Source organism: Vombatus ursinus, unplaced genomic scaffold, assembly GCF_900497805.2.
Source record: "Vombatus ursinus unplaced genomic scaffold, bare-nosed wombat genome assembly UNPS02014258.1, whole genome shotgun sequence".
NCBI lineage: Eukaryota > Metazoa > Chordata > Mammalia > Diprotodontia > Vombatidae > Vombatus > Vombatus ursinus.
The window spans coordinates 69,142-141,230 of record NW_020954036.1 but is presented as its reverse complement, the minus strand read 5'-3'; the positions used below and the strand labels follow the sequence as shown (position 1 = coordinate 141,230).

At 35.6% G+C, this 72,089-nt stretch overlaps 1 protein-coding gene and 4 pseudogenes across 1 annotated transcript; 4 read left to right on the top strand and 1 right to left on the bottom strand.

The window, feature by feature from the left end:
• LOC114042101 overlaps positions 1 to 3,585 on the top strand; it is an 11,980-nt pseudogene extending 8,395 nt beyond the window's left edge.
• Positions 3,586 to 14,798: 11,213 nt separating this feature from the next.
• On the top strand, positions 14,799 to 17,695 carry LOC114042100. Its single transcript, XM_027860787.1, has 2 exons — positions 14,799 to 14,826; positions 16,743 to 17,695. The coding sequence occupies exons 1-2, from the start codon at positions 14,799 to 14,801 to the stop codon at positions 17,693 to 17,695; spliced, it is 981 nt and encodes a 326-aa protein (XP_027716588.1).
• A 16,440-nt stretch (positions 17,696 to 34,135) lies between these two features.
• LOC114042099 lies at positions 34,136 to 43,833 on the bottom strand (annotated as a pseudogene).
• Positions 43,834 to 43,923: 90 nt separating this feature from the next.
• Positions 43,924 to 44,883, top strand: LOC114042098 (annotated as a pseudogene).
• Positions 44,884 to 55,142: 10,259 nt separating this feature from the next.
• On the top strand, positions 55,143 to 57,878 carry LOC114042097 (annotated as a pseudogene).
• The last annotated feature ends 14,211 nt before the right edge of the window (positions 57,879 to 72,089 follow it).

Sequence of the window (72,089 nt, the reverse complement as noted above, 5' to 3'; positions counted from 1 at the left end):
TATCCTTCTTTTGTATTTGTTTTGAATTTTCTTTTGCAACATGACATTTAGACATTTTCATGTCTAACATGAAAATACTTTGTATGACTTTACATTTATATTTTATATCAAATTTCTTGCCTTGTCAAGAAGTGGGGTGTGAGGGAGGAAGAGAATAATGAACTCAAAATTTTTTTAAATACATGTCAAAAGTTTTTGTTTATAAGCAATTTAGAAAAATAAAAGAAAAAATTAAATGTAAAAAATAAAGGGAATGTTGTGAGTGTCTGCATTTAATAGATTTCCAAAGGGGGTTGATAGAGAACTGGAGTCATTTCACTGCCTTTACTCACAAGTTGAAAGGATGGAGGGGAAAGAAGTAGAAGACACTATGTTCTAAGTATATGTGATTTTCTAGTTTCTGAGTAAAGGTCAAAAAGATCATGGCAGGTGGTAGATTAAGAAGGTGAGGAGCCTTGGAATAAATGTTATGTTTTCTTTCTGACCCCCAAACTACTGCTTACTATAGTACCCAGAACCATTACCTTGGAGAATTCATTTTTTCCCTGCCTCTATGACTAAATAATTCATAATATTTACTACAGAAGAACAAAGGATTGGTTTCCCTCATAATAATCCAAATTTCCAAATGCAGAAGTCATAATCAAGGATATATTTGCATACTGTATAATTGACTTTTCTCCAGATAGTCCATACCTACATTTTGAAGAAGTTCTATGATATCTTCAGTCATCTCCTTAAAGCTTGAACACCTTCAAACAGCAAATAAAAACTAATCCCTCCTTTTTTAACCTGGTAAGCTCAGAATCAAGAAACATTTTCTTCTCTGATGTTTATTAGCAGAGTGTATTGCAGAGAGATCTGCACTAAGTTCTTCTCCAGATTGTGCCCATTTCTAGTAATATGACCTTGAAAGAGAAATATCATGTCCCCTGTCTTCAATGTTTTTTCAATGTAAAATGAGGATTAAAATCCCTGCCCTGCCAACTTCAGAGGGGATCAAATGACCTATGTGAAAACATTTTGCAAACTATGAAATATTACCCTAGGGGTGTGGAACCTGAGGCCCTCTAGGTCCTCATGTTTTGCCCTTTGACTTAATCCAAACTTCACAGAACAAATCTCCTTAATGAAAGGATTTGTTCTACAAATCTTAAACTCAGTTAAAAAGCTGCATCCAAGGACCTAGAAGGCCAAATGTGGCCTCAGAACCACAGGTTCCTCACTCCTATATTACACTAATATAATATGGCAATCTTTCAGCTTTAAGGGAACAACAAGATCCCTTCTTAAGTTTTTAATCTTCTCAAAATCTAATCAGACCAGAGACTTCTCTATTCTTCACACTACTCAGATAAGTAAAGAGATCCCACCAGCTTTTCAGCATACTGTAAATAAATTAAAATTCCCATATGAGAATAACAGATGAAAAAAAGTGAAAAATTGTATGCTTCTCTCTGCATTTAGACTCCATCAATTCTTTCTCTGGGTGAGGAGAACATTTTTCATTTTAAGTCATTTGAAATTGTCTTGGATGATTTTATTATTGAAAATAGCTAAGTTGTTCACAGTTGATCATCATACAATATTACAGTTACTGTGTACAATGTTGTCCTGGTTTTTCTCACTTCACTTTGTACCAGTTTGTAAGTCTTTCTAGGTTTTTCTGAGAGTATGCTGCTCATCATTTTTATAGCATAACAGTATTCCATCAAAATCATATACCACACCTTGTTCAGCCATTCCCCAATTTATTGACTTCCCTTCAATTTCTAATTATTTTCCACCACAAAGAGAGTTGCTGGAAATACTTTTTTCTAAAAATAGTTCCCTTTTTCCTTTTTTAAAATCTCTTTGGGACACAGACTTAGTAGTTGTATTGCTGAACAAAGAGTATTTATAATTTTATAGCCCTTGAACATAATTCCAAATTGCTCTCCAGAACGGTTGGGTCAGCTCACAACTCCAGCAATAGTGCATGCATCCTGATTTTCCCACATCCCTTCTAAGATTTATTTTTTTCTTTCATATTAGCCAATCTGATAGGTGTGAGGTGACACTTCAGGGTCATTTTAATACATAAATGTGACAGTAAAACTATTCCATGCTCTCCTAATTTGTTTGTGGTGTCACCCTTTATGTCTAAATTATGTACCCATTTTGACTTTCTATTGGTATATATTTTGTGATATTGTTCTGTATCTAGTTTCTATAAAAATATTTTCTAATTTGCTGAGCAGTTTTGGTCAAATAATAAGTTTATTCCACCACCTTGGCTCTGTCACCTACTATCATTTGTAATATGTTGATCTGGTGAGTCTTCTTATCAACTGAAAAACAAAATGTTGGTTCTTTTTAAACCCAGAAATTCACTCTGACTTTGTTCTAGAGTGTTTTTTTCCTTTTAAAAATTATAGTTGTTTCTTTGTTATTCTTTGCATTGGCCCTTAATCAAAACTTTTTCATTTTGATCCTTATCTTTAAAAAGATTCTAATTTAAAAGATGTCAAATGATCAATTTTCCCTACGTGTTCTTAAATTAATATACTTTCATGTAAAAATTCCCAAAGTGGAAAATGAGGAAGACAGAAAGAAAGAGACAGAGACAGAGACAGATACATAAAATGATATAGAGAATATAGAAATCAGTTTTGGTTATTATTTTGGTAATTAAGACTTTTCTATGGCATATCTGAATATTTCTTATCAAATTGTTGGAGGAGAAATGCAATGGGAAATAACATCAGTATGACAGGATTTATCTTCTTGGCCTCAACTAACCAAAAAGAGATCCAGATGTCACTTTTCTTTTTGCTCCTTGAAATCTACTTAGTCTCTATGGTAGGGAACATTGGCTTCATTTTATTAATCTGAGTCAGTTCCAGTTTTATACTACCATGGACTATGTCTTTTAGAGTGTCATTCCTACATCTTGCTAGTCTTCTGCCATTACACACAAATTTTGGAGAACTTTGTTTCTGAGAAAAAGAATATCCCCTATCCAGTTTTTTTTTCTTTCCCTTCTTGAGATTGCGGAATTCTATATGCATACAACTATGGCCTATGACCATTATGTTGCCATATGCAGACCCCTGCTCTATAATGTCAAGATGACACCATGGGTCTGCTCCCTGCTGGAGGCAGTCATGTACACAACATTCAAGGGCGCATTGTGGCCATTGGTCATACAACTTGTCTAGCCAAAGTGTCCTTTTGTGGGACAATACTATCCACCAGTACTTCTGTAATGCTCTCTCCCTTCTGAGGTTCTCCTGCTCCATCACTTAAATCAATGAACTTTTGGTCATGATTGCTGGTGGAATTTATTTGTTGGCTACAACTATGCCTATCGTAATCTTTTATCATTTCATTCTTCTGAGCATCTCTTTACATAATCTACTTGACTTACAAAGGGGTGTTATATATCTGTGGCTCCCATCTGGCTGCTGTTTCTGTTTTCTATGGTTCCATCACCATCGTATATTATGATACCAGATTCTGACAGTGCCTAAGAAGAAAGTAGGCTCAATGTTTTATATTCCAGTGATCCTCATTCTGAAAACCTTGACCTATAGCATGAGTTAAAAAGATGTGAAAGATGCACTAATGAATGTGATGAAGTAAGAATATTTCAAGGTCCACATTGGAAATAGCAAATCTAAAAATCAAAATACTATTGACTTTTCTTTCTATTTCATCCTACATGTTGGAGATTCCCCTCCACACTACCTCTCCCTGAGGGATGCAGGGCATATTCGGGGAAGGCTAGTACCTCTGGTGTGTTGGCTGCTGAGTCCTATTCAGGGCTGCTTTCTACCTTTCAAATCCACCTAATTCTCACCTGTAGCTATAAGACATTGAATCATGCACAGCAGCCACATCCAGGTAAACCATTTCCACAGATGGGCTAAACCAGGTTGAGGGTAATCAAGGGGTCTCCAAGCCATCAGTGAGTTAGGTCTACCCCAAACATGTGAAGACTTCCCGTGGTGCAATGGGTTAATGAGAACAATTTGTTCCAACAGCCACAAAGGCAGCTAAAGCAGGTGATGTGGAGTGCTTAGAGCTTGGTTAGACATCAAAGATTCCAAGGTCATCCACTGCATCTCAAACCATGACCAGTCATCTTGAATCTGTCCTGCCATTGAACTGTGATGACTCTGGAAAAGAGAGTGAGATTGACAACTTTGTGCAGCTCTACCTCACTTAAATCCAATTTATACATGAATCAAAAGACATCACCCTTGCCATTTTACCATTTTTACTTATCTCAACATCCTATGGTGACAGATAAATGATGAAGCAGCAGCTGCTGATACACTTGGAGCTGTAGTCACAACCATGTACACAAAGTGGTATAGTTCATAGGGTCATCCCACAGCAGTTGGATTCAGAAGTTCTCTGAGTGTCTGAATAGCCTTTTAAGTATTGTACTTCTCACCTCCTGGTGTGAGGAAGGGGCAAGAAAAGTACCCTAAAAAGTCTTTGCTTATCCAACCCTGGCCTGATTACTGCATCAGGCAGAGACCCCGCTCTTCAGTTGAAACACAAAAAAAGTGTACAAAAACTTCTGCAAAGACAATTTCATTCATTGGTACATGGAATGTGTGTACACTTGTAGACAACACAAAAGCCCATAGACCTGAAAGATGAAAAGCTCTTGTTATGTGAGAACTCAGCAGGTATCACATCCAAATAACAGCCCTGAGTGAAAGAAGGCTGGCAAACGAAAGCCAGTTTACTGAAGTTGGACCTGGATATACATTTTTTTGGAGTGGCTACAGTGAAAGAGAGTGCCATGAAGCTGGTGTAGGTGTCACAATCAAAACTAATGTAGTCAACAAGCCTATATGCCTACCAAAAGGACTGAATGACAGGCTAATGACAATGTGATTGCCACTTTCAGGAAAATCCAATGTCACCAGCATCAGTGCCTATGCTTCCCCCATGATGAACCCTGATGAGGTCAAAGAAAAAATTTTACAAAGACCTAGAGACCCTTACCATCAATATGCCAAAATAGGACAAGGTCATAATTCTGGGTGACTTTAATGCTAGAGTATGCTCAGACTACCAGGTATGGCAGTGAGTGTTTTGGAGGAATGGAGTTGGAAACAGTAACATCAATGGTTACTTGTGCATCTCATGTCCTTTGCAACACTAACACTGCCTTCCTTTTACCTAAAATCAATAAAACTTCATGAATGTTCCCTCACAGCAAACATTGGCATTTAATAGACTGTGTGATTGTAAGAAGAAGAGATAGACAGGACATGAGAGTGACAAAGGCAATGTGTGGTGCCGAGTGTTGGACTGATCACAGACTTATCCTCTCCAAGTTAAATGTCCCCATTCAACAAGAGCAGTGGCCCCAAAGGAAAATGATTACTAGAAGAATTAACTCAACAGAGTAGAGCTCTTCTCTCAGTGGGAACAGTTTATTGCTAACTTTGAGGGAAAGTTGAGTCACCCCCCAGCTGGCAACATTGGAGCAGAAAAGGATTGGGCAGCTTTCAAAGACTTGGTGTACAGCATTGCATTTGCTTGTCTAGGGTCAAAATACTCACAAATGTCAATACTGGTTTGACAATTGTGATGGGGAAATTCAGAAGCTACTAAGTGAAATATAAGAATTCTACAGAGTTTACCAGCAGGTTAGTACATCCATCTCTAAGAAGGGAGAATTTAATTTCATCAAAAGTAAAGAACAAGTGAAGGTTAGAAGATTCTTGGTTCAGTAAGAAGGAAGATGAAATTCAGTTTTATGCTGATCATAACAATCCAATATGACAACACATATAACAATCAAAAGTACTTTTCTCATGCTCTGAAGGCTTTTTATGGGCCAAAGACCTGTGGTGCACCTCAAGTACTCAGTGCTGATAGAGCCATGATTATTAGTGATAAGGACACCATCCTAGAAAAATGAGCTGAATACTTCCATAGTCACCTTAGCATATCATCATCAATCAATGCTGAAACCATTGCCCATTTACCTCCCTAGCTGAAGTTCCAACTGAAGAAGAGGTTTTGAATTCCATTAGGCTCCATTCATGTGGCAAACCACCTGATGCTGATTCTATTCCAGTTCAAATTTGCAAGGTGGGGGTGAAATTTCATTGTTTATACAAAAGTTGACTGAAATTTGCTGGGTTATATGGCAAGAGGAGGTTATCCCCTAGGAGTTCAAGGACACCTACATTGTCTATCTCTATAAAGGTAAAGGAAATAGATTGTCTTGTGACAATCACAGGGTGACAATCACTCTCTTAGTCATTGTTGGAAAGAATCTGGCCAGACTCCTCCTCAATAGGCTGATCTTTCATCTGGTCATCTACTGAGAGCCAGTGTGGCTTCAGAAAGGGCAAAGGAATGGTTGATATGGTGTTTGTTGCCAACAACTCCAGGAGAAATGCTAAGAGCAGAACAGAGGTCTGTTTACAGTGTTTGTAGATCTCACAAAGGCCTTTGATATAGTCAGTCATTAGTCATTCCAACCCAAATGTTCACATGGATTGTTTGTGCCAGACATATGGTAGAGTATTCTGAGTGCATATTATTCTGATCAGTCAGAGTATGAGTCATTGTAACTTGATTCTAACATAATGATGTCATTTTGGCCCTCTCTAAGAATGAAGGGCAACAACAAGGTCTCACCTTGAACCATATTTTAATTAAGGAAAATACTTTCCTTTGTTTTCTGTCACTGCTGATGTCAATGTCTGTCCTCCACAGGCTATCTCCAGGTGCATAGAGTCTCCCATTCCATACTTGTGTCCTCATCCTTCCTTATTCCCAGTTGAACTTGCATAACATACCTTAAATTATTTCAAGGCTTTGCTCTCACACAAGGGTTATGGTCACTGTGGTCATGAATTTGGAGAGTTAAACAAGGTCACTTTTATGAACCTTTACAGTTCTCTGATTGTCATGTAATGATTCTAAGTTATTTGACTTTGTTCAAAAAACCCTAAAGACTTCTTCAATGTTCTTCCCCTTTAACAAGAATCATTAGAATAAATCAATTTGAGCCAAAGAGGAATTTGATTAGTGCCTCTCATACGTAATACTGAACTTCATACCTATTAAGCCCTTAAGAAATGCTAGTTGAATTAAACTCAATTGAATGACACACAAAGACATGAAGTATTCTAAATCACTGTATTCTTCCCCTCCTCAGATTATTTTGTATTTACCTATGGCCATATACTTTTTCCTTAGTAGAAAGTAAACTCTTCAAGATGGTGGAGTAAGAAGTTAGTCACTCTCACTCTCTCTTATTGATGTCTAAAAGCCCAAAAAATATCCACCCAGGAAAAACCCTGAGCCAGCAAAAAGACAGGGCACAGCAGGCTTGTAGTACAGGAAGCTTGGGTGATTAATGGGAAAGGCCCTCTTGCTCTCAGGGATGGAGAACAATACAAGACTGGAGTTATCCCAGCAAACCAGTGGCAAGCCCCACCTCAGCAGACCAGAGGGACATTCTGAGACACAGGTTGATGGAGCAGGCAAGTGCCAAGAACAACCCCCCCCCCCCACCAAGGGCCTCAATAGAGGCAGTGGAACTGGTAGACACCAGCTTGGAAAACCACCACACATGACTGTGTTCTCCAGCAGCCAAATCACCCAGTGCCTAAGCACAACTCAGGGAAGCACAACTCCAGGAGGCAAAGCTCCAGGACAACAGACATCCACCAGCAGCAAAACATCCCTGTGCAAGCTCCAGGTAAGCAGGAGCAAACATTCAAGTATAAGGCCTGGGTGAGCAGGAAAAGAAGCTTGGTTAAGTGCCCCCTTCACTCCAGCAGGAGAGTTCAACATTTTTTTTAAGTTAGGAAACAGACAAACACTGTGAACAAAAAGCAGAAATGGGCAGTGACCAAAGATTCTTATTATGATGAAAGGGAAGATCAAAGCAAAAATTCAGAACAGGACAGTGATATCCATATACCCATATCTGAAACCTCAAAGGGGAATATGAACTGATCTCAAGCCCAAAAAACCTTCTTGGAACAGCTCAAGAAGGATTTTAAAAGTCAAATAAGAGAGGTAGAAGAAAAATTGGGAAAAGAAATGACAAGTATACAAGGGAGGGTCAATAACTTGGAAAAAGAAGGACAAAAATTAATTGTAGAAAATAAGTCCTTAAAAAGTACAAATGACCAAATGGAAAAAAAGAGGCACAAAAACATAATGAAGAGAAGAACTCTTTAAAAAGTAAAATGGGCTAAATGGAAAAGGAGGTACAAAATCTAAAAGAAGAAAACAACCCATTAAAAATTAGAATGGAGCAAGTGGGAGCTAATGACTATGAGATATCAAGAATCAGTCAAACAGAAACAAAAGAATGAAAAAATAGAAGAAAACACAAAATACCTCATTGGTAAAACAACTGACCTGGAAAATAGATCCAGGAGAGACAATTTAAAAAATATTGCTCTACCTGAAAACCATAATGAAAAAAAGAGCCTTGATTCCAATTTTCAGGAAATCATCAAAGAAAACTACCCTGAGGTCCTAGAACCAGAGGGTAAATTAGTCATCAAAAGAATCTACTGATTACTACTTGAAAGAGATCCCAAATTGAAAATGCCAAAGAATATTGTAGCCAAATTCCAAAATTACCAGATCAAAGAGAAAACACAAGCAGCTGGAAAAATTTAAATACCATGGAACCACAGTCAGCATTACACAGGACCTTGCAGCTTCTACATGAAAAGATTGGAGGGCTTGGAATATGACATTGTGTAAGGCAAAGGAGCTTGATTACAACCAAGGATCAAATACCCAGTGAAACTGAGCATAATCTTTCAGGGAAGGAGATTGACATTCAATGAAATAGGGGACTTCCAATCCTTCCTGATGAAAAGACCAGAGCTCAACAGAAAATCTGACCTTCAAATATAAGACTCAAGAGAGGCATAATAAGGTAAACAGGAAAGAAATAAAAACAATAAGGTTATCAATAAAGGCAGTGTTTACATCCCTACAAGGGAAGATGACACTTGTAACTCTTGATAACTGTAATGTTATTATGACATTTAAAAGAGGTATACTTAGACAGAGGGTATAGGTATAAGTTGACTTTGATGTGATGATAAAAAAATTTAATTAAGTGGTGAAAAGGGATTGTACTGGAAGAAGAGGAAAGGAAGAGACAGACAAGGGTAAATTACATCAAATGAAAAGGCATAAAAACCTAATACAGAAGAGGGAAAGAAGGGAGGGAGATGAGCATTTTTGAACCTTCCTCTCATCAAATTTGGTTCAAAGAGGGAATAACATAATCAGTTTGGTATAGAAATCTAACTTACCCTATAGGAAGTAGGAAGTGAAATGGAAAAGAAAAAGGAGCAGACCAATAGACGGGAGGTCAGACTGAGGAAGGTGGTGGTCAAAAGCAAAACTCTACTGAGGAGGGAAAGGAAGAAAGGAGAGAGAAAAGTATAAACAGGGCAGAGGAATAGGAAGGAGAGGAAGACACAGATATTAATCATAACTGTAAATGTGAATGGAATGAACTCCTTCATAAAAAGGAAACAGCAGAGTGAATTAAGAACCATAATCCTACAATATGTTGTTTACAAGAAATACATTTGAAGGAGAAGGATACACATAGGGTATAGGTAAAAGGCTGGAGCAGAATATGTTATTCTTCACTTGAAGTAAAAAAAGCAGGGGTAGCAATTCTGATCTCAGACAGAGAAAAAGCAAAAATAGATCTAATTAAAAGAGATAAGGAAGGAAACTACATCCTGCTAAAAGATACCATAGACAATGAAGTAATATCCCTACTACACATATATGCACCGAGTAGTAAAACATCTAAATTCTTAAAAGAGAAGTTTAGGGAGATATAGGAAGAAATAGACAGCAAAACTATACTAGTGGGGGACCTCAACTTCTCCCTCTCTGAACTAGATAGATCTAACCACAAAATAAACAAGAAACAAGTTAAGGAGATGAGTAGAATTTTAGAAAAGTTAAATATGGTTGACCTCTGGAGAAAACTGAATGGGGACAGAAAGGAACTTACTTTCTTCTTAGCAATACATGGGACTTACAAAGAAATTAATCATGTACTAGAGCATAAAAACCTCACAATCCAATGCAGAAAGGCAGAAATATTAAATGTATCATTTTCAGATCATGATGCAATAAAAATTACATGTAATAAAGGGCAATGAAAATATAGACTAAAAATTAATTGGAAACTAAAGAATCTAATCCTAAAGGACAAGTGGATCAAACAACAAATCATAGAAACAATCAATTACTTCATCCAAGACAATGACAATAATGGGACAACATACCAAAACTTATGAGATGTAGCAAAAGCAGTTCTTAGGGGAAGTTTTATAATTCTAAATGCTTACATGAATAAAATAGAAAAAGAAGAGATCAATGAATTGTGCATGCAACTAAAAAACCTAGAAAAAGAATAAATTGAAAATCCCCAATTAAATACCAAATTAGAAATTCTGAAAATCAAAAGAGAGATTAATAAAATTTAAATTAAGAAAATTATTGAACAAATAAATAAAACTCAAAATCTAATAGAAATGAATGTTGAAAATCAAAAATTAACTAGTTAATTATTTATTTTAAATCCAAAAGAAAAAATACAGTAAATTCCTTGAAGACAAAGTTTTTTTTTGTCTTTATGCAGTTGGTGGGGCAGTGGATAGAATGGTGGGTCAAAAACCAGAAAGACTTCACTTCAAATTTGGACTCAGACATTAAGCGTGTGACAAGGGACCTTAACCTTTAAACTTCTGCCCACTTCAGTTTCTTCACCTGTAAAATAGGAATAATGACAACACCTAACTCACAGGATTATTGTGAGGATTAGATAAGATAATATTTGTAAAATTGCATAGCATATTGTGAGGGACATAGTGAATGTTAGAAAATGTTTATTACCTCCTTCTTTATATCTCTATCATTTTCATACATGACTGATGCTTGATAAGTACTTGCTGAATTATATTGAATTGAACAAGTTTATCTAAAAAGAAATACTGGGCTTATTTGAAGACTTTTTATGATAGTAGTAGAAAAGACAGGAAAACCCAAACAGTTGAACTTAATTATGAAGCAAAGAGTAGGAGAGTGTTTAAAGAATAGGAAATATTATGCTCTGTAGGAAAACACTCTCAGTTCCAAAGGTAAAACACATCAGGAGAACTGTGAGCTGAGGGAACACCCCACAGAAATGTCTAGGGAGATTCCCTGGTTTTTTCCTTACTTCAGTACCTTCACCTCCACACTTAACCATGACTCCTGCTCACTCTACCAACAAAGGGGTTCAGTTCTTCTCAAGACACCAGAAATGCCAATGGGAATGCCATTAATCAGAGACAAACATACTCCATGCCATTGTCTCTTTCTCAAGGGAGAACAAGCTCTGAAGTGAAGAAAGACTGAAGGACCAGGTGTTCTCACTCATTTTCTTGGAGAAATTTTCCTTGAGATATTCATTGGACAAATAAAAATCCTTCTTCCCCTAGAACTAGGCAGCTCAAAGAAAAAGTGGTTGTTTCATATGCTTCTACCTGGTAGTTTATTGAAAAGATTATCTTTATTTTGTTTTATTTATTTTATCCTCTATTTTTTCAGAAACTTCCAACAATCCCACCCTTGAAGTATCATCATCACAATCCTGTCAGTTGACAATTGCTGTGTCAATAACATTTATGAATTATTCTCACATAACAAGAGATTGAGGAAAAGCATCATCAGTGCACTGACTCTTCTAATCCTGACAGGAATAAGGCAAGTAACCAAAATACATATGCTTGAACTAAAAAGCAGTTATGAACTGAAGAGTGTATAGGGATGCCTGAGACACACATTGATGATTTGTTTTAACTTAGTGAGATGAGACTAGAAGCAAACCCCTTTCTCTACCCTTCTCTGTACATGCTTAGATGATTGAGAGAAAGAGTGGTTCTACTTGCTTATTTCACCCACCCTCCTTTTTCCTCTGTGTCTGGAACCTAGTGAGAAATAAGCAGTTAGTATAATTAGGTCTATTTTATTTTGTTAGTTTCTATAAATGCCCGATTTTTAATGACAAAATTCCAGCTCTCCATGGCAAGTTGGTGTTTATTTTCTGATCATCAAGGCACGCCAATTACAGTGAAGCCTTAAAACCACTACAAGGCAGAAACAAAAATGGACACAATATTTACCCCTCGCAGAGAATTTCCATGCTTGCTTGTCCTTCCCTCAGGAGTAAGTGAGTCCCGCATGGCAGGATCACAGACAGATATACTTTGCTGTGTCCATCACTGCCTTGCTGCAGGCAAAAGATGAAATGAAAGAGAAAAAAAGACCCAAGTTTGCAAGCATATTGATTTATTCAGTAATACGTGTTAATTGCTCAATAAACTGGGATAAAGCCTCTTTAGCCTTTGCACTGGACCCAGAATACAGGGTGAGACCCATTTTTATGCATTAAAAATTTAATCAAATAGTACCAATTAATGAAAAGAGAACAATTAACCAGTATACACAATTTGATAATCATATTTCTAATTGGAGGAAAAATTAGGGACCTTCCAAATTGCAAGGGGGTGATTGAACAAGCACAATTCCTTGAAATCACAAAAAGAGGTGTCCTACTTTCCCCAAGCATCTGTAAACAATCAAAGCAACTTGGAAACAATAACTGATTAATCAGAATGGAGCCAACTTTTGGAAAAGACATTTGAGTTGCTTGAGATGTATAATTGTGAGAAAACTTCTTGCATCAATCCTTGGATCTGACCTGGTTCCTTCAAAACATTTATTTTTTTTGAAAAAAAAAACTGCTCTCTTAAGGGCACCACTATCTTTCTAGACATCCATGCTCACAACATAGATTTCATCCTTGACTCCTCACTCTTTCTTATTCCTATATCCATTATTTTGCCAATGCCTGTAAATTTTACTTTTGTAACTTCTAACACATATCCCCTCTTCTGTCTCTTTCACCACCTAGTGCAGGTCTTCATCATTTCACCCCCAAACTATTGCAATAGTCCATTAATTTCTCTTCTTGTCACAAGTATTTCCACTCCATTGCATCTACCACCCCATTGTCAAAGTGATCTTTTAAAACTGACTATATCACACCCCTACTCAATGAACTCAAAGTCTTTTATAACCTGCCCCAGCTCCAATATTCATATACTTATACTCTAACACATACTCTTTGATCCAGTGACAATGGCCTCTTTGACATTCCTTGAATGAGACATTTCATCTTCTCAATATACTCAAAAGAATAGATTTCCAAAAACTATCCAAAGACAATTACCCTGACAAGGGAAGAAATAGTAAATGAAATTAGGAAACAAAGAAAAAGAAAAATACTTTATTTAATAAAATGCAATATTAAATGATATTTTATTATGCTACCTGCATGTTTCACTTTATGATGTTGAATACCTTTCTGACCACAGGTCTCAGCTAAAAAGAGCCTGAATGACAATTAAAAAGTTCTGAGAGACACAGTTTCTGGGTTATTTAACAATTTTATTAATAAGGCCAGCATGCTTATTAATAAAAAGATGGTCATTTAGTCCTCTCTCTTAGACCAAAGACCCCTCATGTTGGTGGGGTTATATATGCTCTTCAAAAAGCATATGTTCTTGAGGGATACCAATCAACTCTGATTGGTTAACAGAACCAGAGGTGGGCTATATTAAAATGAGGGTCTTGGGGTATGTGATTGGGTCACCCAAATCTTGGTCAGAGAGATTTATCCATTTCCATATCTCCTGTCTGACAAAAGGGAGAATCAATATTGTCCCAGACCCGTCTGAGCAAATCCAATAAGTAGAAATAAACACATTAGTCCAAACTTGGAATTTCTTTTACTGTCTGACTAGATCTTGGTCTAGGTAAATCTTTAAGAGAGATTTCTCATGCTATTTGGTTTCTGGATGAGGAAGTAGAAAATAGTGAAAAAAAAACCTTAGTGCTGATTCAATAATTAGTTATTAAATTCAAGAGAAAAATATTCATTTTTCACATTATCTTAGTCACTGAAGGGGGTACCCAAAGTGATGGAATTACAGCTTTCTGAAGTACTGATGTACATGTTAACATGACAAAGGGGAGGGGTGGATTTGAGAAGTTCATTGATCTTAGATGTGTTTATGACTGTATTTATACATCATGATCAATTTAAGAGGAGATAACTGAAGACTGAGATATTCATGCTAATGTGTTAAAAGTCTTTGTTTATCAGAAGCTATCAGAGTTAAAGGATAATCTTAGAATCATCAGTTTTATATATTTTTTTATGTCATTAGGTTGCTTATGATAAATTTAGAGCTGGAAAGAAATTTGGAGCTCATCTTATCCAGCTCTGTCTTTTACAGATGAGGAAATTGAAGCTCTTAGAGGCTAATTAATTGTCTAATGTCACACAGGTAGTAAGTAGCAGGACTATGATTTGAATCCAGGTTATTCACCCAAGGTCTTTCTAAGACACTGGGTTTACTCAATGACTTTCACCCCTACTAGATTGGAATTGGTACAATACTGGCTCTTTTCAGGTAGGGATTGTTTCATTCTTTATCACTTATATCTCCATCTCCTAGCACACATACAGTGCCTGGCGCATAGTAGGTGCTTAATAAAAACTTGTTGATTGATTAAGATACTGTGTCTTTTATGAATTTCAATAATATCATCTGTGCTGTAAAAATACTAGCTACTGAACAATTTTTTGTCAAATGAAGGAGCAAAAGAATGAATGAATCTTAGAATACACAGCGAGGAATGAAATTAACTTGGAAAGATAAATGCTTCAAATTGTGGATGACATTGATTCACAGACAGTGGTATCTGAAATTTACCTAATGTACACTATAAAGTAACTAATGACATTTGAGAATAGTAACAACCTGAGCAGGTCTATACTTAGGAAGTTTATTCTGGATGTGATATGAAGGATGTGTTAGAGGGAAGAGGGAAATATGAGGAGGAAAAATCAGTAATAGGTTTTTGTAATAGTCAAGAAAAAGTGATCATTTCACCTTCAATTCTTTTTTTTGGAAGATTTATATTTTATTTTTTTGAGCTGAATTTTTTTTTGTTTTCAACATTTACTTTTATAAGATTTTGAGTTCCAATTTTTTTCTCCCTCTTTTACCCCACTCCCATGATGTCATGCAATCTGATATGATGATACATGTACAATCATTTTAAACTTATTTCCACATTAGTCATGTTGTGAAAGAAGAAGCAGAGAAAAAAGGAAAAACCATGAGAAAGAAAAAAAAAGAAAATAGTGTTTAGCTTTTATTCTTACAGGAGCAATGAGAATTTCAAAATGAGAGGCACAGTGTCATAGAGGACCAGTTTCAGAGTCATGAAAATCTAGCTTCAAACCCATTTGTGATACATACTAAAGCTGTGACTGAGGAGACGTTACCCAATTACATAGTCCCCCAGGAAATATTGTAAAAGTATTTAGAGATTAGTTACTTATTTGCTTTCTCCCTGGCAATCTTTCACAGCAATGACTTCACACTTCTGTACAGCTCTTAGAAGTGGTAGAATGGAAAATTCTAAAAGTATTTAATTTCCAGTTTTCTGTAATTTCACAATTTTCTGGTAAAATGTTGTAAAACGGAATTGTTTTTTAATATAATGCTTTTATTTTTATAATAAATTTTGTTGGTAATATTTTTATGTCATCAACAGTTTGCAAGATAACTCTTCCTCCTACCCCTTTGAAATAGCCATCATTTGTTGTAAAAATGAGAAAAACAAACTGAGGGAGAGCAAGTTCAATTAAACAGATGAAAACTTAAAAAAAAAAACCCAACCTGGTTCTGTAGCCATGGCTCCCACATATTCAAAGTAGAGGAGTAGTTACTTTCTCAGATTTCTTTGGGGAAAACTTGGTCTTTATAATGTCATATCATTCAATTTCAATTATTTTATCTTTGTTTTTCAAACATTGTTGTGATATTTATGTATATCGTTTTCCTGATTCTTCTTACTGAATATATTTTGTATAAATTTCTTTCTTCATATTGTTCACTATTCATCATATTCATAGTACCTTTGGTCTGAACTGCTATATTAGCATTTTCATGTTATTATGGAATTGAAGCTTGGTATTCTCATGTCTTGAAGAGTTGAATTTTGGATTATTCTACACTGAATATGATCAAACTATCACTTAGTTTATGTTTTTTGAAACATAGAAATTAAATTTTTTTCTTGCTCACAGTTTTTAGGAATTTCAACAATCATTAAATTTTCTCTCTTTGATTTCTCCTCTAGATCTGTCACAATTGTCATCATTGTTTCTAAATCTTTCCATTTAAGGAATTTTCAGGTTTTCTTTTTTTGCTTGTGATACTATTTGATTATTTCTGTCCTCCAGAAAAACTAAATTTGTTTTACAATATATCTATTGTTTTGTTCTATCTTCATCTTGTTTGAGATTTCTTAACTAGATGGAGTTCTTTATTTCATCAAACTTGTTTTTATTGTACAGAAAATTTATTGTATTGCTATCGATTTGATTATAGGATATTTAAATTGTTTTCAAATCTGAGATTTCAATGCTATGATCTAGGTTTATATTAATAGTTAATGAATACATGTGGGTATTTGTGTCTACTGCTGCTGTTGAGTTCAAGAAGAAATCATATCATTCATGAGATCTTAGGTCAGCAGACATTGGGAAATAGTCATCTCTCCCTAATAACACTATTTTTTCCCCATCTCCACAGATTCTCACTTCAAATTTCAAAGGACAACAGATACAGAGAATCATTCCATGGTGATAGACTTTATCTTTATGGGATTAACAGAACAGCCAGAACTCCAGCTCACCCTCCTCTTATTCTTCCTTCAAATATGCATTATCTCCATGATGGGGAATGTGGGCTTACTCCTACTTATCAGGACCAGTTCTCAGCTTCACACAGCCATGTACTATTTTCTCAGTAACTTGTCCTTTATTGATCTCTGCTTCTCCTCTGTCATTACCCCCAAAATGCTGGTGGGCTTTGAAGCAGAGAAGAACATAATTTGCTACTCAGGGTGCTTGACCCACTTCTTTTTCTTCTGTACTTTTGGGATTGCTGACTGCTTCATGCTGACAGCCATGGCCTATGATCCTTATGTTGCCATCTGTAGCTCCTTGACCTATAACAGTGCCATGTTCCAGAATATCTGCTTCCTGCTAGTGATAGGAGTGTATACTATGGGGGTCTTTGGAGCCATTACTCACATAACTGGTCTAGCCAGATTGTCCTTCTGTAGAAAGAATGTTATTAGTCATTATTTTTGTGACATTTCTCCCTTTTTGAAACTCTCCTGCTCTATCACCTACATCAATGAGCTTTTGGCGATTCTACAAGTTGTGATCACCTCATTGGTAATCACTCTACCTGTCTTGATCTCTTACACTTTCATCCTTTCCAGCATCCTCAGGATCCATTCTGCTAAGGGTAGGTCCAAAGCTTTCAGCACCTGTGGATCCCACCTGGCATCTGTGGCCATCCTGTATGGCTCCATCATTTTTATGTACTGTCAGCCTGCATCAAACAGCAACATCAATGAACAGAAAATGTCCTCAGTGATCTATACCACAGTTATCCCTATGCTAAACCCCTGGATCTATAGTCTGAGGAACAAGGATGTGAAGGATGCACTAAGGAAAACCAGGAAGGATTGAAGGATTGCCTGGTATAATTAGCAGCATCAAAAGTCACTGAGGTCTTAAATAAATTTTCTGCTTCTTCACACTAGTGATTTATTCCCTTTGATATACAACTCAGATGTGGACAACATTGCAATATTTTTCTTTGTCAATTTACTTGTCAATTTCCCTTCCTGACTTGCTTGACCCTCCTACCCAACTCTCAACAATTTATATCACCAGGGTTCTTCCCCATAAGAACATCCTAATGTAATGTATCACTCATTTCAGCCTTCCATTAATCATGTCTTCCCTCCAAAATTTATTTGTGCCACATCACATTGTGTAAGATTGTTGACAGTACTAGAAACAAGCTGACCAATTGCTCCTTGCTAAAATGAAGTACTGAGGATTGATTGAACTCTGAGGTTTAATGATAAATGAGTAGAGAATTATACCAACTCTAAAGGAGAAATGGCACCACAGGGATTAGTCTTCTTCCCACATTTAGATTAATGGGAATTAATTGTACTGTCACAAATACACATACCAATGGACATGCACTATGTAAGAAATAAAAGAGTTAAGTTTCCACATAAGTAGATAAGAAATCAGTACAGACAGGCTAACTTCTCTGTCCAGGAGGGGAGTGACAACACAATCCTAGCCACAAAAATGTATGTTAAGGGGTGGGATCGCATGTATGTAAAATATATGAACAAGGTGTATAAGGATGATTGTAACCCAGAAGGATTAGGGCCAATTCTGATCTAGAGGGGAGGAGTTAGGCAATTACTAACTATAAAGCTTGCTCTTGCTTCTGTACTAGACACACTCTCCCCTTCAAAGGAGGTGTGTCTGCTTCTCATGAGAATCAAAAGGACACACTTCAACCTCTTTAATAAAAAAGTCTTTAAGACACCAGTCTTTGGAACTGAGTCCGGGGTCTTCTTTATAACAACTACCAGTAGTCAAATTTCTCTTTTGGTAACTCAAACTTTTTTGGTGAAATTACTTAGGTGAAGACCCTTTTTGTCTTTAAAGACCAAGTGAAGTAATAAAAATTGAGAAAATCACACGTAGAGCAATGAAATCTGGACTGGATTCCTGTCTGCTTTTGTTTGTTCGCAAATGGTAACCAGGGGTAGGGCCAAGTAGTTTGACTGAGCCACTGAGTGAACTTACCAAGGGAAGAGGTATAGAAGCTTTGTTTGTTTGTTTGTTTTTGCATTTCATGAGGGTGCAAATGCCAAGACATATGAATAGCCATTGAACCAGCATATTCATTGAACCCACATATACCATAGGTATAATTAAGCCCCAGCCAGTCCTTGTGTTCTGGGAAAGAGGTAGGAAAACCACAAAGAGTGCTTAATAGTCCAGCAGCTAAAGTGGCTGAGTCTAGAGGGACTGAAAACAGAAAAGCTAGAAAGGCCACCACAGTAGAGGGGCACAATTGTTTAGAGAGTAAGAAAACCTTCATGAAATAATTTTAGTACACTTTCTATTTGAAACATTTCTCATGATATACTTCTGTGAAAAATCCATATCTCTACCCAAGCATCTAAATTGAAAAGAAAGACTAAAAGAGAGAAATAAAACTACCAGTGTTACCTCCATTAAGTAAACTCTCATTTTGGGTTTGAAGCAACTAAAGATTTGTTTGGTTCTCTGGGTTGGTGTAAATCAATGTCGACACTGGGAAAAAATGAAAATAAAGATAAGAAAAAGCAAGGATGCCCATTATCATCACTATTATTCAATATTGTACTAGAAATGATAGCAATAGCAGATTGTATGATGGAATTCTTGCAAAATCTTAGAGATTAAGCTAAAGATAGTTGAAATAAAATTAATAATTTTGGCAAAGTAGGAGGATGTAAAATAAGCCCACATAAATCATTAGCATTTCTATATATTTCCAACGAAGCCCTGAAAAAAGAGATAGCAAGAGATGTTTCACTTAAAATAGTCAGAGACAATTTAAAGTATGTTGGGATATACCTACCAAGAAAAACCCACAAACTACATTAACATAGTTATAAAACATATTATATTATTAATGCCAGATTTAAATAATTGGAGAAACATTGTTTATGGTTAGGCAGAGCCACTACACTAAAAACGACAATTCTACATAAATCAATCTATTTATTCAATGACATCTGAATAAAACTACTAAAAGTTTTATTGAGCTACAAAAAAAATAATAAAATTCATTTGGAAGAACAAAAATTAAATAATATCAAATGAATTAATGAAAAAATATAAAGGAAGGAGATGCAGCAGTATCAGATGTTAAACTGTAACATAAGGCAGTAATTTGCAATAACATCTGATACTAGCTTAAAATGAAATGGTGGATCAGTGGAATAGAGTATGTACATAATACACAGTTATAAAAGAATCTATTGACTTCCTATTTTATAAATGTAAAATTCTAAGCTTTTGAGAGAAGAATGCACTATTTGGTAAAAATTTATGGGTAAACCAGAACACAATCTGCAAAAAACTAGATCTAGATCAGTATCACAAACTGTTTACCAAGATAAGGTCAAAATAGATACATGGCCTAGACAAAAATGGAGAAATCATAAGTAAATAAGAGGAGTATGCAGCATATTACCAACCAAAATTATGAATAAGAGAAGAACTTATGAATAGACAAATGATAGAGAGCTTTGTGGAATATAAAATGAATAATTTTCATTACAACCAATTAGAAAGGTTTTATAAAAATAAATCCAATGTAGACAAGGTTACAAGCAAAGCAGACAATTGGGGAGATTTTGTAGTCAGTTTTTTTTGGATAAAGCCTTCAGAATTCAAATATATAGAAAACTGTGTCAAATGTATAAGAATATGAATCATTCTCCAATTGATGAATGGTCAAAAGATATGGTCAGGAAAGGATGATAAATGCTGAAAGGGATGTGGAAAATTGGAACACAAATATGCTGTTCATGAAATTGTGAACTGATCTTATCATTTTTGAGAGAAATTTGGAATTATAGCCAAAGAATTGTAAAATTGTGTATATCCTTTGACTCCCCAATAACACCATTAGGTACATTTCCCAAGATTTCAAAATATTTAGAGCATTTTTATTTTTGGTGGCAAAGAATTGGAAACTGAGGGAATGCCCATTAATTATGGAATGGCTGAAAAAGTTGTAACATATGATTGTGATGGAATATTACTATGCTGTAAGAAATGATGAGCTTTATGATTTTAGGAAAACATAAAAAGGTGAATGAAATAATAAAGAATGAAATGTATAAAAACAAGAGAATATTGTATACAGTAACAATAACCTTGTTTGAAAAGTAATTGTGAATGGCTAAGCTATTCTGAGTAATATGATCATTTATATCAATTGTGAAGGTTTTACAAATGGAAAATGCAATCTACCACCCCAGAAAGAACTGATGTATGAAAGTATGTATTTTATGGTTTTATACACAGAGACACACACACACACATACACACACATACATACACATACTATATATATAATCTCAAATGTTAGTCTTCCATTAAATGGGGTTGGGAGGGAGACAATTTAGAACTCAAAATGTAAAAATTAAGTAATTGATAGATGCATCAATCAATCAATCAATCAATTAATTATAACAGCATTGTCAAAAAAAGTGCAAAGATACTGAAGAAAATAATACCTTAAAAAACAATTTTGCCAAATGGCAAAGGAAGTACAAAACCTCACTGAAGAAAAGAATGCCTTGCCAAGCAGAAGTGACAAAATGGTAAAAAGAGGTTCAAATGTCACTGATGAAAATAACTCCTTAAACAGTAGAATGGCCCAAATGGAAAAAGAGAAAATCACTGAAGAAAAAAAGTCCTTAAAATTTAGAAATAGGCAGGTAGAACCTGATGCCATGATGAGACATGAAGAAATACTAAAGCAAAATCAAAAGAATGGAAAAATAGAAGAAAATTTGAAATAAGAAATTAGAAAAACAACTGACCTGGAAAATAGATGGCAGAGAGATCATTAAAAATCATTGGCTCACTGAAAGTTATAATAAAAAGAAAGTGCATAGACATTGAATTTCAAGAAACTATCAAGTGAAATTTCTTTTGTAGCATAGAACCAGAAGACAAAGTAAAAAGTGAAAGAATATGCTGATCACCTCTTGAAAGACATCCCAGAATTAAAACATCTTGGAATATTATAGCCAAATTCCAGAGCTCCCAGGTCAAGGAGAAAATACTACACACAGCCAGAAATAAATGTTCAAAAACCATGGAGCTGCAGACAGGATTCACACAAGATTTAGCAGCTACCACATTAAAGGAGTGTAGGGCTTGCAATATGACATCCCAGAAGGGAAAGGAGCTAGGATTCCAACGAAGAATAATCCTTCCAGCAAAATTGAATATAATTCTCAACGGAAAAAAAGGACATTTAAGGAAATAATAGTCTTTTAAACATTCCTGATAAAAAGACCACAGCTGAATATTAAATTTGACATTCAAAATCAAGATAAGGGTTAAAGAGAATGAATGAGTCACTTAATAAAAAGAGAGAAAGAGAGAGAAAGATAAACAAGGTAAATAGGATGGAAGAAATACAGTTAAAACTACAACTGTGAATATGAATGGAATGAACTCATCCATAAAAACAGAAGTATATAGGAGAATGGATTAAAAAACAGAATTCAACAATATATTGTCTATAAGAAACACAATTGAAAGAGAGAAATGTATTGAGAAAATAATAGAGGGCTGTAGCAGAATTAATTTTTTTTTCAAAATATTTTATTAATTTATTTTGAATGATCAACAATCACTTCCATAAGCTTTTGAGTTTTAAATTTTTCTCCCCCTCCCTCTGTACCTTCCTCCCCAAGATGGCATGCAATCTAATATAGGCTACTCATATATATTCCTATTAAACATATTTTCACATTAGTGATATTGTAAGTAATAATTAAAATAGGAGGAACCACCAGAAGGAGGAAACAAAACACAACAGAAGAAAAAAAATATCAAATAGTATGCTTCAATCTTCATTCAGACTTCATAGTTCTTTCTTTGGATGTGGATGGCATTTTCCATAATGAGGCTTTTGGAGATGTCTTAGATCCTTGTATTGCTGAGAGTGGTTAAGTCTATCAAAGTCAGTCATCACTCAATGTGGCTCTTACTGTGTACAACATTCTCCTGGTTCTGCTCAACTCACTCAGCAACAAACCATACAAGTCTTTCCAGGTTCATCTGAAGTCTGCCTGTTCATCATTTCTTGTAGCACAATAGTATTCTATTACATTCATATATCACATTCACAATTATCATTACTATCTGTGTCTTTCTCTCTATCCTTCCCCCACCCCATTTATGCTTTTCTTTTTCCTTTCTCCTTTTCCCTCCTCACTGTTTTGCTTTTGACCAACCACTTCCCTCAGCCTCACCTTCCTTCTATTAGCCCCCTCTCTTTTCTTTGCCCTTTTCCCTCCTACTGCCTATATGGCATGTTAGATTTCTATACCTAACTAATTATGTTATTCCCTTATTGAGCCAAATCTGATGAGAGTAAGGTTCCAACAATGCTCATCTCCCTCCCTTCTTTCCCTCTGCTGTAATAGGTTTTTCTGCCTTTTCCTGTGATGTAAGTTACCTTTTCTCTCAGTACATTTTCTTAGTTAGATCAGATTAATCCACTTACTTGGATCCATTTAACCCATTTGATTAGATTTTTTCATCAAAGTCAATTTATACCCACCCCCTTTATGTATAGCCCTTCAACATGGTGTAATAACAACACAGTTCTCAAGAGTTACAAGTGTCATCTTCCCTTGTAGGGATGTAAATAGTTTGCCTTTATTAATAACATGTTGTTTCTGTCTGTCCCATTTACCTTTTTAGTGTCTCTTGGGTCTTGTATTTGAAGATCAAATTTTCTGTTGAGTTCTGGTCTTTTTATCAGGAAGGTATGGAAGTCTCCCATGTAGCAGAATTTATTTTGTGCCAGAGGTAAAAACAAAAAAGTAGCATAACAAAAATGATCTCAGGCAAAGCAAAGGCAAAAACAGACCCAATTAAAGGAAATTAGCTGGAAAACTGCATTTTGAAAAAAAAAGTAGCATAGACAAGGAAGTAATAGCAATTCTAAAAATTAAAGCAAAAATGGAATAGTATTCAAATTCTTAAGGCAAAATTAATTGAGTTATTGGAGCAAATAACACAGTAAAGTTATACTATCAAGGGACAGCAAATTTTCCCTCAGAACTAGACAAATCTAATCATGAAATAAATAAGAAGGAAATTTAAAAGATAAAAAGAATTTTAGAAAATTTAGATATGATAGACATCTAGAGAAAATTAAATGGAAGTAGAAGGAAATATACCTTTTTTAAATGATAAGAGACACTTGAACAAAAATTGACAATATATTAGAACATAAAAACCTTAATACTCAGTGCAGAAGAGCAGACATATTACTGCAGCCTTTTCAGACCATGATGTAATAAAAATTATATTCAATATAGGGCCATGGAAACAGATTAAAATTAATTTGAAATGAAATAATCTAGTACTAAAGAATGATGGGGTGAAAGAACAAACATTAAATCGTAAATAATTTCATTAAAAAGAATGATAACATTGAGACAACATACCTAAATTTGGGATGCAGCTACAGCAGTATTTAGTGGAAAATTTATATCTCTAAACACATCAATCAAATAGAGAAAGAGTAGATCAATGGAGTTGGCATCTGGAAAAGGAAAAATTTTAAAAAAAAATCTCTTAAACAACAAATTAAAAGTCCTGAAAATCAAAAGAGAGATTAACAAAATTGAAGGAAGAAAATCATTGAACTAATAAATAAAAATAGGAAATGGTTTTATAAAAAAATTAAATAGATAAACCACTGGTTTACTTGAATTTTATAAAAGAAGTAAGAAATCAAAATCACCAAGATCAAAAATGAAAAATGTAAATTCACCAACAATGCAGATGAAATTAAAGCAATGATTAGGAGCTATTTTGCCCAATTAAAAGCCAATGAATCTGACAATACAGATGAAATGGGTGAATATTTACAAAAATAAAAATTCCCCTGATTAACAGAAGAGGATAAATAAAGTGGACAAAGAATCAATGAGATCCTTAAGAAAAATTCTGAGGACCAGTGAATTCTATCAAACATTTGAAGAATAATTAATTCCAATTCTACTATAAACTATTTTGAAAAACAAGAAAAGAAGGAGTCCTATCAAATTCCATTTATATCACAAATATGGTACTGATACCTAAACCAGGAAGAACAAAAACAGAACGAAAAATCTATACACCAGTTTCCCTATAGAAATAATGATGCAAGAAATTTATTTTATTATATTTTATTTTTTGGTGAGGCAATTGGGGTTGTACAAAAGTTTCAGGTGTCTGAGGTCAGATTTGAACTCAGGTACTCCTGAATTCAAGGCCAGAACTCTATCTAATGTGCCACCTAGCTGCCACTGATGTAAGAATTTTAAACTAAACACTAGCAAGGAGATTAAAGCAATATACCACAAAGATCATGCATTATAACCAGGTGGGAAATATAACAGGAATTCAGAGCTGATTTAACATTAGGAAGACTATCAACATTATTGATCATATCAACAGCATAACCAATAAAAATCATATGATTATTTCAATATATGCATTAGTAGCTTTTGATAAAACCAACTACTCATTCTTATTAAAAACCTAAGAAAATATGAGAATAAATGGAACTTTCCTTGAAATGATAAGTAGCCCCTCTCTAAAACCATCATCAAGGATTATTTGTAATGGACTTGAGCTAGAAGTTTTTCCAACATGATCAAGGGTGAAGCAAAGATGACAATTTTCACCCCTTTTATTCAGTATTGTTCTAGAAACTCTAGCTATAGCATTTAGAGAAGAAAAGGAAATTAAAGGAATTAGAATAGACAAGGAGAAAACAAAACTATTACTCTTTGCAGATGATATCATGGTATACTTAGAGAATCCTCGAGGTTCAACTAAAAATCTAGTTGAAATAACAACTTCAGCAATGTTATAGGATATAAAATAAACCCATATAAATCATCAGCATTTATATGTAATACCAGGAAAATCTAAAGGTAGGCATAGAAAGAGAAGTTACATTTAAAACAACTGCAGACAAATAAAATACTTGGGAGTCTACCTGCCAAGACAAACCCAGGAACTATTTGAACACAATTACAAAACTTCACAAAAAAATCAAATTTTAACTAGTGGAGAAATATTAATTGCTGAAGAATAGGTTAAACCAATATAAGACAAATGACAATTCTACCTAAATTATTTTACTTATTCTCTTTCATACCATTAAATCTACCAGAAAATTATTTTATAGATATAGGAAAAATCATAACATTCATTTGGAAAAACAAAGTCAAGAATATCAAAGGCATCAATATTTTAAAATGTGAAGGAAGGTGGCTAAGCAGTATTAGACCTCAAACTGTATTTCTAAATGGTAACCATTGAAATAATGTGGTATTGTCTATGAAATAAAGTAATGGATATGTGAAATAGAACAGATACACAGTATATAGTAGTAATGACAACACTTCTCTAGCATTTGACAAACCCCAAAAATTAGGATATTGGTATAATAAATCACTATTTGACAAAACTTTCTGGGAAAACTGGGTAACAGTTTAGCAGGACCAACATCTCAAATCATATACATTGGTATATTAGGTATTTTACCCAATATTGATGAGTTCAAAATAAGTACATTATTTAGACATAAAGGGTGATAATCATAAACAAATTAGGGAACGTGAAATATTTTACTTGTCAGATAAGGGAAATTTTTATGACAAAACAAGAAATAGAGAACATTACAGGATGTAAAATGGATAATTTTGATTACATTAATTTGAAATGTTTTTGCACGAACAAAACCAATGCAACCAAGATTTGAAGGAAAGCAGGAAACCGGAAAATAACTTTTACAGCAAGTTGAGCTATTAAAGGCCTCATTTACCACATATATAGAGAACTGGGTCAAATTTATAAACATGCAAGTAATTTTCCAATTGATAAATACTAAAAGAATATGAACAGGCAGTTTTCAAAAGAAGAAATCAGAGATATCTATAGTTATATAAAATGTTCTAAATTACTTGGTTAGAGTAATGCCAATTAAGGTAACTCTGAGGTACCATCTCACATCTATCAGATTGGTTCATATGACAGAGAAGAAAAATGACAAATGTTGGAGGTGATGTGAGAAAACTGAGACACTAACATACTGTTGAGGAGTTGTGAACTGATCTAATCATTCTGGAGAGCAATTTGGAACTATATCCAGAGTGCTATAAAACTGTGCCTACATACACTTTGAATCCAGCAAAACCACTACTAGGGCTGTATCCCAAAGAAATTTTTAAAAGGAAAGAAAGAATTTGTACAAAAATACTTATAACAGCTATTTTTGTGGAGACAAAAATGGGAAATTGAGGGTATGTCCATAAATTGAGGGATAGCTGAACAAGTTGTGGTGTTTATAGGATTGTAATGGAATATTATTGTGTTATAAGTAGTGATAAGCAGGATGATTTCTTAAAAACCTGGAAAGACTTATACACACTGCTGCAGAGTGAAGTGAACAGAACCAGGAGAACACTGTACACAGTAATAGCAATGTTGTATGTTGAACAACTGTGAATAGCATAGCTATTCTCAGCAATGTAATGATTGAAGACTATCCTAAAAGACTCATGATGAAAAAAGCTACCAACCTCCAGAGAGAGAACTAATGGCTTTAGAATACAGGCCAAAGCATATGATTTTCATTTCCTTCTTTCTTTCCTCCTTTATTTCTTTCTATCTTTCTTTCTTTCTTTTTTCTTTTTCTTTCTGTCTTTCTTTTCTTCTTTCTTTCCTTCTTTCATTTTTTCTGGTTTCAGTTTTCTTCCACAAAATGACTATCATGGAAATATGTTTTGCATTATTGCATATGTATAACTAATTGCTTACTGTGTCAGGGAGTCAGTACAGGAGCTAGGGAAGGATAGAATTTGAAACTCAAAGCATAAAAAAAACCCTGAATGTTAAAAATTGATTTTACACATAATTTGCTAAAATAAGATATTATATTTTAAAACAGCAATATTGAACAATGATCAACTGTAAATGACTTAGCTAGTCTCAGTAATACAATTTTCTAAGATAATTCACAAAAGATTTATGAAGAAAAATTCTATCTACCTCCAGAGAAAGAACTGAGGGAGTCTGAATGTAGATTGACATATACTTCTTTAAAACTTTTTTATTATTTTTTTTGTATTTGTTTTGAATTTTCTTTTGCAACATGGCTAACATTAAAATATTTTGTATGACTTTACATTTATATTTTATATCAAATTGCTTGCCTTGTCAATAAGTGGGGCTGTGAGGAAAGAAGAAAATAATGAACTCAAAAAGTTTTTAAATACATGTTAAAATTTTTTGTTTATATGTGATTTAGAAAAATAAAATTAAAATTAAATGTAAAAAAATAAAGGGAATGTTGTGAGAGTCTTCTTTTAATAGCTTTCCAAAGGGTGTTGATGGAGAAGTGGAGCAATTTCACTGCCTTTAATCACAAGTTGAAAGGATGGAGGGGAAAGAAGTAGAAGACACTATGTTCCAAGTGTTTGTGATTTTCTAGTTTCTGATTAAGGGTCAAAAAGACCATGATGGTAGATTAAGAAGGTGAGGAACCCTAGGATAAATGTGATGTTGTCATTTTGATCCCCAAACTACTGTTTACCATAGTAACCAGAACCATTACCTTGAAGAATTCATTTTTCCCTGCCTCTATGACTAAATAATTCATAATACTTACCACAGAGGAACAAAGAATTGACTCTCCTCATAATAATCCAAATTTCCAATTGGAGAAGTCATAATCAAGGGTATATATGCATACTGTATAATTGACTTTTCTCCCTAGAACCCATACCTACATTTTGAAGAAGTCTTATGATATCTTTAGTCATCTGGTTAAAGCCTGAACACCTTCAAACAGCAAATAAAAACTATTTTCTCCTGTTTTAAACCTGGCAATCTCAGAATCAGGAAACATTTTCTTCTCTGGCGTTTATTAGCAGAGTGTATTGCAGAGAGATCTGCACTAGGATCTTGTCCAGATTGTGCCACTTTTTAGTAATATGACCTTGAAAGAAAAATATCATGTCCCTTATCTTCAATGTTCTTAATGTAAAATGAGGATTAAAATCCCTGCCCTGCCAACTTCAGAGGGGATCAAATGAGCTACGTGAATATATTTTGTATACTGTAACATACTGCACCCCGGGTGGGGAACCTGTGGCCCTCTAGGTCCCCGTGTTCAGCTCTTTGACTGAATCCAAACTTCATGGAAAAAATCCCCTTAATGAAATGATTTCTTCTGCAGATCTTAGACTCAGTCAAAAAATTACATCCAAGGACCCAGATGGCCAAATGTGGCCTCAGGACCACAGGTTCCCCACCACTATATTACACATATAATACGGCAATCTTTTAGCTTTAAGAAGACAACAAGATCCTTTCCTAAGTTTTTAATCTTCTCAAAATCTAATCAGACCAGAGACTTCTCCAGTCTTCAAAGTATTCAGATAAGTAAAGAGATCCCATCAGTTTTTCAGCATATTGTAAATCAATTAAAATTCTCATACGGGAATGACAGATGAAAAAAAAGTGAAAAATAGTATGCTTCACTCTGCATTTAGATGCCAACAATTCTTTCTCTGGTGTGGAAAGTATTTTTCATTATAAGTAATTTGGAATTGTCTTGGATGATTGTATTACTGAAAATTGCTAAGTTGTTCACAGTTGATCATCGTACAGTATTGCTGTTACTGTGTACAATATTGTCCTGGTTTTGTTCATTTCACTTTGTATCAGTTCTTGTAAGTCTTTCTATGTTTTTCTGAGGGCATACTGTTCATCATTTATATATCATAATAGTATTCCATCACAATCATATACCACATCTTGTTTTGCCATTCCCCAATTGATGGACTTCCCCTCAATTTCTAATACTTTGCCACCACAAAAAAGAGTTGCTATAAATATTTTTCTATGAATAAATTCTTTTTTCCTTTTTAAAAATATCTTTGGATCACAGACTTAGTAGTAGTATTGATGAATCAAAGGGTATTCACAATTTGATAGCCCTTGAATATAATTCCAAATTTCTCTCCAGAATGGTTGGATCAGCTCACAATTTCTCCAACAGTGTATGCATCCCAATTTTCCCAAATCTCTTCTAACATTTATCATTTTTTCTTTCATATTAGCCAGTCTGATAGGTGTGAGGTGGCACTTCAGGGTCATTTTAATTTGCATTTCTCTAATGAATAGTGATTTGGAGCATTTTTTTTATAGGACTATAGGTAGTTTTAATTTTTCAATAACAGTTTGTCATCATCCTTTGACCACTTACCAATTGGGGAATGACTTGTATTCTTTTGTTTCAAGTTTCTAAGCACACTGATTTATTAAACAACACATGTTACTTGTATAACAAATTGGGACCAGGCCTTCTCACCTTGGCACTGGACCCCAAATACAGGGGGAGATAGATTTTTATGCATTAAAAGAAGACAACTAATAGGATGTAAACCAAAATAGAAGATTAAGAAATCTGATTTCTAATTGGAGAAATGATTAGGGGCTTTGTGAGTTGACAGGGGGATGAATGACTTTGGAGACTAGGGAGTGGGGAGAGGGAGCAGATGCAATTCCCTAAAATCAGGAAAAGATGTGTCACATTCCTCCTCCCAAATATCTGTATTTAATCAAAATAACATGGAAACAGTAACTGATTAATCGGTTTGGGGCCAGTTTTCAGGTAAGACATATAGATTGCTTGAGATATATAATTTTGAGAAAACTCCTTGCAACCATCTTCAGATCTGACTGAGTTTTTGTTCAATATAACTTAGGTCCTTGTTTAAGGGTTTCTAAACAACAAGTAGAAGTGGTCTATCTTTCTAGTTATGCAGGGTTAGGTTTAAACAATGCAATAAAGGTTTCTCGCAATTACCATAATTGAAAAAAGTTTTCTCATAAGACATTAGTTGGAACTAGAGTCAGTAGACCCATAACTGAATAGAAAGAAAACTGAGATAAATCCAGAATTGAGTCACAATCAGTTTGCAAATGTAATCACTATATGAACATGTGATTACATTTTAAACTTGAACACATCTTCTTGAACTGGAGATACCTATATCCTGGCATTCAACTTCTCTCAGTCTTTAATGTTACCATATCATGGATCTTAGAAATCCCACAACCAGCCACCATAAGGGCTGAGGTTCTGGCAGTAGCCTATGGAATATGGGAAGATACCTGACAATTTGTTTTTTAATTTTTAAATTAATTTATTTATTTTTAGTTTTCAACATTCACTTTCACAAGATTTTGAGTTCCAAATTTTCTCCCCATCTCTCCCCACCCTCCACAACAAGAGAGCATGAATTCTAAATACCCCTTCCCCCAATCTGCCCTCCCTTCTATCACCACTCTCTTTCTCTTAACCCCTCTTCTTCTATTTTCCTGTAGGGCAAAATAGATTTCCATACCCTTTTGCCTGCATATCTTAGTTCCCAGTTGCATGTAAAAACAATTTTTAACATTTGTTTTTAAAACTTTGAGTTCCAAATTATCCCCCTCCTTCCCTCCCAGATCACCGTCACTGAGAAGACAAGCAACTAGATACAGGTTATACATGTATAGTCATGCAAAACACTTCCATAGTAGCCACGTTGTGAAAAACTAACTATATTTCCCTCCATCCTATCCCTCCTCCCATTTATTCTATTCTCTCCTTTGACCCTGTCCCTCCTCAAAAGTGTTTGCTTCTGATTACCCCCTCCCCTAATCTGTCCTCTCTTTTATCATGGCCCCCTCTCTTATCCCCTTCTCCCCTATATTCCTGTACCTGTGAGACATATTTCCATACCTAAATTGAGTGTGTATGTTATTCCCTCCTTAAACAAAATATAATGAGAGTAAAATTCACTCATTTCCTCTCTCCTCCCCCCTCTTCAACTCCAGTGTAAAAACTTTTCTTGCCTCATTTATGAGATAATTTACCCCATTCTACCTCTCTCTTTCTCCTCTCACTACAATCCTATCTCACCTCTTAATTTTATTTTTTTAGATAGCATCCCTTCATATTCAACTCACCCTGTGCCTTCTGTCTACACACACATACACACACACACACACACACACACACACATATATACATATATATATATATATATATATATATATATATTTACCTCCATCTATCTTAGTACTGAGAAAGGTCTCATGAGTTACAAATATCATCTTTCCACTTAGGAATATAAACAGTTCAACTTTAATAAGTCCTTTATGATTTCTCTTTCTTGTTTACCTTTTCATGCTTCTCTTGAGTCTTGATCTGAAAATCAAAATTTCTATTCAGCTCTGGTCTTTTCATCAAGGAATGCTTGAAAGTCCTCAATTTCATTTAATTTCCATTCCCCCCCCCCCCCGAGCATTTTACTCAGTTTTGCTGGATAGGTGATTCTTGGTTTTAATCCTAGCTCTTTTGACCTCCAGAATATCATATTCCAAGCCCTGCGGTCCCTTAATGTAGAAGCTGCTAAATCCAGTGTTATCCTGATTGTGCTTCCACAATGCTTGAATTCATTTTTTCTGGCTGCTTGCAATATTTTCTCCTTAATCTGGGAACTCTGGAATTTACCTATAATATTCCTAGGAGTTTTCCTTTTGGGATCTCTTTCAGGAAATAGTAGGTGGATTCTTCCAATTTCTATTTTCCCATCTAGTTCTAGAATATCAGGGCAGTTTTCCTTCATAATTTCTTGAAAGATGATGTCTAGGCTCTTTTTTGATCATAGTTTTCAAGTAGTCCAATAATTTTTAAATTATCTCTCCTATTTTCCAGGTCAGTTGTTTTTCCAATGAGATATTTCACATTGTCTTATATTTTTTTATTATTTTGGTTTTGTTTTATAATTTCTTGATTTCTCATAGAGTCATTAGCTTCCATTTGCTCCATTCTAATTTTATGGTATTGTATTCTTCTGTGATCTTTTGGACCTCCTTCTCTATTTGACCAATTTTGATTTTTAAGACACTCTTGTCCTCATTGTCTTTTTGGACCTCTTCTGCCATTTAAGTTAGTCTATTTTTTAAGGTATTATTTTCTTCAGTATTTTTTGGGGTCTCCTTTAGCAAGTTGTTGACTTGCTTTTCATGATTTTCTTGCATCACTCTCATTTCTCTCCCAAATTTTTCCTCTACTTCTACTTGATTTTCAAAATCCTTTTTGACCTCTTCCATGACCTGAAACCAAATCATATTTTTCTAGGAAGGTTTGGATGTAGGAATTTTGGCTTTGTTGTCTGCTGATTGTAGATTTTGATCTTCTTTGTCACCAAAGTAAGATTCTATGGTTTGAGTTTTGGCCTCTGTTTTACCCATGTTCCCAGCCAATTACTTAACTCTTTAACTCTTGGTTAAGATAGGGCTCTGCTTCCAGTGTGGAGATTGTACTGTCCCAAGCTTCAGGGACTTTGTGCAACTGCTTTCAGAGATACTTCTAGGGACCAGTAAATTTTCAGTTCTTCCAAGGTGCTATGATCAAAGGCAAAGTGTCTACTCCTTTCCTGGCCTGTGCTCTGGTCTATTAGTGACCCCAAGCATTCTTTTCTGCCTTGGAACTGTGAGGAGGATTCCATCTCTACCACCACAGCTCCACCACACAAGCACTCCTCCTCGCCCCAGGATTTCCACCCAGGACTGTGACCCAAATCCAAGCACCAGCAAAGCAAGAGAATCCTACCTCAGTGGCAACAAAGAGATCCCTGCAATCCTTCTCTAATCAGCTGCTCAATCCCCCCAGAATCTGTGGGCCAAGAGCTCAGGAAGCAACTGCTGCCACTGTGACTGCCACCCTAGGGCTGCACTACAGCCAGGGGTGGACTGTATTCCTCTCTCATCCAGATCCTACAGACATTTCCCACTTACCTTCTATGTTGTCTTTGGCATTTGTCAGGAAACTGCCATGAAAAGGGCTCAGCAGCCCTTACACCAGAGGTACTAGTCTTCTCTGAACATGCACTACACCCCTCAGAGAGACTTTGTCTGGAGGGGAATTTCTAATATATAGGATGGGGGGAGGCAGCTAGGTGGTGCAGTGGATAGAGCACTGGGCCTGGAGTCAGGAGAACCTGAATTCAAATCTGGTCTCAGACCTGACACTTGACACTTACTAGCTGTGTGACCCTGGGCAAGTCACTTAACCCCAATTGCCTCACCAAAAAAAAAAAAGAATATCTAGGATGAAATAGAAAGAAGAGTCAATATTCTTTTGATGTTTAGATTTACTAGTTCCTATGTGGACCTTGAAAGCATTCTGTCCTTCATTACTTTCCTTAGTGCTTCTTTCACATCCTTTTAACTTATGCTACAGATCAAGGTTTTCAGAACAAGGATCACTGTGGTATAAAACACTGAGCTTACGTTCTTCTTAGCCATTGTCAGAAACTGATATATAATATACAATGGTGATGGAACCATAGAAAACAGAAACAGCTGCCAGATGGGAGCCACAGATGCTGAAGGCTTTATAACAGCCCTTTGTAGAAATGTGTAAAGAGATGCTCAGAAGAATGAAATGGTATAAGATTAAGATAGGCAGAGTTGTGGCCAACAAATTAATTCCATCAGCAATCATCACCAAAAATTCATTGATTTAGGTGATGGAGCAGGAGAGCCTCAGAAGGGGGAGAACATCACAGAAGTACTGATGGATAATTAAGTTGTATGAACAATGGCCACAATGCACCCCCACCCCATGTTGTGTACACACCTGCCTCCAGCAGGGAGCAGACCCATGACATCATGTTGACATTATAGGGCAGGGGTCTATAGATGGGAACATAATGGTCATAGGCCATAGATGTGTACAAGTAAAACTAAGCAATCTCAAGAAGAGAAAGAAAAAGAACTGGATAGGAGATAATATTATTTTCTGAAACAAAGTTCTCCAAAGTTTTGGGTGTAATGACAGAAGACTAGCAAGATGTAGGAATGGCACATTACTTATGGTAAATTCTTCAATTTGAAAAAGCTAAAAGCCAAGACCAAAATAGAGAGAGTTTTGGTGCATTTTTTTGTTTGCAGATGATTGTACACTCAATGCAGCCTCTGAAGCTGAGATGCAATAAAGTGTGGATTGATCCTCTGCTGCTTGTGCTAATTTTGGCCTAACAATTAATACTAAGAAAACACAGGTGCTCCATCAGCCAGAACTACACCATCCTTATATGGAACCATTACTTACAGGAAATGAGGAAGTTTTGAATGCTGTGGATAAGTTCACTTTAGCAATATATTTTCTAGGGATGCCCACATTGATAGAGGTTGATGCAAGCATTGCCAAAGCTAGCTCACTGTTTGGGTGGCTCCAAAGGAAAAGTGTGGGAGAGAAGAGGCATTAGACTGACCACCAAACTTAAGGTCAACAAAGCCTTGTGCTGACCTCATTGTTGTATGCCTGTGAAACCGGACCAATGTACCAATGCCATGCCAGAAAACTGAATCACTTCCATTTGAATTGTCTTAGAAAGATTTCAAAGATCACCTAGCAGGATAATATACCAGACACCGAGGCCTTTTCTCAAACTAAACTAGCAAGCTTTCAAACTCTACTACACAGAGCCCAACTATGATAGTCTGGCCACATTGTTCAAATGCCAAACATACACTTTCCAAAAGGTTATTTTGTGGAGAACTCACCCAGGGCAGTCACATGGTGGTCAGAAGAAGCAGTATAGGGACACTCTCAAGGTCTCTCTGAAGATCTTTGGAACTGATTGTGTGACATGGGAGACACTGGAACAAGACTGCCCAGGATGGTTGCAGTGATTGGAGAAGATACTGCAATCTCTGAGCAAAGCAGAATTGAAGTAGTTCAAAACAAATGCAAGATGTGCAAATTTAGAGAATCTAACCCAAATCTTCACAGGGACTATTTGTGTCAGATATATGGTAGAGCATTCTGAGCTCATATTGTTCTGATCAACCAGAGTCCAATGTACTGTAACTTGATACTAATAAAGTGATGTCATTTTTGACCCTCTTTCAGAACAAAGGACAACTACAAGGTTTTACCTTGGACTACATTGTGATAAAGGGAAATAGAAGCCTTTTGTTTTCTGTCACTACTGATGTCAGTGTCTATCTTCCACAGGCTGCCTCCAGGTGCATAAAATCACCCATTCCATACTTGTGCCCTCATCCTTCCTTATTCCCAGTTGAACTTGTGTATTATACTTTAAATTACTTCAAGGTTCTGTTCTCATATAAGGATTATGGTGACTGTAGTCATGACTTTGGAGGGTTGAACAAGATCACTTTTATGAACCTTTCCAGTTCTCTGATTTTATTGCAATAATTCTAAGTTATTTGACTTTGTTCAAAAAAACTCTAAAGACTTCTTCATTATTCTTCTCTTTTAACAAGAATCATTAAAATAAATCAATTGGAGCCAAAGAGTAATTTGATTAGCTCCCCTAGTGCATAATACTGAACACTACACATATTAAGCCCTTAAGAAATGCTTGTTGAATTAAGCTCAATTGAATGACATACAAAGATCCACATCACCGTATTCTTCCCCTCTGTGGATTATTTTATATTTACCTATGGCCATATACTTTTTCCTTAGTAGGAAATAAACTCCTTGAAGGCAAAGCTTATTTTGTTTTTGTCTTCATGCAGCTGGGGCGGGGGCGGTGAATAGAGTGCAGGGTCTGAAATCAGGAGGACCTAACATAAAATTTGGACTCAGACACTAGCTGTGTGACCTGGGTATTCAACCTCTTAACTTCTGCCCCTTTCAGCTTCTTCAACTGTAAAACAGAAATAATGACAACACCTAAGTCACAGAATTATTGTGAAGGTTAAATAAGATAATATTTGAAAATCACATAACACATTGTCTGGGACATAATGAGTGCTAGAAAAAACTTATTACCTTCCTCTTTTTATCCCTATTGTCATCATACGTGATTGATGCTTAATAAATACTTACTGAATCATATTTAATTGAACAAGTTTATCTAAAAAGAAATATTTGGTTTATTTTATGATAACAGTAGAAAAGATAGGAAAACCCAAACAGTTGAACTTAATTATGAAGCAAAGAATAGGGGAGTGTTTAAGGAATAGGTAATACTATGCTCTGTAGGAAAACACTCTCAGTTCCTAAGGTGAAGGAAATCAAGAGAATACTGAGCTGAAAGAACACCCCACAGAAATGTCTAGGGAGATTCCCTGATTTTTTCCTGACTCTGGTACCTTCACCTCCACACTAAACCATGACTCCTGTTCACCCTACCAACAAAGGAGTTCAGTTCTTCTCTAGATACCATAAATGCTCATGGGAATGTCATTAATTAGAGACAAACCTACTCCATGCAATTGCCTCTTTCTCAGGGAGACCGAGCTCTGGAGTGAAGAAAAACAGAAGGACAAGCTGTTCTCATTCATTTTCTTGGAGAAATTTTCATTGAGATATTCATTGGACAAATAAAAATCCTTCTTCACCTAGAACTAAGCAGCTCAGAGAAAAAGTGGTTGTTTCACATGCTTCAACCTGGTAGTTTATTGAAAAAGATCATTTTTATTTTGTTTTATTTATTTTATTCTCGACTTTTTCTGAAATTTCCCACCTTTGAAGCATTATCATCAAAATCCTGGCAATTGACAATTGCTGTGTCAATAACCTTTACAAATTATTCTCATATTATAAGAGATAGAGGAAAAGCATCATCAGTGCCCTGACTCTTCTATTCCTGACAAGAATAAGGCAAGTAACCAAATTTTATATACTTGAACTAAAAAGTACTTTTGAACTGGAGAGTGTATAGGGATTTCTGAGACACACACTGATGATATGTTTGAACTTAGTGAGATGAAACTAGAAGTAAACCCATTTCTCTATCCTTCCTGGTATATGCTTAGATGATGGAGAGAAAGAGTTGTCCCACTTGCTTATTTCATCCACCCTCTTTTTTCATCAATGTGAACCTAGTGAAAAATAAGCAATTACTATAATAAAGGGTACTTTATAATATTAGATTTTATATATGCCCAATTTTTAATGACAAAATTCCAGCTCTCCATGGCAAGGTAGTGTTTATTTTGTAGATGTCAAGGCACACAAGTTACTCTGAAGGTTTAAAACCACCACAAGGGGGGGAACAGTGGATACAATATTCACACTTTGGTGAGAACTTGCATGCTTGCTTGTCCTTTCCTTAGGACTAAGTGAGTCTTGTGTGGCAGGATCACAGACAAACATACTTCTCCGTGACCATCACTGCCTTGCTACAGGTAAAAGATGAAAGAGGAAACAAACATGCAAGTTTCCAAGTATATTGATTTATTGAGCAATGCATGTCAGTTTTATCAACAAACAAGGATAAGGCCTCATCAGCTTTGACACTAGACCCAGAATACGGAGTGAGACCAATTTTTACACATTAAAAAATGAATCAAATAGCACCAATTAATGAAAAGAAAACAATTAACCAGTATACACAATTCTGTAATGTAATTTCTAATTGGAGGCAAGATTAGGGACTTTCTATATTGGGAGGGAGAGAGTGAACAGGCACAATTCACTGAAATCACAAAAAGAGGTATCTCACTTTCCCCAGGAATCTGTAAACAATCAAAGGAACATGGAAACTAACTGATTGATCAGCATGGAGCCAGTTTTCAGATAAAACATGTGACTTGTTTGAGATGCATTACTGTGAGAAAACTCCTTGCATCAATCTTTGGATCTGACCCAGTTTCTGGTTAGCATAACCTAGGTCCTTAGTTAAGGGTCTCTAAGCAATAGTGGTCCAGCTTCCCAGCCATGCAAGACTAGGTTTAAACAATGCAACAAAGTCCTCTCACAATTCCCTCAATTCAACAAAGTTTTCTTACAAGACAGAAATTGGACTAGACCCATCATGAATAGAAAGAGAACTGAGCTAGCTCCAGAATCGAGTCACAAAACAGGGTCAGTGTGGTTCACTCCATTCCTACTGCCACTTGCAGTTCTAATTCCCTCAATTCTCTCAGCCTACCCTTTGTTCTTGCCACAGATTTGACTCAGGAAAGGTCTCTTGGCAGAAGTGACATTCTATGTCTTTTATCATTTCAATTAATGATAGTCAGTGAGCTCCAGGAGTTCAAAAGAATGAATTAAAATAGTAAGTTAAACACTTCAATGAGCCAAGGAATGGGCTTAAGGTATACAAAGCACTGGTGATGGAAATACAGAGCTACAAACTTATAGTCAGTTTTAGTACTTTGCCTTCAAGGAGTTTACATTGTATCGGTGGAAGACAGAACGTAGAGAGGAGCCAGAGTTGTAATGCAACAGGACAATGTGTGCATGAGATAACCTCAAGCAGGGAATTCCCCTTTGGACAGATATTTTTAGATTGATAATCTTCCCTCCAGACCAGGTCCTCCCAAAGTCTTCCTCTGCTGCTGTTTCTAAATGTAATTAAGGATAAAATTTGCCACCCCAGAAAGCCAGGATCTACATATCATTAACTCTTTTGCTTTTTTGTGGAATTGTCATCTCAGAGCTCCTACATTCAGTCTATTGTCTGCATTGCAACTCTCTCAGGAAATCCTTAGACTTCTCAGGTCTGATGGTTCTTAAAAGACAAAAGTCTTCATAGTGGTAGACATCACTGGAGATTTTCCCCAAATCATTCACTAAACTTTTGGCTAAAATGTTGCCCATAAATCCTATTTTTTATTTTTATAATTTGCTACCTTTGCACTCCTCTCTGCTATTTCATTTGGTAATCTCTTCAATTCCCATTAATTTAATAATCATCCTTTTTCTGAATTTTCTCAGATTTGTTTATCTAGCCGTAATTTTTCTGCTGACCTTCAGTCTCTGCTTTCCAATTGCCTATTCGACACTTTCTATTGAATATCCAATAGACATCTTTAACTCAACATGTCCAAAACTTAACTCATTACCTTTCCTTCAAACTATTTATTTTTCTGGAAAGAAAACTTCTTTTAAGGGCACCACTATCTTTCTAGGCATCCATGCTCACAACATAGGTTTCATCTTTAACCTTCTATTTTTTTCTTATCTCTATTTCTAATATTTTGCCAAAGCCTGTAAATTTAACTTTTGTAATATCTAACACATGTCCCTCTTCTCTCTCTTTCACCACCCTGGTGTAGGTCTTCATCATCTCACACCCAAACTGTTGCAATAGTACTTTAGTTGGTCTTCCTGTTGCAAGTATCTCCACTCCATTTCATCCGCCACCCCAAAGTCAAGGTAATTTTCCTAAAACTATCACCCACAACTCAATGAACTCTTGTGGCTCCTTATCACTTCCAGAATAATATATAAAATTCTCTCTTTGGTATTCAAGGCTGAGATTCTTATAATCTAGCCAATAACTCAGTAATGTTCAGATTCCTGAAGAGTCTGGCCAATATGGTAGATGTTCTAATAAATCTTGTCTTTTGCTGAAAGAAGGCTTAGGTATTCAAAGTCTTTCATAACCTGCCCCAACTTCAGTTTTCCAGAATCATATATAAAATTTTCTCTTTGATATTCAACATCTTTCAAAACCTGCCCCAACTCCAATATGCATATAATTATACCCTAACACATGCTCTTTTATCCAGTGACAAAGGCCTCCTTAATATTCCTTGAGTGAGACATTTCATCTTTTTAATATACTCAAAAGAGTAGAGATTTCCAAAAGCTATACAAAGAGAATTACTCTGAGGAAGGGAGAAATATTCAATGAAATAGGAAATAAAGAAATATTAAAATATTATATTTTATAAAAAGCAATATTAAAAGATATTTTGTTATTCTACCTGCATGTTTCACTTTAGGATGTTGAATATCTTTCCCACCACACGTCTCAGTTAAAAAGAGGCTGTATGGCAATTAAAAAACTCTGAAAGACATAGTTTCTGGGTAATTTAACAATTTTATTAATAAGGCCATCATACTTATTAATAAAAGGATGGTCATTTGGCCCTCTCTCTTAGACCAAAGACCCCTCATGGTGGTAGGCTTATATATGCCCTTTGAAGAGCATATGTTACTGATGGGTACCAATCAACTCAGATTGGTTAACAGAATTGGTGGTGGGCTATATTAAAATGAGGGTCTTGGAGTATGTGATTGGATCATTCAAATCATGATCCAAGAGACTTATCCATTTCCATATCACCTGTCTGACAAAAGGGGAAATCAATGTTTCTCTAGACCTGCATGAGCAAATCCAATGAGCAAGAATATACCCATTAACCCAAAATTGGAACCTCTTTTACTGTTTGACTAGATCTTGGCCTGGGCAAATCTTTAGGAGAGATTTCCCATGCTACTAGGTTTCTGGACAAGGAAGTAGAAAAGGGGAAAAAAAGAACCCTGGTACTAATTCAATAATTAGTTATTAAATATAAGAGAGAAATGTTCATTTCTCACAGTTGTAATGTTGATCACTGAAGGGGATACCCAAAGTGATGGAATTACACCTTTCTGAAGTATAGATGTACGTGTTAACATGACAAAGGGGAGGGATGATTTGAGAAGTTCGTTGATCTTAGATAGGTTTATGACAGTATTTGTACAACATGATCTACTTAAGAGGAGATAACTGAGGGCTGAGATATTCATGCTAATGTGTTAAAAGTCATCTATCAGAAGTTGTCAGAGTGAAAAAATCATCTTAGAAACATCAATTTTTTATTTTTTATTTCATTAGGTTGTTGTATAATAAATTCAGAGCTGGAAAGAAATTTGGAGTTCATCTTGTCCAGCTCTGTCTTTTACAAATGAGGAAATTAAAGCTCTAAGAGTCTAATTAATTGTCAAATGTCACACAGGTGGTAATTAGTAGGACTAGTATTTAAATCTAGGCCCTTCACCCAAGGTCTTTCTAAGAAACTGGGTTTATTTAATGACTTTCACCCCTACTGGACTGGAAACTTATGAGGTACAATACTGGCCCTTTTCAAGAAAGGATTGTTTCATTTTTTGTCCCTTATATCTCCAACTTCTATCACATACAGTACCTGGCACATAGTAGGAGCTTAATAAAAACTTGTTGTTTAATTAAGACACTATATCTTACATAAATTTCAATAATATCAACTGTGTATTCTTTTGCTAATGAATAATTTTTTGTCAAATGAAGGAGCAAAAGAAGGAATGAATTTTAGAATGCATAGCAGGGAACTTGGATAGGCAAGTGCCTCAAATTATGGATGACCTTGATTGACAGTGGTATTTAAAATTTGCTTAATATACACTCCAAAGTCACTGATGATATTTGAGAATAGTAACAACCTGAGAAGGTCTATACTTAGAAAGTTTATTCTGGATGTGATATGAAGGATTCATTAGAGGGGAGAGAGAGAGATCAGGAGGAGAGACCAATAATAGGCTTTTGTAATAGTCAAGAAAAGAGATCATTTCAGCTTCTATTCTTTTTTTGAAGATTTATTTTTTTGAGCTGAAATTCTTTATTTTTTTACTTTGCAACATTCACTTTTATGAGATTTTGAATTCCAAATTTTTTTCTCTCTCCTTCACCTCCCCCTCCCCAGATGGCATGCAATCTGATACAGGCTGTACATGTACAAAAATAGTAAACATATTTCCACATTAATCATGTTGTGAAAAAAGAATCAGAGCAAAAAAAAAAGAAAAAAAAGAGAAAATAGTAATCAGCTTCTATTCTTATGGGAGCAATGAGTATAACAATGAGAGGCACAGTGACATAGAGGAACAGATTTGGAATCATGCAAACCTAAGTTCAAACCTGTTTGTGCTACACATTAAATTTGTGACTGAGAAGTTACCCAATTTCATAGTGCCCCAGGAAATATTGTAAAAAAATTTATGGATTAATTACTTATTTGCTTTGTTCTTGGCAATCCTTCACATCAATGACTTCACACATCTGTACAGCTCTCAGAAGTGGTGGAATGGAGAGGAACTCTAAAAATATTTAATTTCCACTTTTTCTGTGATTTCACAATTTTCTGGGAAAATATTATAAAATTGAACTGGCTTTTTTGAAATATGATACCTTTATTTTTTATAACAAATTTTCTTGATAATATTTGTTTTTATATGACCTACAGTTTGCAAGATTACTGTCCCTACTACCCTTCTCAAAGAGCCATCACTCATCATAAAAATGAGAGAGAGAAACAGAGGGAGAGCTTGATTAAACAATTAAAAACTTAAAAATAAACCCAGCCTAATTCCATACCTATAGCCCCTACATATTCAAAGAAGATGAGTAGACACTTTCTCAGATTTCTTCTTTGGGGTAAACTTGATAATTTTGCATCAATCAGTTTCAATTATTTTGTTTGGTCTTTCAAACATTGCTGTGATAATTGTGTATATTGTTTTACTGATTCTTCTTACTGAATTCATTTTGCACAAATTTCTTTCTTTCTATGGGTGTCCGCATTCATCGTACTCATGGTACCTTTGGTCTGAACTGCTTTATTAGCATTTCTATGTTATTATGTTCTTGAAGTTTGCTATTCTTATGTCTTGAAAAGTTGAATTTTGGATAATTCTACATTGAATATGATCAAACTATCACTTAGTTTATATTTTTTGAAATATAGAAATTAGATTCTTTTCTTTCTCATTTTAGGAAATTCAAGAATAATTAAATTTTTTTCTTTGATTTCTGCTCTAGATCTGTCATAATTGTTATCATTGTTTTTAAATATTTCCATTTGAGGAATTTTCAGGTTTTCTTCTTTGTTTATGGTAATATTTTATTATTCTATCATCCAGAAAACTAAATTTATTTTATATTATATTCATTGTTTTGTTCTATCTTCATCTTGTGAGATTTCTTAACTAGACAGAGCTCTTTATTTCAACAAACTTGTTCTTATTGTAGATAGAATTTATTGTTTTGGTATTGATTCAACTATAGGATATTTGAAATGTTTTCATATCTTAGATTTAGATGCTATTATCTAAGTTTATAATAATAGTTTATGAATACATGTGGGTATTTGTGTCTGCTGCTGCTGCTGAGTTCAAGAAGAAATTGCATCATTCCTGAGATCTTACGTCAGCAAACATTGGGAAATAGTCATCTCTGTCTAATAACACTATTTTTTCCCATTCCACAGATTCCCACATCAAATTTCAAAGGACAATGGATACAGGGAATCATTCCATGGTGACAGACTTTATCCTTATGGGTTTAACAGACCAACCAGAACTGCAGCTCCCCCTCTTCTTATTCTTCCTTCAAATATACATTATTGCCATGATGGGGAATGTGGGATTACTCCTTCTTATCAGGATCAGTTCTCAGCTTCACGCTCCCATGTACTAATTTATTAGTAACTTGTCCTTTATTGATCTTTGCTACTCCTCTGTCATTACTCCCAAAATGCTGGTGAGCTTTGTGTCAGAGAAGAACATAATTTCCTACTCAGGGTGCTTGACCCAGTTCTTTTTCTTCTGTGCTTTTGGGATTGCTGACTGCTACATGCTGACAGCCATGGACTGTGATTGTTATGTTGCTATTTGTAGCCCCTTGACCTATAACAGTGCCATGTCCCAGAATATCTGCTTCTTGCTAGTGGTAGGAGTGCATACTGGGGGGGTCTTTGGAGCCATTACACATACAAGTGGTCTAGCCAGACTGTCCTTCTGTGGAAACAATGTTATTAGTCATTATTTTTGTGACATTTCTCTCCTTTTGAAGCTCTCTTGCTCTAGCACCTACATCAATGAGCTTTTGGTGATAGTTCATGTTGTGATCAACTCATTGATAACAACTCTACCTATCTTGATCTCTTATACTTTTATCCTCTCCAGCATCCTCAAGATCCATTCTGATAAGGGCAGGTCCAAAGCCTTCAGCACCTGTGGATCCCACCTGGCATCTGTGGTTGTCCTGTATGGCTCTGTCATTTTTATGTACTGTCAGCCTGCATCAGCCAGCAACATCACTGAACAGAAAGTGTCCTCAGTGATCTATACCATAATCATCCCTATGCTAAACCCCTGGATTTACAGTCTGAGGAATAAGGATGTGAAGGATGCACTGAAGAAAATCAGGAAGGTCTGGTTAGTTTCCTGGAGCAAGTAACATAATTAAAATCACTGAGATCTTAAATAAATTTTCTGCTTCTTCAAACCAGTAATTTATTCCCTTTGAGACACAAGTCAGATTTGGACAACATTGCAAAGTTGGGAAAGCCATATTTTTCCTTGTTAGTTTCCCTTGCTGACTTGCCTGCCCCTCTTACCCAAATCTCAATAATTTATGTCACCAACATTCTTCCCCAATAGAACATCCAAATGTAATATACCAGTAATGTCAGCCTTCCATTAATCATGTCTTCCCTCCAAAATTTACTTGTGCCATATCACATTGTCTAAGATCTTCATTTCAGATTGTTGACAGTATTAGAAAGCATGTTAAAAATTACTTCTTCCTAAAATGAAGTACTGAGTATTGATTCAGTTCTGAGGTTCAATGGTAGAAATGTAGAGACTATATCTCAGCTATGAAGTAGAAATAGCACTGCAATGATTAGTCTTGTTCCCATATTTAGATTAATGGGAATCAGTTACATATCAAGGCTAATGTTTTATTTGAATAAAATTTAGGCAACATCCCTGACTTATAAGTCTTATAATATTCACTTATGTGTTCATATGTAAAAAGTACACTCTTTCAGGGCAGAAACTTTTATGTATTTGTCTTTACATCTCCAATGTCTAACATGATGCTTTATACATTGTAGGTGCTTAATAAATGATTATTTAATTGAATTAATGTATAAAAGGAAAACAATAGTCTAGTTTGGCTGATGTGGTGAGGGAAGTGATATGAGATGGGATTGGAAGTATAAGGAGGTGCCCAGTTGTGATAGGCTTTGAATGTCAGGCTAAGGAATATGTACTTTATTGAGGCTGTAGCAGAGTTCAAGGAGATAATAGCAGATTTTGAATGGAGAAGGGAAGATATGTTTAGACATGTATATAAAAATATTGTTCAGGTAGTCTGTGAAAGAATTAATGGTAGAGAAGAGATTTTATGAGGGGAAGTCAATTAGGAGGTTATTAGAAATTATAACAGAGGAAATTCATACAAAAAGGAGAGAACAGTTAAATCTGGTTGAATCCATGGGACTGGTTTACTGGTTTATAGTCCTGGATTCTGGTGTTCCCAGACTATGGAGATAGTCATTGCTATGGAGAGGAGAGACTCAAGCAGATGCTACTCTGGAGTTCACCGTTTGGTGATGTCTTTTGAATTTGACTATATGTTGAAGCATTCTAATCAACTGGAGCCAAAAGACAAGAGTTTATTCTCTACTTCATGCCACACAGATGGGTAGTATTAAGGAGTGTACTCAGTCTTTGCATGATTGCTTTTTCTCTTGTGAGACTTTGTTCTACTGCTGTTCCTAAATGCAATGATCAGAGATATTAAGTTTTCAAGAATCCATGGAGATCTTAGAGTGATTATTGGTTAGACAATACAAGCACAGTGTCAGGACACTTCCCTATTTTTCTTGTCTTCCATTAATGGGGAGCAGCTCCTATTAACAACTCAACTTATCCCAGCTCCAGTTTTCTTTCTTTCACATGACAGCCAAGAATTAGGGAAGGGGAAGTGATTCTGCAAAAATAACTATTTGCTCATTCCTATCCAAGAAAGTTTCCCTGGTTCTTGCTTCCACTGTTTATTGTCCTTTCATTTCTATGGCATTATTCTTCCTACTCTCCCTTATAAAAAATCCATTAGTAACCAAATTCTGGCCTGGTGTTATTATTGCTGATGTTGGTTGAGATTAATGGAGAAGTTTGTATCTCTGAAACGAGAGAAGAGACATTCTCTCTTCCAGGTGGCTGAGGCATGAAAGGAAGCAATCGTATTATTGCACATGTGGATCCTTTTCCCTTTTTCAGATCTCTCTGGTGTTTCTGGGTCAAAGGGTATGCACAATTTGGTTACACTTTGGGCAAAGTTCCAAACTGCTCTCCAGAATGGTTGGATTAGTTCAACAATGAGTAAGTGTCCCAATTGTCCCATATCTTCTCCAGCATTTATCATTTTCCTTTTCTGTCATATTAGCCAATCTGATAGGTGTGAGGTGGTTACTCAAAGTTGTTGTAATTTGCATTTCCATAATCAAAAGTGATTTAGAGTATTTCTTTATATGCTTATAGATAACTTTGATTTCTTTATCTGAAAACTGCCTCTTCATAGGTGAAAGTTGTTTCGCTTGTTTTTCTTTGTATCCCCAGACTTTGCATGGCAACTGGAAGACATGGTAAGCACTTAACTAAAACTTTGTCTCTATCTTTGTTTATCTCTCTCTGTCTCAGTCTCTCTGTCTCAGTTTTTCTGTCTCTCTCTTTTCCTTTCTCTTTTTCTCTGTCTCTCTGTTTGTCTCTATGTCTCTGTCCCTGTCTCCTAATTAGGCACATATTTGTCCTGTCACAGATATACATACCAATGAACAAGCACTATAGTAGCCAAATTTCTCTTTTGGTAACTCAAACTTTTTGGTAACATTGCTGAGGTGGAGACCCTTTCTGTCTTTAAAGACCAAGTGAAGTAATAATTGAGGATACCACATGTAGAGTAGTGGGATCTGGCTCCGTTCTTATTTGAGTTTGTTTCTTCACAAATGGTAACTAGAGGAGGAGCCAGAGTAGTTTGACTGAATCACTGAGTGAGAAGCTTACCAAGGGAACTGGTATAGAAATTTTTTTTGCAGTTCATGAAGATGTAAATGCCAAGACATATGAATAGCCAGTGTAGTTATTCATTGAACCCACAAATACCATAGGAATAATTAAGGCCCAAGTAGTTCTTGTGTTCTGGGAAAGAGGTAGGGACACCACAAAGAGTGCAAACAGCTTAGCAACTAGAGGCTCTGAGTCTAGAGAAACTGGAAGCAGCAAAGTTAGGAAGGCCACCACAGTAGCATGCTGAGGGACACAGCTGTTTTAGGGAGGAAGAATGCACTCATGGAATGGTCTGAGTTCCCTTTCTATTTGGACCATCTCTCATGATATACTTTTGTGAAAAATCTGTGTCTCTACTGAAGCATTTAAATTATAAAGAAAGACTAAAAGAGATAAATAAAGCTACCAGCATTATCTCCATTGAGCAAACTCTCATTTTGAGTTTGAGGCAACTAAAGTACTATTTACTGAGTTTTCTTTGACTCTTCTGGTTGCTGTGAACCAAAATCAACACTGGGGGGAAAAGGTGAAAATAAAGATGAGAAAAAAGCAATGATGCCAATTATCATCACTATTATTCAATATTGTACGATAAATGTTAGCAATAGCAGATGACAAGATGGAATTCTTAAAAAATCCTAGACATTCATCTCAAAATAATTGAAACAATTATTAATTTTGACTAAGTAGCAGGATATAAAATAAACTAATATAAATCATCAGCTTTTCAATTACCAACAAACCTCTGCTAGAAGAGATAGCAAGAGATGTTTCATTTGAAACAGACAGAGACAATATAAAGTACATTGGACTATACCTATTGTGAAAAACCCAGGAACTATATTAATATAATTATAATGCGTGCTATATAAATAATGTCAGATTTAAATAATTGGAGAAACATTGTTTATGGTTGGGCAGAGACACTATACTCAAAATGACAATTCTACATAAATCAATCTACTTATTCAATTCCATTTCAATAAAACTACCAAAAATTTTATTGAGCTATAAAAAATAACAATTCATTTGGAAGAACAAAAATTAAATAATATCAAATGAATTAATGAAAAAATGTAAAGGAAGGAGGTGCAGTAGTATCAGATCTTAAACCATAAAACAAGGCAGTAATTTTCCATATCATCTGATATTGGCTCAAAATGAAATGGTGGTGGGGGCAGCTAGGTGGTGCAATGGATAGAGCTTTACTCTTGGAGTCAGAAGGACCTAAGTTGAAATCCACTCTCAGACACATGACACTTACTAGCTGTGTGACCCTGGGCAAGTCACTTAACCCCAATTGCCTCACCAAAAAAAAATCACAAAAGAAATGAAATGATGGGTCAGTGGAATAGCATACGCATGTCATATATAGTAAAAAAAAAAGAGTATATTAACTTCCTGCTTGATAAATGCAAAATTCTAAGCTTTTAGAATAAGAATGCATTATTTGGTAAAAGTTGCTGGGTAAAGCAGAACACAATCTGGAAGAAACTAGGTATAGATCAGTATCACAAACTGTTTACCAAGATAAGGTCAACATAGATGCATAACCTAGACACAAATGGAAAAATCATAAGAAAATTAGAGGAGTATGGAACATATTACCAATCAAAATTATGAATAAGAGAAGAATTTATGAATAGACAAATAATAGAGAGCATTGTGGGATGTAAAATGAATAATTTTCATTACAACAAATTAAAAAAGTTTTGTAAAAATAAATCCACTGTAGACCAGATTGCAAAGAAAAGCAGAGAATTGGAGAGAATTCACAGCCAGTTTTTTGATAAATCTTTCATAATTTAAATTATATAGATAATTGTGTCAAATTTATAAGAATTTGAATCATTCCCAAATTGATAAATGGTTAACAGTTATGGGCAGACAGTTTTCATTAGAAAATCAGATTGTCTAAAATAAAAGAAGGAAGGTTGAAAAGTGATGGTGGAGATGTGGAAAAACTGAGACACTAATAAACTGTTGATAAAACTGTGAACTGATCCCATTATTTTTGAGAGAAATTTGGAATTATGGCCAAAGAATTGTAAAATTGTGTATATCCTTTGGCTCTGTGATAACACCACTAGGTATGTCTCTCAAGGTGATGAGGCAAAAAGGAAAAACATCAATATGCTTCAAAATGTTTATAGCAGCTCTCTTAGTGGTGGCAAAGAATTGGAAATTAAGGGGATATGCAATAATTGAGGAATGGCTAAAAAAGTTGTGGTATATGATTGTGATGAAATACTACTGTGCTATAAGAAATGATGAGTGGGAAGATTTTAGGAAAACATGGAAAGACACGAAATAATGAAGAGTGAAATGTGTAAAATCAAGAGAACATTGTATATAGTAAAAAGAACCTTATTTGAGGAGTACTGGTGAATGACTAAGCTATTCTGAGTAATATGATCATTTATATTAACTGTGAAGGATTTATGAAGGAAAATGCTATCTACCTCCAGAGAAAGAACTAATGTATGGAAGTATGTATTCTATAGTTCCACACATATGCATATACATATATATACATATGTATATTTATGTGTGTGTGTATATGTGATATATATATATATATGTATATGTATATATATATATATATATATATATATATCACATGTTGGTCTTCCATTAAATGGAGTTGGGAAGAAAAGAGACAACTTGGAACTCAAAATGTAAAAATTAAGTAATTAATTAATGGATTAATCAATAAATTTACAACTTTGTCAAAGAAGTGCAAAAATAATGAAGAAAATGATACCTTAAAAAACCAATTTTGTGAAATAGTAAAAGAGTTACAAAACCTCACTGAAGAAAAGAATGCCTTGAAAAGCAGAAGTGACAAAAGAATAGAAAGAGGTTCAAATTTCACTGATGAAAATAATTTCTTAAAAAGTAGAATGGTCCAAATGTAAGACAAAACCACTGAAGAAAACAATTTCTTAAAATTTAAAAATGGGCTGGTAGAAGCCAATGCAACCATGAAACATTGAGAAATATTAAAGCAAAATAAAAAGACTGAAAAATTATAACAAAATTTGAAATATCTAATCAGAAAGATAACTGACTTGGAAAACAGATGGAGGAGGGATCATTCAAAATTATTGAACTTCCTGAAAGTCATAATTTTAAAAAGGGCATAGATATCAAATTTCAAGAAATCATCAGGGGGGTGGAGCCAAGAAGGTGGAGTGAAAGCAGTGATTTTCTTGAGCTCTCCACCAAACCCCTCCAAGTACCTGTAAAAAAAAAAACTGACTCTAAACAAATTCTAAAGCAGCAGAACCCACAAAAAGAAAGAATGAAACAAATTTCCAGCCCAAGACAACCTGGATAGTTGATAGGAAAGGTATAGTGCTCTGGGAAGGGAGAGGAGCACAGTTCAGCATGGGGCACAGGCCACAGCAAACATGGAGCAGGCCTCAGAGGACTGAATCGCAGGCAGCTGTGGCAATTTCCAGAATTCTCAACCAATGAATGCCAAAGACAACTTAGAAGGTCAGTGGGAAAAGTTTGTGATTCCAGTGAGAGAGAAGCTAGGTCGCAGCCACAATTCCCCAGCATGGCCCCAGAGCAGAGACTGCCTCCTAAGTTTCCCACCCACAGACTGAGGGGGGATCTGATGGCTGATCAGAGGGAGATTGCAGGGATCTCTTCACTGGTGCTGAGGCAGGGATCTCTTGCTTTGCCAGTGCTTGGATCCGTGTCACAGTTCTGAGGGGCAGTAATAGGGCGAGGAGGAATGCTGGGGTGGTGGAACTTGTTGTGGCGGTGGAGAGAAAACACCTCACCCCTTATCATAGCACCTTGGAAGAACTGAAAATTTTCAGGTCCCTAGAAGTATCTCTGAAAACAGCTGTACAAACGCCTGAAGCTTGGGACAGTACATTCTCCACTTTGGAAGCAGACTCTTACCTTAATAAAGAGTTTAAAACTCAAGTAATTGGCCAGGATCATGAGTAAGCAGCGCAAAAAGAGTCACACTACATTATCTTACTTTGGTGTCAAAGAACATGAAAACTTACAACCAGAAGAAGACAACAAAGCCAAAGCTCCTACATCCAAAGCCTCCAAGAAGAATACAAATCAGTCCCAGGCCTTGAAAGAGCTCAAAAGGGATTTTGAGAAGCAAGTAAGAGAAGTAGAGGAAAAACTGAGAGTTTTGCAAGAAAATCATAAAAACAAGTGAATAGCTTGCTAAAGGAGACCCAAAAAATGCTGAAGAAAATAACACCTTAAAAAAATAGCCTAACCCAAATGGCAAAAGAGGTCCAAAAAGCCAATGAAGAGAAGAATGTCCTAAAAAGCAAAATTGGCCAAATGGAAAAGGAAGTCCAAAAGATTTCTGAAGAAAATACTTCCTTAAAAATTAGAATAGAGTAATTGGAAGCTAGTGACTTTATGAGAAATCAAGACACTGTAAAACAAATCCAAAAGAATGAAAAATTAGAAAACAATGTGAAGTATCTCATTGGAAAAACAACTGACCTGGAAAATAGATCCAAGACAGAGAAGTTAAAAATTGTTTAACTATCTGAAAGCCATGACCAAAAAAAGAGCCTAGACATCATCTTTCAAGAAATTATCAAGGAAAACTGCCCTGATATTTTAGAACCAGAGGGCGAAATAGAAATTGAAAGAATCCACCAATCTCCTCCTGAAAGAGATCCCCAAAGGAAAACTCCTAGGAATATTGTCACCAAATTCCAGAGTTCCCAGGTGAAGGAGAAAATATTGCAAGCAGCCAGAAAGAAACAATTTAAGTGTTGTGGAATCACAATCAGGACAACACAAAATTTAGCAGCTTCTACATTAAGGGACCGTAGGGCATGGAATATAATATTCTGCAGGGCAAAGGAAATAGGATTACAACCAAGAATCACCTACCCAGCAAAACTGAATATAATTCTTCAGGGGAAAAAATGTTCATTCAGTGAAATAGAGGACTTTCAAGCATTCTTGATGAAAAGACCAGAGCTGAATAGAAAATTTGACTTTCAAATACAAGACTGAAGTGGAACATGAAGAGGTAAACAGGAAAGAGAAATCATAAGAGACTTATTAAGGTTGAACTGTTTACATTCCTGCATGGAAAGATGATATTTGTAACTCATGAGACCTTTGTCAGTATTAGGGTAGTTGGAGGGAAAAAAAAAATTGTATGTACGTATACATAGATATAGATAGATAGATAGGTAGAGGGCCCAAGGTGAGTTGAAAATGAAGGGGTCATATCTGGAGAATAAAATTAAGGGATGAGAAAGGATTATACTAGGAAAAGGAGAAAAGGAGAGGTACAACAGGGTAAATTATCTCACAAAAAAAAAACCAGAAAAGAAAAGTCTCTTACAGTGGAGGGGAAATGGGGGAAGGTGAGAAGGAATGAGTAAATCTTATTCTCATAGAATTTGACTTAAGGAGGGAATAACATACACACTCAATTGGGTATGGAAATCTGTCTTACTTTACAGGAAAATGGGGGGAGGAAGGACAAGAGAGTAGGAGGATGATAGAGAGGAAGGCAGATTGGGAAAGGGGGTAATCAGAAGCAAGTACTTCTGAGGAGGGACAGGGTCAAAAGAATAGAATAAATGGGGGGGTGGGATAGGATTATGGGAAATAGAATTAATTTTTCACAGCATGTCTACTATGGAAATGCTTTGCATAACTGCACATATATAACTTATATTTAGTTGCTTGCTTTATCAATGAGGGTGGGTGGGGAGGGAGGAAGGGAGAAAATTTGAAACCCAAAGTTTTAAAAACATATGTTTAAAAAAAACATTTTCACATGCAACTGGGAAATAAGAAATACAGGAAATGGGGTACAGAAATCTATCCTGCCCTACAGGAAAATTGAAGGAGAAGGGGATAAGAGAAGGGGGGGAGGGATAGAAGGGAAGGCAGACTAGGGGAAGGGGTATTCAAAATGCATGCCATCTTGGGATGGGGAGAGGGGTGAGATGTGGAGAAAATTTGGAACTCAAAATCTTGTGGAAGCAAATGTTGAAAACAAAAAAATAAATAAAAATTACCATAAAAAGGAACTATTAATCCCGCTACTATTATAAACTCTTTGGAAAAAAACAAACAAAACAGTCCCACCAAATTCCATCTATATCACAAATATGGCACTAATACCTAAACCAGGAAGATCAAAAAGAGAAAGAGAAATCCATATGGATTTGTATGATGCAAGAATTTTAAATAAAATACTAGCAATGTGATTATAGCAATATATCACAAAGATCATACATTATGACCAAGTGGGAAATATAACAGGAATTCAGAGGTGATTCATCATTAGGGAGACTATCAGCATTATTAACCATGTCAATAGCATAGACAATAAAAATCATGTGATTATTTCAACAAATCCATTAGTTGCTTTTTCTAAAACACAACACTCATTTCTGTTAAAAAGAAAATATGAAAAATATATTAGAAAATATAAGAATAAATGGAACTTACCTTAAAATGACAAGTAGCCTCTCTCTAAAACTATCATCAAGTATTATCTTATAATGGGCATGAGCTAGAAGTTTTTCCAATAAGATCAAGTGTGAAACAAAGATGTCCATTTTTACCCATATTAATCAGTATTGTTCTAGAAACTCTAGCTATAGCAATGAGAAGAAAAGGAAATTAAAAGAATTAGAATAGGCAATGAGAAAACAAAACTATCACTCTTTTCAGATGATATGATGGTATACTTAGAGAATCCTACAGGATCAACTAAAAATCTAGTTGAAATAATTAAAAACTTCAGCAAAGTTATAGGATATAAAATAAACCATCAGCATTTGTATATATTAACAGTGAAGTCTAGAGAAAGACGTAGAAAGAGAAATTACATTTAAAATAACTGCAAACAAATAAAATACTCAGGAGTCTGCCTGCCAAGACAAACCCAGGAACTGTTTGAACACAATTACAAAACTGTTCGCAAAAATAATGTCAAATTTTAACTAGTGGAGAAATATTAATTGCTCAAGAACAGGTTGAGCCAATATAAGAAAAATGACAATTCTACCTAAATTAATTTACTTCTGTTCCATAACATTAAAACTACCAGAAAATTATTTTATGGAGGTTTGAAAAATCATAAGATTCATTGGGAAGACCAAAGTCAAGAATATCAAAGGCATCAATATTTTAAAATGTGAAGGAAGGTGACTCAGCAGTACTAGAATTCAAGCTATATTTTTAAGTAGTCATCATTGAAATAATCTGGTACTGGCTAAGAAATAGAGTAGTGGATCCATAAAATAGAATAGAAACATGGTGCACAGTAGTAAATGACTATACTACTCCAGCATTTGGCAAAACCAAAGATCTAAAAATTTGATACAAAAATCAGTATTTGACAAAAATTTCTGGGAAAACTTGAAAGCAATTTGTCTGGAATTAAGTGTAGACCAGCATCTCACACCATATACCAATATGAGGTCAAACTGGGCACATGATTTGGAACATAAAGGGGGATATCATAAACCAAGGAAACATAGAACATTTTATGTGTCAGATAAGGGAAATTTTTTATGACCAAACAAGAGATAGAGGGCATTATAGGATCTAAAATTTTGATTATACCAAATTAATTTTGATTAAATCAAATTAAATGAAATCTCCAAGGTAATGGTTCTGGGTACGATGGTAAGCAGTATTTTAGGGGTCAAAAAGACAACATAGCACTTATTCCACAGATCCTCACCTTCTTCTTAATCACATTTCCTTTTTTTTTACATTTAGTTTTTATTTTATTTTTTCTAACTTCCATATAAACAAAAACTTTTCGCATTCTTAAAATTTAATCAGACCACAAACTTCTCTACTCTTCATAGTATTCAAGTAAGTAAAGAGATCCCACCAGAATTTCATATGATAATGACAAATGACAAAAAATGTGAAAAAATATTATACTTCAATTTGCATTCAGGCTCCATCAATTCTTTCTCTGGGAGTGGAGAGCATTTTTCATTATAAGTCATTTGGAACTGTCTTGGATGATTGTATTATTGAGAATAGCTATGTTGATCACAGTACAATATTGTTGTTACTGTGTACAACGTTGCCCTGGTTTTGCTCACCTCACTTTATATCAGTTCCTGTAAGCCTTTCTAGGTTTCTCTGAGAGCATCCTGTGTGTCATTTCTTATGGTATAATAATATTCCATCACAATCATATGCCACACCTTGCTCAGTCATTCCCCAACTGATGGACTTCCCCTCAATTTCTAATTCTTTGCCACCAGAAAGTTGCTAAAAATATTTTTTTACAAATAGGTCCTTTTTTTCCTTTTTAAAAATCTCTTTGGGACAGAGATGTAGTAATATTACTGCAGAAAGGGTATTCACAGTTTTATAGCCCTCTAACATATTCCAAATTGCTCTCCAGAATGATTGGATCAGTTCAAAACTCCACCAACAATGTATGCATCCTGATTTTCCCAAATCACTTCTAACATCTATTAGCCAATCTGATAGGTGTGAGGTGATAGTTCAGGGTCATTTTAATTTGCATATCTCTAATGTTTTAGAGTATTTTTTTCATATGACTATGAGTAGCTTTGATTTTTCAATAAAAGTTTGTTCTCATCCTTTGACCATTTATTGATTAAGGAATGACTTGTGTTATTATAAATTTGACTCAGTTCTCTATATATTTAAGAAGTGAGACTTTTATCAGAGACTCTTTCTCTAAAAAGTTTTTCCCAACTTTCTGCTTTCCTTTTAATCTTGGTTGCATAGATTTTATTTGTGCAAAAACTTTTTAACAACATAATTAAAGTTATCTATTTTATATTTCTCTATTTCTTGTTTGATCATAAATTTTTCTCTTATCCATAGTTGTGACAGTAGACTATCTCATACTCTCTTAATTTGCTTGTGGTGTCACCCTTTGTATCTAAATCATGTACCTATTTTGAGTTTCCATTGGTGAATGATTTGAGATTTTGGATGTGGAGAGCATTTTTCAGTATATATCGAGTTTCTGCCAAAATATTTTCTAATTTTCAGAGCAGTTTTGGTCAAATACTGAGTTTATTCCACCATTTTGGCTCTGCCCCCTACTGTCTTTTGTAATATGATGATCTGGTGAGACTTCTTGTCAACTGAACTACAAAATATTTCTCCTTTTTATACCCAGAAATTCACTCTGACTTTATTCTAGATTGTTGTTGTTGTTTTACCTTTTAAAAATCATAATTGTTTCTTCATTGTTCTTTGCATTGGTCCTTAATCAAAGCTTTTTCAGTTTAATCCTTATCTTTAAAAAGATTCTGATTGAAAAGATGTCAAATGACCAGTTTTCTGTACTGATGTGTTCTTAAATTAATAAGCTTTCCTGTAAAAATTCCCATAATACAAAATGAGGAAGACAAAGAGACAGAGACAGAGACAGACAGAGACAGAAAGACAAAGTGATAGAGATATAGAATACAGAAATCATTTTTGTTTATTAAGACTTTCTCTAGCATATCTGAATGTTTCCAACCTAATTATTAGAGGAGAAAGGCAATGGGAAATAACATCAGTATGGAAGAATTTATCTTCTTGGGCTTAACCAACCAAAAAGAGCTCCAGATATCACTCTTCTTTTTGTTCTTAGAAATCTACTTAGTCTCCATGGTAAGGAACGTAGACTTCATTTTATTACTCTGAGTCAGTTCTCAGTTTTATAGTCCCATGTAATATTTCCTCAGTAGTGTGCCATTCCTACATCTTGCTATTCTTCTGTGATTACACCCAAAACTTTGGAGAACTTTGTTTCAGAGAATAATATTATCTCCTATCAAGTTCTTTTTCTTTCTCTTCTTGAGATTGCTTAATTTTACTTGCACACATCTATGGCCTATGATCATCATGTTGCAATCTGTAGAACCCTGTTTTATAATGTCACCACAATGCCATGGGTCTGCTCCTTGCTGGAGGCAAGTGTGTGCCCAACACAGGGCAAGGGCAGTGTGGCCATTGCTCATACAATTTGTCTAGCCAGACTGTCCTTTTGTGCACATAACACTATCCATTACTACTTCTATGATGTTCTCCGCCTTCTGAGGCTCTCATGCTCCAGAACCTAAATTAATGAACTTTTGGTGATGGTTGCTAGTGGATTTAATTTGTTGGCTGCAACTCTGCCCATCTTAATCTTTTACCATTTCATTCTTCTGAGTATCTCTCACATACTGTCTACAAAGGGCTGTTAGAAAGCCTTCAGCATCTTTGGCTCCCATATGGCAGCTCTTTCTGTTTTCTATGGTTCCATCACCATTGTATCAATTTCCACCAATGGCTTAGAAGAAAGTAGGCTCGGTGTTTTATACCACAGTGATCCTCATTCTGAGCACCTTGATCTACAGCCTGAGTTAAAAGGATGTGAAGGATGCACTAATGAAAGTAGTAAAGGACAGAATGCTTTCAAGGTCCACATAGGAAACAGGAAATCTAAAGATCATTAGAATATTGACTCTTTCTATTTCTTCCTAGATATTAGAGACTGCCCTCCAGACTAGGTCTCCCTGAGGGGTGTAGTGTGTGTTCAGGGAAGACTAGTACTTCTGGTGTGAGAGCTGCTGAGCCCTGATATTCAGGGCTGATTTCCATGTTTCATGTCTCCCTAATTCTCACTTGTAGCTCCAAGAAGGTGTAGCACGCACAGCAGCCACATCCTGGTAAACCACGGGCTAAACCAGGTTAAGGGCAACCAAGGAGTCTCCAACCCATCAATGAGTTAAATCTACCCTAAACATGTGAAGACTTCCCCTATGCAATGGGTGAATGAGAAAAATTTGTTCCAATAACCATAAAGGCTGTTGAAGTAAATGATGTGGAGTGCTTAGAGCTTGGTTAGACATCAAATTTACCAAGGTCATCCACTGCTTCTTAAGCCATAACCAGTCATCTTGGATCTGTCCTGCCATTGAACTGTGATGATTCTGGAAGAGAGAGTGAGATTGACATCTTTGTGCAACTCTGCCTCATTTAAATTCAATTTATATATGAATCAAAAGGCATCACCTTTGCCATTTTACCATCTTTTACTGTCTCAAAGTCCTATGGTGACAGGCAAGTGATGAAGCATCAGGTATTGATACAGTTAGAGCTATAGTCACAACCCCACACACAAGTGGTGCAGTCCATAGAGTCATCTTCTCACTGGAAGCAGCAGTGGGATTCAGAAGCCCCCTGACTGCCTGAATAGCCTTTCAAGGATTGTACTTCTCACCACCTGATGTGAGGAAGGTGCTAGAAAATTTTCCTAAAAAATGCCTGCTTATCCAACCCTGGCCTGATTACCATGTCAGGTAGGGATCTCATTCTTCAGTTGAAATGAAATCTGTACAAAAACTTCTGCAAAGATGATTTCATTCACTATTGGTACATGGAATGTGTGCACACTTGTAGACAACACAAAAGCCCATAGACCTGAAAGATGAAGAGCTCTTATTGTGAGAGAACTCAGCAGGTATTACATCCAAATCATAGCCCTGAGTGAAAGAAGGCTGATAAATGAAGGCCACCTTACTGAAGTTGGAAGTGGATACACATTTTTCTGGAGTGGCCACAGTTAAGGGGAATGCCATGAAGCTGGTATAGACGTTGCATTAATCTAGCCAGCAAGCTTACACGCCTACCAAAAGCAGGGAATGACAGACTCATGACAATGTGATTGCCACTTGCAGGAAAACACCATGCCACCAACATCAGTGCTTATGTTCCCACCATGATGAACCCTAATGACGTCAAAGAAAAATTTTATGAAGACCTAGAGACCCTTACTACCAATGTGCCAAAAAAGTACAAGTTTATAATTCTGGATGACTTTAATGCTAGAGTAGGCTCAGACTACCAGATATGGCAGTGAGTGCTTTGGAGGAATGGAGTTGGAAACAGTAACAGCAATGGTCACTTTCTACTGAACATTTGTTCATCTCATGACCTTTGCAACACTAACACTGCCTTCCTTTCACCTAAAAGCAACAAAACTTCATGAATCCTCCCTCACAGCAAACGTTGACATTTAATAGACTATGTGATTGTAAGGAGAAGAGACAGACATGATGTGAGAGTGACAAAGGCAATGTGTGATGCAGAATGCTGGACTGATCATAAACAGCCTATCTAAGCTAAATATTCCCATTCAACAAGAGCAGTGGCCCTAAAGGAAAATGATTACTAGAAGAATTAATGTCAACTGAGTAGAGCTCTTCTCTTAGTGGGAACAGTTTGTTGCTAACTTGGAGGGAAAGTTGAGCCAACCTCCAACTGGCAACAGTGAGCAGAAAAGGAGTGGGCAGCTTTCAAAGACTTGGTGTACAGTACTGCATTTGCTCCTCTGGGTCAAAACATTCACAAATGTCAAGACTGGTTTGACAAAAATGATGGGGAAATTCAGAAGCTACTAAGTGAAATACAAGAACTCTACAGAGTTTACTGGCAGGATAGTACATCCATCTCTAAGAAGGGAGAATTTAATTTTATCCAAAGTAAAGTACAAGTGAAGCTTAGAAAGATGCAGGATTCTTGACTTAGTAAGAAGGTAGATGAAATTCAGTTTTGTGCTGATCATAACAACCCAATATGACAATAAATATAACAATCCAAAGCACTTTTCTGATGCCCTAAAGGCTATTTATGGACCAAAGCCTATGGTGCACCTCAAGTACTTAGTGCTGATAGAATCACAATTATTAGTGATAGGGACATCATCCTAGAAAGATGGGCTGAACACTTCCAAAGTGTCCTCAACAGACCATCTTCAGCCAATGCTGAAGCCATTGCCAATTTACCTCCCTAGCTGAATTTCCAACTGAAGAAGAGGTTTTGAATGCCATTAGGCTCCTTTCATGTGGCAAAACAACTGATGCTGATTCTATTCTATCTCAGATTTACAAGGTGGGGGTGAAATTTCATTGCTCATACAAAAATTGACTGAAATTTCCTAGGTTATAAGCCAAGAAGAGGTTATCCCCTAGGAGTTCAAGGATACCTCCATTGTCTATCTCTATAATGGTAAAGGAAATAGGTTGTCTTGTGACAATCACAGGGTGACAATCACTATCTTAGTCATTGTTGGAAAGAATCTGGCCAGACTCCTCCTCAATAGGCTGATCCTTCATCTGGAAGATGGTCATCTACCTGAGAACCAGTGTGGCTTCAGAAAGGGCCAAGGAATGGTTGATATGGTGTTTGATGCCAACAACTCCATGCGAAATGCCAAGAGCAGAACAGAGGTCAGTTGACAGTGTTTGTAGATCTGACAAAGGCCTCTGATATAGTCAGTCATGAGAACTTATGAAAAATTACATTACAATTTTGTTTCCTAGAGAAGTCCATCAGTATTGTATGTCAGTTTTACAATGGTATGCTTGCCCAGGTTCTGAATAATGGATGATGCTCTCATTCTTTCCCAGTCACCAAGGGAATGAAACAAGACTATATGCTTGCTCCCATGCTTTTTAGCATCATTTTTCAAGCCATGTTGTCAAATGCCTTCAATGGGGATGAACATGGCATCAAGGTAAACTACTGAACTCATGGTAAATTCTTCAATTTGAAAAGGCTAAAAGCCAAGACCAAAATAGAGGGAGAGTTGGGGCGTGATTTTCGTTTGCAGATGATTGTGCACTCAATGCAGCCTCTGAAACTGAGATGCAAGAAAGTATGGATCAACTATCTGCTACTTGTGCTAATTTTGGCTTAACAACACCAAGAAAACACAAGTGCTCCATCAGCCAGAAACACACCATCCATATATGGAAACATTGCTTACAGCAAATGGAGAAGTTTTGAATGCTGTGGATAAGTTCACTTACTTTAGCAGTATATTTTCAAGAGATGCATGCATTGATGAGGGTGATGCAAACTTTGCCAGAGCTAGCTCAATGTTGGGAGGCTCTAAAAGAAAGGGTGGGAGAGAAGTATTGGACTGATTACCAACTAAAGGTCAACAAGCCATTGTGCTGACCTCATTATTATACAATGATGTATACAATAATGAAACCTGAACTATATTCTAATGCCACGCTAGGAAACTGAATCGCTTCCATTTGAATTGTCTGAGGAAGTTTTTGAAGATTACCTAGCAGGATAAGATACCAGACATTGAAGTCATTTCTTAAACTAAATTGCCAATCATTCAAACTCTATTACAGAGAGCACAACTATGATAGGCTGGCCACATTGTTCAAATGCAAAACATACACTTTCTAAAAAGACTATTTTATGGAGGACTCACACAGGGCAAACAGTCACATGGTAGTCAGAAGAATCAATACAGGGACACTCTCAAGGTCTCTGTGAAGAACTTTGCAACTGATTATATATCATAGGTGAAACTGGCACAGGACTGCCAAGTATGGTGTACCCTCATCTAAGAAGGTGCTGCAATCTCTGAGCACAGCAGAATTGAAGCAGTTCAAGATAAATGAGATTTCAAATTTAGAGAATCCAACCCAAATGTTCACATGGACTGTTTGTGATAGACATATGGTAGAACACTTCAAGCTTGTATTGTTCTGATCAGCCAGAGTCTGATTCACTGTAACTTGATTCTAACATAGTGATATCATTTTGGCCCTCTCTGACAACGAAGGACAACAACAAGGTCTCACCATGAACCATATTTTAGCTAAGGGAAATACATGCCTTTGTTTTCTGTCACTGCTGATGTCAGTTTCTGTCCCCCACAGGAACTCCCATTCCATACTTGTGTCCTCATCCTTCCTTATTCCCAGTTGAACTTGCATATTATACCTTAAATTACTTTGAGGCTTTGTTCTCACACAAGAATTACGGTGATTGTGGTCATGAATTTGGAGAGGTGAACAAGATCACTTTTATGAGCCCTTCCATTTCTCTGATTGTCATGCAATGATTCTAAGTTATTTGACTTTGTTCAAAAAAAACCTAAAGGCCTCTTCAATATTCTTCCCCTTTAACAAGAATCATTAGACAAAATCAATTGGAGCCAAAGAGGATTTTGATTAGCTCCCCTAATACATAATACAGAACTTCATACCTATTAAGTCCTTAAGAAATGCTTGTTGAATTAAGCTTCATTGAATGACACACAAAGATATGAAGTATTCCAAATCACCATATTCTTCCCCTCCTTAGATTATTTCATATTTACCTATGGTCACATACTTTTTCCTTAGTAAAAAGTAAACTCCTCAAGATGGTGGAGTAAGAAGTAAATTGCTCTCACCCTCCCATATTGACTTCTGAAAGCCCAGATAATATCAACCTAGGAAAAACCCTGAGCCAGAAAAAAGACAGGGCACAGCAGGCTTATAGTACAGGAAGCTTGGGTGATTAATGGGAAAGGCCCTCTCACTCTCAGGGAGGGAAAACAATACAGGACTGGAGGTGTCCCAGCAAGCCAGCTACAAGCCCCATCCCAGCAGACCAGGGGGAGATCCTGAGACACAGGTTGGTGGAACAGGCAAGTGCCAAGACCAGGATCCCACCCCCTCACCAAGAGCCTCAATAGAGGCAGTGGAACTGGTAGACACCAGCTTGGAAAATCACCACAGGTGACTATGTTCTCCAGTAGCCAAATCACACAGTGCCTAAGCACAACCCTGAGAAACACAACTCCAGGAGGCAAAGTTCCAGGCCAACAGACATCCACCAGCAGTAAAACATTCCTGTGCAAGCCTTGGGTGATCAGGAGCCAAATATTCAAGTGCAAGGCCTGGGTGAGCAGAAAAGGAAGCTTGGTGAAGTGCCCCTTTCACTCCAGCAGGAGAGCTCAACTTTTTTCTAAAGTTAAGAAATAAGAGAGCAGCTAGGTGGCACAGAGGATAAACCACTAGCCCTGGATTCAGGAGGGCCTGAGTTCAAATCTGGCCTCAGACACATAGCACTTACTAGCTGTGTGACCCTGGGCAAGTTACTTAACCCCATTGCCTAAGCCCACCCCCCCCAAAAAAGAAAGAAATTGGCAAACACCATGAACAAAAAACAGAAACAGATAGTGGCCATAGATTCTTATTATGGGGAAAGGGAAAATCAAGACGAAAATTCAGAAGAGAGCAATGTTATCAACATACCCACATCTGAAACCTCAAAGAGTAATATGAACTGGTCTCAAGCCCAGAAAACCTTCTTGGAACAGCTCAAGAAGGATTTTAAAAGTCAAATAAGAAAGGTAGAAGAAAAATTGGGAAAAGAAATGGCACACATGCAAGGGAGGGTTAATAGCTTGGAAAAAGGACAAAAATTAATTGTAGAAAACAAGTTTTTAAAAAGTACAATTGACCAAGTGGAAAAGGAGGCACAAAAACTCACTGATGAGAAGAACTCCTTAAAAAGTAAAATGGGCCAAATGGAAAAGGAGATACAAAATCTAATAGAGGAAAACAACTTATTAAAAATTAGAATGGGGCAAGTGGAAGCTGATGACTCTATGAGATATGACGAATCAGTCAAACAGAAACAAAAGAATGAAAAAATAGAAGAAAACACAAAATACCTCATTGGTAAAACAACTGACCTGGAAAACAGATCCAGGAGAGACAATTTAAAAGTTATTGCTCTACATGAAAACCATGATGAAAAAAAAGTGCCTTGACAACATCCTTCAGGAAATCATCAAAGAAAACTACCCTGAGGTCCTAGAACTAGAGGGTAAATTAGTCATCAAAAGAATCTCCCAATTACTTCCTGAAAGAGATCCTAAATTGAAAATGCCAAGGAATATTGGATCCAAATTCCAAAATTACCAGATGAAAGAGAAAATACAAACAGCCAAAAATAAACAATTTAAATATCATGGAACCACAGTCAGGATTACGCAGGACCTTGCAACTTCTACATGAAAAGATTGGAGGGCTTGGAATATGATATAAGGTAAAGGAGCTTGATTATAACCAAGAATCAACTACTCAGTGAAACTGTGCATAATTTTTCGGGGGAGGAGATTGACATTCAATGAAATAGGGGACTTCCAAGCCTTCCTAATGAAAAAGGCAAACAGGAAAGAAAAAAACACAATAACATGTTATTAATAAAGGTAAACTGTTTACATCCCTACAAGGGAAGATGGCCCTTGTAACTTTTGAGAACTGTAATGTTATGACATTTAAAAGTGGTATACTTGGACAGAGGGCATAGGTATAAGTTGACTTTGAGGTGATGGTAAAAAATCTAATTAAATGGTGAAAAGGGATTATACTGGGAGAAGAGGAAAGAAAGAGACAGACAAGGGTAAATTATATCACATGAAAAGGCACAAAAACCTAATACAGTAGAGGGAAAAAAGGAAAGGAGATGAGTATTATTTGAACTTTCCTTTCATCAGATTTGGTTCAAAGAAGGAATAACATAATCAGTTTGGTATAGAAATCTAACTTACCCTATAGGAAGTAGGAGGGGAAATGGAAAAGAAAAGGAATGGATTTAATAGAAGGGAGGTCAGACTGAGGAAGGTGATGGATAAAAGCAAAACTCTACTGAGGAGGGAAACTGAGAAAGGAGTGAGAAAAGCATAAATGGATCAGGGGAATAGGATGGAGAAGAAGACACAGATATTAATCATAATGGTGAATGTGAATGGGATGAACTCCCTTATAAAAAGGAAACAGATAGCAGAATGGGTTAAGAACCATAATCCCACAATATGTTGTTTACAAGAAATACATTTGAAGGAGAAGGATACACATAGGGTATAGGTAAAAGGCTGGAGCAGAAGATACTATGCTTCAGCTGAAGTAAAAAAAAAAAAAAAAGCAGGGGTAGCAATCCTAATCTCAGACAAAGCAAAAGCAAAAATAGATATAATTAACAAAGATAAGGAAAGAAACTATATCCTGCTAAAAGATACCATAGACTATGAAGTAATATCCCTACTACACATATATGCACCAAGTATTAATGCATCCAAATTCTTAAAGAAGTTAAGGGAGATACAGGAAGAAATAGATAGCAAAACTATACTAGTGGGGGACCTCAACTTCCCCCTCTCTGAACTAGATAAATCTAACCACAAAATAAACAAGAAAGAAGTTAAGGAGATGAATAAAATTTTAGAAAAGTTAAATATGGTTGACCCCTGGAGAAAACTGAATGTGGACAGAAAGGAACATGCCTTCTTCTCAGCAATACATGGCATATACAAAAAAATTGACCATGTACTAGGGCATAAAACCTCACAATCCAATGCAGAAAGGCAGAAATATTAAATGTATCCTTTTCAGATCATGATGCAATAAAAATTACATGCAATAAAGGTCAATGGAAATAGAGATTAAAAATTAATGGGAAACTAAATAATCTAATGCTAAAGGATGAGTGGATCAAACAACAAGTCACTGAAACAATCAATAATTTCATCCAAGAGAATGACAATAATGAGAAAACATACCAAAATTTATAGGATCCAGCAAAAGCAGTTCTTAGGGGAAGTTTTACATCTCTAAATGCTTACATGGATAAAATAGAAAAAGAAGAGGTCAATGAATTGGGTATACAACCGAAAAAACTAGAAAAAGAATAAATTGAAAATCCCCAATTAAATATCAAATTAGAAATTCTGAAAATCAAAGGAAAGATTAAAAAAATAGAAATTAAGAAAACTATTTAACTAATAAAACTCAAAATGTATTGGGAATGAATGTTGAAAACCAAAAATTAATTAATTATTTTTTCTAAATCCAAAAGAAAAAAGAAAGTAAACTCATTGCAAATAAAGTTTTTTTGCTTTTGTCTTTATGCAGTTGGTGGGGCAGTGGATATAGTGTTGGGTCTGAAATCAGGAAGACCTCACTTCAAATTTGGACTCAGACATCAGGAGTGTGACAAGGGTCCTTAACCTCTCAACTTATGCCCACTTCAACTTCTTCAACTGTAAAATAGGAATAATGACAACACCTAACTCACAGGATTATTGTGAGGATTAAATAAGATAATATTTGTAAAAGGGTATAGCACATTGCTAGAAAATACTTATTACCTCCTTTTCAATATCCATATTGTCTTCATGTATGATTGATGCTTAATAAATACTTGCTGAATTATATTTAATTGAGCAAGTTTATCTAAAAAGAAATATTGGGCTTATTTGAAGATTTTTTTATGATAATAGTAGAAAAGATAGGAAAACCCAAACAGTTGAACTTAATTGTGAAGCAAAGAGTAGGGGTATGTTTAAAGAATAGGAAATATTATGCTCTGTAGGAAAACACTCTCAGTTTCTAAGGTGAAAGAAATCAGGAGAACAGTGAGCTGAGGGAACAGCCCACAGAAATGTCTAGGGAGATTCTCTGGTATTTTCCTAACTCCAGTACCTTCACCTCCACACTTAACCATGATCCCTGTTCATCCTACCAGCAAAGGGGTTCAGTTCTTCTGTAGACATCAGAAATGCTAATGGGAATGTCATTAATTAGTGACAGACATACTCCATGCAATTGCCTCTTTCCCAGGGAGACCAAGCTCTGAAGTAAAGAAAGATTGAAAGACCAGCTGTTCTCATTCATTTTCTCGGAGAAATTTTCTTTCAGATATTCATTGGACAAATAAAAATCCTTCTTCACCTAGAACTAAACAGCTCAGAGAAAAGGTGGTTTCTTCTCATGCTTCTACCTGGTAGTTTGTTAAATTTTTATTTTGTTTTATTTATTTTATCTTCTACTTTTTCAGAAATTTCCAACAATCCCACCCTTGAAGAATCATCATCAAAATCCTGTCAGTTGACAATTGCTGTGTCAATAACCTTTACGAATCATTTTCACATTACAAGAGATTGAGGAAAATCATCATCAGTGCACTGACTCTCCTAATTCTGACAGGAATAAGGCAAGTAACCAAATTTCATATGCCTGAACTAAAAAGTAGGCCTAAGGATGTCTGAGACATACACTGATGATTTGTTTTAACTTAATGAGATGAGACTAGAAGGAAACCCCTTTCTCTGCCCTTCCCTATACATGCTAAGATGATGGAGAGAAAGAGTGGTATCACTTGCTTATCTCATCCACCCTCCTTTTTCTTCTATGTCTGGAACCTAGTGAGAAATAAGCAGTTAGCATAACTAGGGGCATTTTATATTGTTAGTTTTTTTTTTATTTTTAATGACAAAATTCCTGCTCTCCTTGGCAAGTTGGTGTTTATTTTGTAGATATCAAGGCACACCAGTTACTGTGAAGGTTTAAAACCACTACAAGGCAGAAACAAAAGTGGACACAAAATTTACACCTTGCAGAGAACTTGAATGCTTGCTTGTCCTACCCTTGGGAGTAAGTGAACCCCGAATGGTAGGATCACAGAGAGACATAGTTCTCTGTGTCCATCACTGCGTTGCTGAGGGAAAAAAAACATACAAGTTTATAAGTATATAGAGTATATAGTATATATATATATATACATGCTCAATAAACTGGGACAAGGCCTCTTCATCTTTGGCACTGGACCCAGAATGCAGGGTGAGATCCATTTTTATGCATTAAAAATGAATCAAATAGCACCAATTAATGAAAAGAGAAAAATTGACCAGTATACACAATTTGATAATCTGATTTCCAATTATAGGAAATATTAGGGACCTTCCTCATTGGAAGGGGGAAAGTGAAGAGGCACAATTCCCTGAAATTACAAGAGGAGATGTCCCACTTTCCCCAAGGATCTGTAAACAATCAAAGGAACATGGAAACAATGACTGATTGATCAGAATGGAGCCAGTTTTCAGAAAAGACACATGAGTTGCTTGAGATGTATAATTGTGAAAAAAATTCTTGCATCAATCCTTGGATGTGACCTGGTTTAAACCATTTATTTTTCTGAAAAACAAACAAGCAAACAAACAAACAAACCTTCTCTCTTAAGGGCACCACTATCTTTCTAGACACCAATGCTCACAACATAGATTTCATCCTTGACTCCTCAATCTTCCTTATTCCTATATCCAGTATTTTGCCAACGCCTGTAAATTTTACTTTTGTAACTTCTAACACACATCCCCTCTTCTCTCTCTTTCACCACCCTGTTGCAGGTCTTCATCATCTCACCCCCAAACTGTTGCAAAAGTCCATTAATTGGTCTTCTTGTCACAAGTATTTCCACTTCATTTCATCTACCACCCCATTGTCAAAGTGATCTTCCTAAAATTGACCATATCACCTCCCTACTCAACAAACTCTTGTGATTCCCTATCACTTCCAGAATCATATATAAAATTCTCCCTTTGATATTTGAAGGCTTTCATAACCTGCCCCAACTCCAATATACATATACTTATACCCTAACACAAGCTCTTTGATACAGTGATAATGGTCTACTTAATATTCCTCGAATGACACATTTCATCTTCTCAATATACTCAAAAGAAAAGAGATTTCCAAAAGCTATCCAAAGAGAATTACTCTGAGGAGGGGAGAAATAGTCAATGAAATTAGGAAATAAAGAAATATTAAAATATTTTATTTTATAAAAATCAATATTAAAAGGTATTTGATTATGCTACCTGCATGTTTCACTTTATGATGTTGAATAACTTTCCCATCACAGGTCTCAATTAAAAAGAGACTGTATGACAATTAAAAAATTCTGAAAGACACAATTTCTGGGTAATTGAACAATTTTATTAATAAGACCAGCATACTTATTAATAAAAGGATGGCCATTTGGCCCTCTCTCTTAGACCAAAGACCCCCTCATGTTGGTGGGCTTAAATATGCCCTTCAAAGACCATATGTTCCTGATGGGTACCAATCAACTCAGATTGGTTAACAGAATTGATGGTAGACTATATTAAAATGAGGGTCTTGGAGTATGTGATTGGGTACCCAAATCTTGGTCAAAGAGATTTATCCATTTCCATATCACCTGTCTGACAAAAGGGGGAATCAACATTTCCCTAGACCTGTCTGAGCAAACCCAATGAGCAGGAATAAACCCATTAGTCCAAACTTGGAACTTCTTTTACTGTCTGACTAGATCTTGGCCTGGGCAAATTTTTAAGAGAGATTACCCAGGCTACTTGGTTTCTGGATGAGGAAGTAGAAAATGGGAAAAACCTTGGTACTGATTGAATAATTAGTTATCAAATATAAGAGAAATATTCATTTCTCACATCTGTAATCTTAGTCACTGAAAGAGGTAAACAAAGTGATGGAATTACAGCTTTCTGAAGAATTGATGTACATGTTAACATGACAAAGGGGAGGGACTGGGTTTGAGAAGTTTATTGATCTTACATAGGTTTATGGCTGTATTTATACATCATGATCAGCTTAAGAGGAGATAACTGAGGGCTGAGATATTCATGCTAATGTGATGAAAGTCTTTGTCTATCATAAGTTATCTGAGTTAAAGAATAATCTTAGAAACATCACTTTTATATATTTTTTATTTCATTAGGTTGTTGTAAGATAAAATTAGAGCTGGAAAGAAATTTGGAGCTCATATTATTCAGCTCTGTATTTTACAGTTGAGGAAACTGAAGCTCTTAGAGACTAATTAATTGTCCAATGTCCCACAGGTAGTAAGTAGTAGGACTATGATTTGAATCCAGGTTCTTCACCCAAGGTCATTCTAAGAAACCAGGTTTATTCAATGACTTTCACCCCTACTAGACTGAAAACTTATGAGGTACAATACTGATTCCTTTCAGGTAGGGATTGTTTCTTTCTTCATCACTTATATCTCCATGTCCTAGCACACACAGTGCCTGGCACAGAGTAGGTGCTTAATAAAAACTTTTTGATTTAGACACTATGTCATATAAATTTCAATAATATCACCTGTGTTTTAAAAATACCAGCTGTTGAATATTTTTTTGTCAAATGAAGGAGTAAAAGAATGAATGAATTTTAGAACACATAGCAGGGAATATGGAATTAACTTGGAAAAGTAAGTGCCTCAAGTTGTGGATGACCTTGATTGACAGACAGTGGTAGCTGAAATTTGCTTAATATACACTATAAAGTCACTAATGACATTTGAGAAGAGTAACAACCTGACCAAGTCTATACTTAGGAAGTTTATTCTGGATGTGATATGAAGGATTCATTAGAGGGGAGAGAGAGAGATCAGGAGGAAAGACAAATAAAATGCTTTTGTAATAGTCAAGAAAAGTGATCATTTCAACTTCAATTCTTTTCTTTTGGAAGATTTATATTATTTTTGAGCTGAAATACTTTTATTTTGTTTTTAGTTTTCAACATTCACTTTTACAAGATTTTGAGTTCCAAATATTTTTGTCCCCCCTCTGTCCCCCCACAACATGGCATGCAATCTGATAGGCTATACATGTACAATCATATTAGACATATTTCCACATTACTCATGCTGTGAAAGAAGAATCAGAGCAAAAGAAAAACCATGAGAAAGAAAAAAAGGATAATAATTTTCAGCTTTTATTCTCATGGGAGCAATGAGAATTTCAAAATGAGAGGCACAGTGTTATAGAGGACCAGCTTTGGAGTCATGAAAATCTAGGTTCAAACCTGCTTGTGTTACATATTAAATTTGCGACTGAGGAGAAGTTACCCAATTTCATTGTGCTCCATGAATTATTATAAAAGAATTTACAGATTAGTTACTTATTGTTTGTCCCTGGAAATCCTTCACAGCAATGACTTCACACCTCTGTACAGCTCTCTGAAGTGTGGAATGGAGAGAAACTTTAAAAATATTTAATTTCTACTTTTTCTGTGATTTCACAATTTTCTGGAAAAATATTATAAAATGGAACTGGCTTTTTTAGAATATGATTGATGCCTTTGTTTTTATAATAAATTTTGTTGATAATATTTGCTTTTATATCACCTACAGTTTGCAAGATACCACTTCCTCCTACCCCTTTTAAAGAGCCATCACTTGTTACAAAAATCAGAGAGAGAAACAGAGGGAGAGAAAGTTCAATTAAACAAATAAAAACTCAGCCTGGTTCTATACTCATAGTTACATCATTTTCAAAGTAGGTGAGAAGACACTTTCTCAGATTTCTTCTTTGGGGAAAACTTGGTCATTATAATTTCACATCATTCAATTTCAATTATTTTATGTTTTTGTTTCTTTCAAACATTGTTGTGATCATTATGTATATTGTTTTCCTGATTCTTCTTATGGAATTTATTTTGTATAAATTTATTTCTTCCTATGGGTCTCTGTGTTCATTATATTCATAGTGCCTTTGGTCTGAACTGCTATATTATCATTTCCATTTTATTATGGTCTTGAAGTTTGATATTTTTGTGTCTTGAAGAGTTGAATTTTGGATTATTTTCCATTGAAAATGATCAAGCTATCACTTAGTTTATGTTTTCTGAAATGTAGAAATTAGATTCTCACAGTTTTTAGGAAATTCAATAATCATTAAATTGTCTCTCTTTGATTTCTCCTCTAGATCTGTCACACTTTTAATTATTGTTTCTAAATCTTTCCATCTGAGGAATTTTCAGGTTTTCTTTTTTTGCTTATGATACTATTTGATCATTCTGTCCTCCAGAAAAAAAATTAAGTTAACTTTATATTATATCCATTATTTTGTTCTATCTTCATCTTATTGTGAGATTTCTTAACTAGATGGAGCTCTTTATTTCATCTAACTTGTTTCTATAGTAGACAGAAATTATT

Bases quoted from the DNA above. Each gene is read 5' to 3' on its own strand.
- LOC114042100 (XM_027860787.1), top strand. From the start codon at position 14,799: ATGCTTCAAATTGTGGATGACATTGATT. The intron at 14,827-16,742 runs CACAGACAGTGG...TCCCCATCTCCA, and splicing joins AATTGTGGATGACATTGATT to CAGATTCTCACTTCAAATTT.